Raw genomic sequence first — 72,089 nt, 5'->3', positions numbered from 1 at the left:
AAGATATGTAAAGCACAGACCATGGCAGCATTTTGAGGATGATGATTAACCTTAGGAAGAATGTAATGAGGAGGAGAAGAGATGATGTTAAAAAACCATGCTAGCTAGATGGAGTTAAGTCTTAAAACAGGGGAAAAGTGTTGAGTGATGTTGCAATACTCAAGGAAAAAACTGGCAAAGGACTGAAAAACTGGTCACAGTAGTGGGATGGTGAGATGAGGAGTTTAAGTAAAGAGAGTCTCCAGTTGCAATGCCAAGACATATGTTCTTTGGAAGGCATGCAAAACTTTCCAATAAGCACATAATCTAGAACACAGATTTTGGATACAGAAGTCTCCATTTCTTAACTGCCCTGTGAGCACAGATTACTCACTAATCACTCTTTCTCTTGGTTTCCCCATCTGTCAAATGGGAATAAAAGAATAACTAGCTCACAGGGTTGCTGAATGAACAACGAGCTCACGTACTAGGTGTTTAAAGAGTGTGCAGCAAAGAATAAGCATTGAATTATTGATACTATATAAAGATAATGCCAAGCTCGTCATGTACACTCACTTAGTTAATCTTTCTTTAAATGAAGTTTTTCTTGTGTTTGCAATTGAATGCAAGACTTTCCACAGGCTGAGCTTGCACTCTAACACTGAGCAATACTGGCCCCCGCATTCATGATTTATCTTTCAGGGGCACTGTCATGCTTATTTGACAGACAGGGATGCTGCAGCTTGGAGAGTTGGCAGACTTTTCCACAATCACATAGACAGAAGGGACAAGAGGTGGTATATGAATTCAAAGTCCCTGTTCTTAACATTCAACTACAAGTTTTTTGAAAGTTCAGTCTTTGTTGTCTTTTAATAAAGACTATTGTGAATTTAAGAAAGAAATGTGGGTTCCATGTAGAGTATATGATGCATTTTCCTCTTGTGTGTGTCCTGGAGAGCATTCATATAGCACTACCCTTCTGGGGGATGCTTGATACAGCAGAAAGTAGAGAAGTTAGAATTTACAACACATGTTTTAAATAGCAGCTCCTCAGTTTATGAATATTACCTTGAGAAATATCTTTAACTTGGTGTGGTTGAAGACGGAAGATAATAGACTTGATGAAAGCTCTTTTTAAGTGACACTGTGCTGAACAAACATTAATTAATGACCAACTCCTTGAAATGTATAAAACAATAGTTTTCCATGATTGTGACTCCCTTTTTCTCAACTGCTAACTCTTTTCAATGTCATTAACTTTTCATTTAAAATAATATCTTAGTCACTTTCTATTGTATACAATTTTGAGAAGGTAAATCCATGTTGTCTCTATCTCATTCTAGCCAGTTCTACTTTAGCATGACTCAAGTATTAATTTAAGTCATTTTTGGCATCAACTAAAGCTCCCACTAGGCAAAAGGAGACAGAAATCAGAATTTCCCAAACTAGAGTTTTTGATTCTCTGGGGATCCTTGTGCATATTCCTAAGGGTCCATGAACATTATCTGTTTGGGGATTTCATATAGAGGGCAATCTAAAAATATTTACATAAGCTCATTTTTGACAACCAATGGCAACCTCACCATCATTAATTGCCTGGTATTGGGAGAACCTAACCGCTTTTATTTTGAGTTTGATGTCCCCAAGTAGTTCTACTTTAGCTTGGGTTGAAGTGGAAAAGAAATGGAGGCAGAATTACTATGTAAATGGTGAATTTCTGCTAAGCAAGAACCAAATGACATCATGTTATGGTTTGGCAGGAGTTGGAACAGAGAAGACTGGTGGAAAAATTGACTGATCTCATGGCACACAGATGTATGGGCAGGATGACCACAAAAGAACTTGAACCTTCTCAGTGACTGCCATGTTCATTTGCAAGTGGTTTTTAGTTTTCAGAAAAGAACAACATTCATCACATTAAATAAATGTTACAAAATTGAATTTTACTGGGTTGCATCTTTTGTCTGCCTTTAATTAGTAAATGTGCTTGAATTTCACAGCTGAAATGATTTACATGCACAAGAAGTTATAAGTAGGTTTAGATTTCTACACATTTCAGCAATATTCTAATAAAAAATCATTTAAGGAAACATTGGTATTAAAAATAATTTTTGTTTCTTTTGAAAGAAATGTATCTGTCCATGGTTCAGGTTTGAAAAACACAAAAGTGATAGAAGAAAACATAGGCTTTGAGGGCAGATAGAATTTGATAGAGGACTCAAATTCCTCCATTCCCTGGCTGTGTCAACTTGGGTGAGTTACTTGACTCTTCTAAGCCTAGGTTTTATCTTCTCTTATTTATATGTCAGAAATATTTGAAGTCCTGAATCTATAAAAACTCTTACTGTTAAAACAATGCTATGAGGTAGAAACTAACATTTTGTTTGTATTTATAGGCCAGGGAATTGAGACATTGAGAAATTTAGCAATCTGTGTAGTCACACAGCTAGTAGAACATGGAGCTGGCTAATCTGACTCCAGAGATCACTCTTAAGCCCTTTATCACATGATCATTCAAACATCCACCACAATTTTCTCCATATCTTTACAGCATTTATTTTTACACATAGCCTCCCAAGATTAGTTTCTGATCTCTGTCTGACAACTCATATCTAAAATTGCCCTTTTGCAAACTGAGGAAGCATATTTGGGGAAAGGTTGAGCAATTTGCAAAGATAATCAGACCTGACTGGACAAAATAAAGTATAATTCTAGCTGAATATGTACCTATGTGAGGCACTGTACTTAGCAATTTATGTTGTTACATCATTTAATCATTAAATAACACAGTTTGTCATGGTGAAACAGACTATATTTTTCCCTTCACATTACACATCTATGGTAAAAATAAGTGGAAGAATGGTTTTCAGACCTAAAACAGGCAGCATAGGACATAATCTCTAGAATAAGAGAGAAAAAGAAGATGACCCTTATGGTTGCCCTAATTTAGGGGCGAGTTTCTGGGTGGTATGCAGACAGAAGTGATGCCCCAATGGGCATTGAAAGTCTCCTTGAGCGGAATAGAGTACAGAAAGGCTAAGGGACCTAGAATTCCCAGGCAGAATACCAATGAGAAGAGATTTGCAAAGAGGGAGGAAGAATGCCAGAAATTCTCAAAGAGATTTTGGAGTCTTCTGTTTAGTACTCATCAGTGCTTGAATACAAGGAAGCCACTAGCATCTGAGGCAAGAACCACAGATAGAAAGAAAAAAAAAAATGCCCCTGGAGCTCATATGATGTCAAGGATATTTCAAATTTTTAATAATCAAGGTGGAAAAGACATTTGTAATACAGTCTTCAGAGTACTGAGAAGGGCAATCTTAGTACTTGGGCAAAAATACCCATGTGCTGTGGTTCTTCTTAAAGAAGAATCGAAATGTTCCCAAGTAACTCAACTATGCCCCAGCATGAAGATCAGGAATGTTGAAGCAAATGCCAAACTGTCTAGCACCCAGAAAGTAAAATTTATAAATAAAAATTGTCATACAACCTAAGAAACAGAAAAATAAAACCCATAACAAGAAGAAAAATTCGATTAATATAAGCAACCTCAGAAATTATACACAAAATAAAATTGGTAGATAGGAATATTAAAATATTTATTATAAACATATATCAAATGTTCATGAAAGTAGTGGAAAGTAGGTACTTGTAAAGGAGACATATTGATGATACAAGGGACCTAAGGAAAATTCTAGAGATAAAAATTACAGTGACTAAGTTGAAAAATACATAGGTGAGATTCGGTAGTTTTTTACCTATTAACCTGTTCTCTGTTGCTATAACAAAATACCTGAGTCTGGACAATGTATTAAGATAAGAGCTTAGAGTTCTGGAGTTCCATGAACATGGTGCTAGCATCAACTTCACTCTGGTGAGGACCACCTGACTGCATTATAATATGACTGATGACATCAAGGAGGAAATATAGGAAAGAGGGAGAGAATACATGGCAAGAGACTGAGGAGGGGTCAGCCTTGCTCCTTTGACAACAGTTTTCTCTCAGGAAGACTACCTCATTCTGCAAGACCAACATTATACCTTCCAAAGGTAGTGACCCCAGTGACCTTACACTAGGCCTACTTCTTAAAGGTTTTACTACCTCCCACATTACCACACAGAGAACTAACTTGGGGAATAAACTCAAACACTATCCAAACCATAGCAACACTGTAAAGAAAAAATTAATCTCTATGAAGATGCAATTATAGAAACTGTCCAAACCACAAAGAGAAATCTCCAAACACACAGAAATATAACAGTTGCAGTGAACTGTGGGATGAGTTAATTGTTGTCCCTAAAGTAGAAGAGACAGAGGAGAGGACTAAAGAAATTATTTGAATACATGATGGATAAGTGTTTTCAAAATATTATGAAGAGTTAAAATATAAATTTAAGAAATTCAATAAATCCCCTTTTAAGAAAATGGAGAAAACTACATCAAAGCCCCTCATAATCAAATGACTTAAAATAAATTATAAATATAGACTCTTAAAATCAGTGGTTGTGGGATACATGAAACATACAACAGATGAAGATACAAATGGCAGGAGATTTTTGGTCAGAATTGATTAAGTCTAAAAAGTTTATCATCAGTATAAAAATATTTTTTGGAAATGAAGGTAGGTAAGACTTCCAGCCTGGAAAAAGTAGTATAGATATGTCTCTCCCTGATTTCCCTGTTAATCACAGCCATAAATTTTGGAAATAACACAAGGAATCACCAAGTTTGTTTTTCAAAGGTAGAAAGGATAGCACACTCGGGGTGGGGACCTCACCACTGGAACAGCACAGCAAGAGAGTGAGAGTCTCATAACCCCACACCCAACGGAAGAAGGTGACCCAAGCTGGGGATTTCACAACCCCAAATGCAGCAACAAAAGGTGGTCCAGAAAGGCTTAATTCTCCTCCAAGGAAATTGAAGTTCTTCCAACTATACCAGGTGAACCCAGCAGAACTGCAAAGAGGATCAATTGACAATCCACTGTCAATATAGCCAAGGGAAACACACTCTCTTCCTCCTGGACCTGAGACCTCCTCCCACAACAGGGAAAGCTTGCAACCAGGTGTTTCAGCAATGGAAATTATGCCACAACATAAAGTCTTAAACTTCTTCCCTCACAAGCCTGGAGAATCAACCAGAACAAGTATCCAGTTTGGAAATGGATCTTAGCTTCTTCAGGGCAGACTCTCTTCCCCCACAGAGGGGTACCAGATAGCCCAGCAGCAGTAATTCCTCCTTAAGCAGAACCTGCTAGGAGCCTCAGTGGACTAGATAAATCAAGCAAACCAAAATAGCACCAGAAAGTTCTGAAAATTATGCTGTCCATGGAATCACAACTCATAACAGTTGTCCAGAACATGAGACCTAAACTGAAACAGGGTAACTGGCTGCTGAATAATTATTTTAAATAAGACCTATAGTTTTCTAACATAATAATCTAAATGACCAGTAAATTACCCATTATGCCAAGACTCCTAAAGCACAAGAAGTAAAATCAAGGATCAATAAATGGGATGGAATCAAACTAAAAAGCTTCTTCATAGCAAAGGAAATAATAAAGAACATGAAGAGAGAGTCTATGGAATGGGAGGAAATCTTTACTACCTGCACCTGACATAGAGCATTAATCTCCAGGACATATAAAGATCTCAAAAAACTTAACACCAAAACAAAACAAAACAAATAACCCAATCAATAAATGGGCTGAGGAACTGAACAGACACTTCTCAGAAGAAATACAATCAATCAACAAATATATGAAAAAATGTTCAACATCACTAGCCATTAGATAAATGCAAATAAAAACAACAGTGAGATTTCATCCACACTCTGGGTAGAGACCCCAGTACTAGAACAACACAGCAAGAGAGTAACCCCACCCCAAACAGAAGATGGTGACCCAAGCTTGGCATTTCACATGACGATTATTAAGAATACAAGCAACAATAAATGTTGGTGATGTAGCAGAAAAGGTTCACTCATACATTACTGGTGGGACTGAAAATTGGTTCAACCACTATGGAAAGCAGTATGGAGATTCCTCAGAAAATTTGAAATAGAACCATTTGACCCAGCTATCCCACTCCTCAGTTTATACCCAAAGGACTTAAAATCAGCATACTACAGAGATGCAGCCACATCAATTTTTATAGCAGTTCAATTCACAATAGCTAAACTATGGAACCAACCTAAGTGACCTTCAACAGATAAAGAAAATGTGGTGCATATACACAATGGAATGTTACTCAGCCTTAAAGAAGAATGAAATTATGATATTTATAGGTAAACGAATGCAATTGGAGAATATAATGCTAAGCAAAGTAATCCAGGCCCAAAGAACCAAAGGCTGAATGTTTTCTCTGTTATGTGGATGCTAATTCACAATAAGGATGAGGGGCACTAGGGAAGAATAGAGGTACTTTGGATTAGACAGAGGCGGGTGAAGGAAGGGGAGTGGGTATGGGGTAGGGAGGATAGTAGAATGAATTGGGCATTATTACCCTATGTGCATATATGATTACACAACTGGTATGATTTTACATCATATACTATCAGAAGAATGAGAAGTTATACTCCATTTAGGTATGATGTGTCAAAATGCATTCCATTGTCATGTATAACTAATTAGAACATATTTTAAAAAAGAAAGTAATCAGAGAGAAATAACTTACTATCAGTAGGGGAATATCAGTTTAAATGACACTAAATATCTCATCTGAATTCATAAAGCCTTATTGGAATCAAAGTATTTTTTCCACTTTTGAAAAAAATCCCTAGGAACTATGTATTTTTAAATCCAACGTAATATATCCTCTAGCAATGAAAGGTAAATAAAATCATTCTCAGATGAAAGCACACTAAAAGAATTTGTCATTAGCTGACCTATCCTTGGAAGTGACCAAAGAAAATTCTCCAAACAGAAAGGAAATGATAAAAGAAGTTAACTGTGGATCATCTAGAATAAAGAACAACAGGAAAATCAGAAATATATGTAAATACAATAGTCTTTTCCTCATAAATTTTTCAAATGATATGTGATAATTCAGGCTACAATTACAGCTCCTTCTGACACTTGAAATAGTGATACTTAAAAGTGGGAGTAGGGGAGACATAGCAATCTAATTATGAGAAAAGTTTCTATACTTTAAGTGGCAAAAGTTGATACCAGAACAATATGATAAGTCACAACAGCAAATCATAATATTAAAAGCAACTACTAAGAAAACACTAGAAAACAATAGGTTAAGAGGGATTCATCTAAAGATATTTAGATAACTCACAGGAAGGCAGTAGAGGAATGAGAAACAGAGAAAACAGGTAGTGAAAGAGCAGACATGAGTCCTGCCAGTGTATATAAATGCACGTAGTCTAAATATGTCAGTTATAAGGCAGAGGCAAGTGGACAGGAAGGATGGGAAAAATACCTTGACCCAGCTACCTTCTGTTTAAAAGAATCACATTTCAATTCAATGACACAGGGTGGGTTGACATTAAAACGATGGATGGAAAAAGAAACTCTAAGAAAACAATCCAAAAACCAGCATGGCTCCAGTCAGATCAGGTCAGGTAGACTTCAGAGCAAAGGCAATGCTATCATCCAAAAGTGCCATTGCACAATAAGAGGGAAAATCCACTGTCATAACTATTGTGATGAAAAGATAGAGCCTCAGAGTGCTCGGAACAATCAGGCGCTCCTCCTCTTACAGCGCGGCTATGTTCTGATGAACCCGTTGCAAGCTGAAAGTACTGTGAGTTGGAAATGCATTCATTAAGCTAAAGATATTGAGAATAAGTGAACCGTAACATCAGTAAAGGAAACAACTGATCCAGAAGAGCCAAAGGTACAACTGTACTCTACGTTTGAAGATCTGGGAGCCAGAAAAGTCAATGGTGCACATTTGGTTCCAAGTCCAAGTCTTAGTTCCAAGATAGGGAAAGACCCATGTTCTGTCTTGAAGCTAGTTAGGGCAGAGAAAGCATTTTTTCTTATTAAAGTTTTATTATGTTCAAGTCTTCAACAAATTAGATAAGTCTCCCCCTCATACACACACATCGTGGAGGGCAGTCTGCTTTACTTAGTTTACATATTCAACTATTAATACCATCCAGAAAGCACTCCTGGAAACACCCAGAAATAATTCTTAATCACATATGGTCATCCAGGGGTCCCTACAAGTTGGCATACATTACAATAACCATCACAGCGATCCTTTAGATTGCGCTCATTCATATGTTCATTCAGCCTGTAAATCATGTCTAGGCACTATATCAAGATCAGTGTTCAAAGAAAAAAAAATGTCATATGGTCCTCAAAAATTTAAAGTCTGCCAGAGATGCGGGTAGGTAAATAACTGTTTTCTATAATATAATGCACAGTCTGTCCTCAGAAGGCAAACTTGAATCCTTAAGGATTGAAACCTATAGTATTTTGTATGTTTAAAATACAAAAGTCTTACACTGGTGACAGGGAGCTAAGCTCAAGCTACATTTTTATAGATAACCTTGAAGTCCAAGGATAAAAATATTGCCTAAAATCCATGAACTCCAATTCTCTCTGTTGGAGTCTCTGATAAGGTGTATTCTACCAGGTGCGTCTCTTCAAGTATATTCCTCTAGATATGGCTCTAGACCTTCGAGGAAGAGGGAATTGGCGACATATGGACATGAATTTTGTTTCACAATTTCTCCACAAGTATTGTAATAGGAATGGGAAGCCAAGGTAATAAACTAAAGTTTAGCTCTTCTTTCCAAACAATAAAATGGAACAGCCCACTTCATCTACAGGGCAAAAAGCATAATAGGAATGAAACAAATTGGATGTGAGAGTGTTTGGGATTAAAATCTAATGAAGGTGGGGGGAAACTGAGGCAATAATGTGTCCTTTTGGGGAATTAAACCTTCTAGATCTCAGACAAATGGTTTATTGCTCTCATTGCTCCATTTTAGCCCATATTGTGGTAGTTGTGAAGGAAAAATAGATGACAGAAAATTTTAAAATGAACCAGACTGAGAGGTTACAGAGTTTAGTATTCAAGAACATAGGCTTTAGATTCTGAAAGATATGAGCTCTTACTACTTTAATTAATCTGAATCTAAATAGATGGCTTTCTTTTTGCAGTGCCTGGCAGAGAGTAAACAGTGAATATGGCAAATTAAAAGTGGTAATCATTAGTCACATAAAAATAAATTTGCCTTCATTTCATTATGCTTTTATGATAACAGAAAATATATGATAACATAGAAAATATATATAAAATGAATCTCTGTGGGGAAAACAAATTTTTAATGTAAAATTAGACTTCAACATTTCAAGAAAATTTATTTTTCAATTATGAAAATGGACAAACTCCACCTTGGGTTTGATATATTTTAAAAAAACTTATCCTGTTACATATATCAAAACACCATGTTGGAAAACAATGTGGAGATTCTTCAAAAAACTAGGAATGGAAAGACCATATGACCCAGCTATTCCACTCCTAGGTACTACAGGATTTAAAATCAGCACACTACAGTGACACAGCCACATCAATTTTTATAGCAGCTCAATTCACAATAGCTAAGCTATGGAATCAACCTAGTTGCCCTTCAAAAGATGAATGGACAAAGAAAATGTGGGGCATATACACAATGGAATATTACTCAGCCATAAAGAACAATGAAATTATGCTATTTGCCAGTAAATGGATGGAACTGGAGACTCTCGTGCTAAGTGAAATAAGCCAGTCCCAAAATGTCAAAGGTCAAATGTTTTCTCTGACATGCAGAAACTAATTCAAAATAAGGGTTGGGGTAAAAATAGAATAGAAAAAGCATCAGTGGAGTGAACAAAGGGGATTGAAGGGAAGGGAGGAGAGATGAGATAGGGAAAGACTCTGACCTGACTTTTCTGGGTACATTTATGAATACAGCACAGTGAAGTTCACCATCATGTACACCCACCAGACACCAATTTACAAATAATCTTTAAGTAAATAGCAGAAAGATCAGTGGAATAGAGGGAAAGGAACAGCAGGAGAGAGGAGAGAAGGGAAGGGGAAGTACTGTGGACTGAGTCAGAAAAAATTATATTCCATGCTTATATAATTATGTCAAAATGAATCCTCTTGTCATGTACAAGTGAAAATAACCAAATAAAAAAATCATGTTATATGTGTACTACCTTTATGTACATTCACACAGATACATGTACTATATACACACACAAATAATTTAAAAAATAATAATAATTTTAAAAAATGTTTACAGACTGCATTTTGATTCATTGTACACAAATGGGTACATCTTTTGTTTCCTTGGTTGTGCATGATGTAGATTCACACCATTCGTGTAATCATACATGTAGTATAAGTATGTGTATTTCAGGATATATATGTAATGATGTCTGTCTCATTCCACCATTTTTCATACCCCTCTCTCATTTCCCTCTACATAATCTAAAGTTCCTCCATTCTTCTCTCACCTTCCATCCCCCAACCCCCATTATATATCATCATCCACTTATCAGGGTAAACATTTGGCCTTTGGTTTTTTGGGATTGACTTATTTCACTTAGCATGATATTCTTCAATTCCATCCATTTATCTGCAAATGCCATAATATTATTCTTATTTATGGCTGAATAATATTCCATTGTGTATATATACCACAGTTTCTTTATTCATTAATCTGTTGAAGGGCATCTGGGTTTGTTTCATAATCTAACTATTGTGAATTGAGCTGCTATAAAGATTGATGTGAATAGAAGTCACAGAGACAAACCCACATAAATACAGTTACCTCATATTAGACAAAGGAGTCAAAAACATACAGTGGAGAAAAGATACCCTGTTCAACAAATGGTGCTGGGAAAACTGGAAATCCATATGTAGTAAAATGAAATTAAAACTCTATCTCTCACTCTGCACAAAACTCAACTCAAAATGGATCAAGGACTTAAGAATTAAACCAGAGACCCTGCACCAAACAGAAGACAAGTAGGCCCGAATCTTCATCATGTTGGCTTAGGATCAGACTTCCTTAACAAGACTCCCAAAGCACAAGAAATCAAACCAAGAATCAATAAATGGGATGGACTCAAGCTAAAAAGTTTGTTTCTCGGCAAAGGATACAATCAATAATGTGAAAAGAGAGCCTACAGAATGGGAGAAAATCTTTTCCACATGCACTTCAGATAGAGCACTTATCTCCAAAATTTATAAAGAACTTACAAAACCTTATACCAAGAATACAAAGAACCCGATCAATAAATGGGCCAAGGAACTGGACACTTTATAGAAGAAGATAAACAGGTGATTAATCAATATATGAAAAAGTTTTCAACATCTCTAGTAATTAGAGAAATGCAAATTAAAACAACTCTAAGATTTCATCTTACTCCAATTAGAATGGCTATTATCAAGAACACAAACTAAAATAGATGTTGGTGTAGATATGGGGAAAAAGGCACACTTTTACATTGCTGGTGGAGTTGCAAATTGGTGCAGCCACTCTAGAAAGCAGTGTGGAGAATCCTCAGAAAACTTGGAATGGAGCCACCTTTTGACCCAGTTATCCCACTCCTTGGTTTATACACAAAGGACTTAAAATTAGCATACTAAAATAATTTTTGAAAAGAAAAAAAATCTTATCTTGTCTCCATTTTGTGTGACTCCCTCCTATAACACAGAAAACCAGAGTTTCTACTGTGTCTCTTGCTCCTTTGACCAAGAGCAGACATTCTCTTCCAGGAGCTTGTGGGAAAGTTTGAGGTTTGCCTGGCTCCAGATAGCTAATCCAAGGAAACATCTTCCGCTCCTCACTGGGACGTTTATCCAAAAGCAAGCTGGAGGCTGCTGTGGCTGAGTAATTGGGAACATTTTCCAGAAACCAGTCAGTGTGTCACGGCTTTGCATTAGTTCTTTCTAGAACTGTAAGGGAACATTGGATACATCCATAGACATCATTTACTGAGTGCTTTGTATGTGCTAAGCACCGTGCTCAGTGTTTTCTAAATATGACTTTATTTAATCTTTGTAATAGACCTGTAAAGTGGACACTAATATCCTAAATTTACATAAGGGAATCTCGCAGCTCAGAGAGGTAATGGAGTGAGAATTTAAACTCAGGTCTGCTCAGCTTTGTTTAGGGATTTGGCACTTGAGAGAGTTTGAAATGATTCAATTAGCTGAGGAAAGCCAGGCTCCGAGGCTCTCTGTCCACAGCCTTCTGCTGCAGTGGTGTTAATCCCAGTCCTTTTCAGCCCTGGGAGGCCTGACCTACGCAACCGCAGCAGCGCTGCTCTCTGAGCAGGCCAGGCTCTCTCCACAGGACCGACAGGATAGACAGTACGTTGACTGTGCCCTGGCCACAGAAAACCTGCAAGCCACGTGCTCCCAGGACAAGAAGTTATCTTTTCCAGATTGGACAAACTTTGGCGAGCTGGGCTTATTCAGGTTAATGCAGTTTTGTGCGAAGGCAAAGTAGGAGGGAAAAAGAAAGCAAAACTAATGAAGCTGAGCCTTTGATCTCTACTAATCAAGGTATTTCACGAGGTCCTTTATGATGGGGTAGTACTCAGTTCCTAATGAAAATGGCTTAAGCACGATTTTACTGGAGAGATCTAAGAGGCAGCCATCTAGGGAAGCAAGCCAGATATTAGGTAACTCAAGACCACTCAGGAAATCAAAACAAAGTTACAGCTCCATTAGCCAAGTGCAATGTTTTTGGAGGGAAGGCAAAGGGGCCCAGGTAGCCAGAAATTTTCCCTGCCTTCATTCTCCCTGGGGAAAATAACAAGTACGTTGCACATTTGGGTCCATCCTAATCCCTGTTCTTAACCGTTGGGCAGGCATGGCTACAAGTCTTTTACCACCTTTGTGCACTAGCAATCAGCTATTTACCTTGTAATAATTTGCCTTTCCACTCTTGGCAGAGTCGTGCTTGCCAGATGGACACTTCATTGAGTGTACATGTTCTGGAAGGAAGGAAATGTCTCGTGGGATGTGTCTGATGGAAAACAAAGATGTCCAGTGTCTTACTCTGCATTTCAATAGCACTTCATATTTGCAGAGAGCTTTATCATAATGTTTTATTAGTGATTGCGTACCACAGCCCGATGAGGGAGATGGTGATGTTTTCACCGTGCAAACACAATTGAAGCATTTTTTGGCGAAGCGGTTTGCTCCAGCCCACACTGAAGGATTAGCAATTCCAGACTAAAAGTTGGATGTTTTCAGAGCCTCACTTGCCTTGGGTTCTCTGAGGTGGCAGCTCTGAGGAAGCAAGCCCAAACCGAATTGAATTGCAACTTAAGGTGGTACTCTAAGATGCGCGCCAAGCACACATTTTTATAATGTATATGTAGAGACCACGGGAAGGAGTTGCTGCTTTCTTCCTCACTTGCAGGATCCCATGTACAGTTCTGGTTCTCCCAGTTTGCCCACAGTGACTTTTCTATTGTGTTTCTCCTCTGCCTTCTGTGAACATTCTCCAGGGTCAAATTTCTGTGTTTTTATCCCATTACTCTCTCCAGCTTCAAATAACATCATAATTTTAATAAATACCAAATTACAAAATTGTGCTCTCTTCCAAATACCTCTTGTCTGTGTACTCCTTTTGATTCATCACATATTCCTTATGTCTACTATGAGCGAGGAGCACAGGATAAAGAGTTGATTAAAACTCAGTGCTGCATGGGCTGGGGAGATAGCTCAGCTGGTAGAGTGCTTGCCTTGCAAGCACAAGGCCCTGAGTTCGATCCCCAGTACCGCCAAAAAAAAAAAAAAAACTCAGTGCTGCAGTTCACAGCTACAAAAAAAGGGCCGCATAAGGGTTAATTCCAATACCCCATGTTAAATTCCACAATGAGCTCAGCTTTATCAGAGAAGAGGAGCACATTGCCTTGAATGGGGCTTGGGAATCAGGGAGAGAATTCTGGAAGAGACACTTGATCCTGATTCTCACATTCACAAGTTATCAATCATTCATATAACTGGTGATTCATCATTTAGCACTGGCTGTGTGCAAGTCTAGCTTGATAGCACAAAGCATTAAATACGAAACTTCTCACCTCTAGGATTTTACTATATAAGCAAGAAGCATAAGCTTTTCTGCAAAATAAGGAATTATCTCCATTGTGTCGATATTTCTTTTCTTATCTTTCTAGTTAAGCCTTTTTAATCTCTTGCTTAAGGTATTTATTTTTATTGATTTTGTATGGTTCTAATAAAAAAATTAGTGTTTAGAAAGATGAGTTCCTTAATGGAAATCTTGTGTCCACTAGTTATTTTCTATCTAGCTGAAAACAAATTGTAAGACCTCTTTGAGTTTACTTCTTTGTTCCCCAAAAGGAATCTGTGAATAATATTAATACTATGGGGTATATGAGAACCACATTATGGTGATGCTATTATAAAAACACTAACAAACTGTAGCCTGCCCACCACATAGATAATGGCTATATTGTGTTTATATTTTAACTATGATAAATTTGTTCTAAATCTTTAAAAATAAATTACTTTGTAAATCTGCCAATAAAAGTGTTATCAAGTCCTTTCAAATGAGATAGGCTATAAGACTTTGAATCTGTTTTCTTTCTATGCTTCAAATAATTTATACAGTGCTAGAAAGTGAAAACACCATTGTGCATTTAAATTTTAATTTTACAGGAAAAGAGTGGCAACATCTCTCCATTTTTGCAATAAGATAGCTGGAATTGTGTGGATGAGTACCTTTCCCAGGGTCATAGAGCTAATTAAACATAGATGTGGAATTAAAATTCCCATCTGCTGAGGCCTCTCACATCACAATTCATTTGTGGAATTGGGTTAATTTCTTACTAGAGGCAAATTATTTAGGCCATATCAGGCCAAGGCAAACAAGATCCCATCTGTATGATATGTGATCCAACAGGTTTTATTTCTCTGCTCTTTTGCTTTTCTTAGTTCCAAATGGTACACAAAATGGAGTGGGAGCTATGCTAGACTCATGGCGTGGGCCTGGGAATACATTCCCTTACGAAGTTCCAGGGGCTTGGATCACTTATTCCTAGGATCTCTGCACCCTGCCATCTTGCCACCATCCCACCCAGTGCCTATGTGAAGCACTTCTCAGAACATGTCCTGGGAGATGGAAGAGGAAGGCACTTACTCACAGGCTCCTCTTTCTCATTGATCACAGTTGCCTCCTGGAGAGAGAGTTCACTCTACTCCAGATACCATGCTTGGTAGATGTGCAGAGAGGAACCTCCCATAATGTCTGAGAACATCCAGGGCTGAAGGTGAGAGGCATGTAGCAGTTAAGGTAGGTGCTGTCAAAGGACACCTAAATAGAGCCACCATGGAGGTAATGAGTGGAACAGGGAAGGCCAAGAGATGAGAGGAGCAAAGAGGTCAGCCCTTACGATGCATCATATAATCTTCTACACAACCTTAATATTACACTTAATGTGCATCGTCCATTTTCCATGTGAACACAGAAATATAATACTATGTGTTGTGCAATCTTCAATACAAACTTGATGCAGGTGGTAGTATGCTGTCCATTTTACAGATGAGGAAACTGAGGCAGAGTGGTTAATTTGCCTGAGTTCTCACATTCAATAAGTGATATATCTAGGAGTTAAACTCAGGCAGTGTGCCTCCCAAGAGCACGCTCAGTATGAGGCAATGCTTACAAAGTAAGGAAAGAGGGGATATATTTTGATTTACTAAGCTTGCATGAAAGAGTAACTGGAATACATGCCTGATATTCATTTTAATGCATGTGAGAAAGTTTAGTGTATAGTTCAGAGAATGGAGGTTCAGGGCAGACAGACATCTGTGTACTTTCTCAATCTCTTTCCATCTACCATGCACAAACTACTCAAACTTTGCAAAGCTTCATTTCTTCTTCTGTACATGGATTGTGTCCTTTCATAAGGTCGTTGTGAGGTACGTGCATTTAAGGTGCTTAGAGTACTTCATAAGTCCTCAAGAAATAAATGGTCACATAAAATTGTGCGTTTTTATAGAATTTTTATTACCGCTCATGTCTCTTCTGCTTTCCTCTTTAAAAAATGTGAAAAAGAACAAAACTTAGGCCTGGCAGCCTGTGGCAGGTAGATTATTTATTTACATACTTACTATTTACTTGAAATTTCTTTAAAATGTTTTCCTTGCCTTTTCCTAACTAAAAGCAAACACTCCTCACACTGAGTGGCACAGAGAGTCCTAAATCAAAATCCAGCAGCCGCAGTTATGTATAGAGTCTTGGAAGCAGCAGATCTTTCTAGAATCCCAGATCCATGAACACTAACTTCTAGATTTTTGTTTGTTTGTTCTTTTGTTTGATTTTTAATACCACTGAAACTTACTTTTTGAAATAGATATAATAACATGTAAATACAAGGTTGTCCTGACACTCAAGTGATATGCTATATGTAAAGTAACTAACCAGTTGCTGACAATATCTGCTAATAACAGCACTGTAGATGCTAAACAAATGCTGTGATAGTGAGAAAACTAAGATTATCTTACAGGGAGGAAAATATGAGAACAAAATTCTATACAAAAGTAGGAAAACTCTTGCCATGATTTTTTTCCCTTTATTTTCCTCTTTACCCCCTAAGTTAATATTTCTGGTAATAGCTCCTATATACCTAAGTAGGGGCTTTGCTCTTAGACCACTAAAATGGCAAGTAGCTAAGGACATAGGGCTTATGTTAGAATGGTTATTGTCGGGACAGAGGGATTGATAGATAATGGTAGGGCAATGGATCGTGGTTGGTAGAAAGCAAATTTTGGAGAATAATTTTTAAGACATAAAATAAGTTGCATATTTAGGGACAGGATGGGACAGAACCAAAAGTGGATTGTTCTTTAGTTTGTGTCTTAATTTGTTTATATTAATTGTTTTTGGTCCCGGGATCGAGCTTCACCATTGAGCTACTTCCCCAGCACTTTTTATTTTTTGAGATGGGGTCTTGCTAAATTGCTCAGGCTGGCCTCAAACTTGTAATTCTCCTGCCTCAGCTTCCCCAGTCACTGGGATTACAGGCCTGAACCACCACATCCGGCAGAATCAAGTTTAATGATGAGTAGTAAAAAGAGGGAAAGTCAGGTCTCTGGGTGTGGATTGTACCTATTTTTCCTGGATATTCAGATGAGATGCATGTGACCTCATAATTACTTCTTGGGCATTATGCCTGCAAACTTGTTAAGTAGCACTTCCTATAGTTGTGGGACTTCCAGTGTCTGGATATGGAGACATGGGGACATGTCCATAGGTAAAGTTTAACTGCATAGGTTTTATCTGGGTCTAGTTTGATATTAGACCAAGGCCTAAGGTCAACTTTTGACAGGTGCTTAGTTGCTTTGTAGAGGTTACTGAATCCAGAGCATAGCATCTATTTAATATGATAATGTAAATAAAATATCCTACCCTCACCACTATCTAAAACCATGTGGCCCTTGGTGCAAATTGGCCTGGGATTTGGGGAAAAAAAGTAGGTATTACTCAAATTTCCAATGTAGGTACTTTTAGTGATATTAATAGAATTAGCATATTTCATATTTCAGGACAAAGGCCCTATTCTCAATTATTTCTGGGAAAGTCCTGCAGAAGAGGAGGGTTGTTCTCATCTCTGCTTACAATGTTTTCATGATAGATGCTCCTTCATGCCAACAAGCGTGGCATCATCCTCCACAGAGTTCCCTGCCAGTAAAATTAGCACTTTAGGGTTGTAGGTCACACTGTGGTGCTGATGACTTTGGGGCAATGCTAGTAACTGTATCAAGAATACTGTTGTCCAACCCTCTCAAATATGAGGGTGTCACCATGGAGATTCCAAAATGATGTGTTTGTCCTTTAAGTCTTCCTGGGACTGGGAAAGTCCTCTTTTATGAAGAGAGTGAGAACATGACCCTGTCCCCCACCCAGAAGCTGCTGTGCTCTAGAATACTGTGAGAGCCCTAACATTAAGTTCATGTGGTCCTATATCTTATTGGCAATATGTATTTAAACAGCAACCAGTCAAGTCTACTGGGTCCTTCCTCTATGACTCCTCTTTTGCAGTAGATCCCATTTATATGGTAGTTTTGAAATGACTGAGTGCACTTGGGAGAAGTTGAACTGGTGGGCATTTTTAGACTCAGGACAATAAATGCATGTGGTTTTGTGGTTACTACTGTGTTGTAATTAAGGAATTGCTAGCCACCCAGCATAGGAATGGCTTCTAGAAACACCCTACCTCCCCATGTGCTGACTGACACAGATTTGTGTGACATGAAGTTTAAGGCTAACTGACTTAATTAATGATTCCTGTGCTCCAGATCTGGAATTGCATGGATAGAGCAGAGGAGGCAACAAGTTTTAAAAGTATGAGCCTAGATATGAACTTTGGAAAGTCTACTGTCATTTAAAAATGTAAAATTACTAATGTAAGATTTGGTTTTCATTTTGGTCTTTATCAAGACCTTGAGAAAATAAAAACCTTTTTTTGGCAAAAAATAAAAGTATTTAATAATGTAGCATAAATAATTATAAATATACCATATGTTTTTTGTCTTTTCTATGTAAATTACACCAAGAGAGTTTTACCATAATTTTGTGTAAAGACACAATCCTGAGAAATACTGCAAAGAGCTAGTACATTTTGTAAGTGAAGTTGCAGGTTTTATGCATGCTATGCATAATAAAAGCAAATTTTGATCAGATATGACAGCAAAGGCTGAGTTCTCTTCTTATTGTCTGTATTAGTAAAAATATCACACAAAAAAATTCTAAACTATGAATAGGTGATCAAAAAGTATGCAACCAAGAAATGTAGAGAAGAAAAGGGAATTACAGATGTGTCAGACATTTAATAACAATATCATGTTTTCTAGTTTTTTAGTAATGTTTACAAACTGTGACTTCTCTTTTCATTTTAAATGTTCATCTTTTATTTTGTGTTTTTTGAAGTGGCATACCTCACTTGTATACATTTCCTACCTCACGAAAACTCTGCTTCCATGTCTACCCTAAGCACATGTTGTCACTCAGTCCTTCAGTAGACTTGATTAGCTGTGCTTCCTTGTTGTACAATGTGCCTCTTCTAAAAGTCCATTCAAGTCCCTCATCAAACCCTCATTTCTCAGATCCCAAAATAGCTCATGAGGTTGAACAGGGATCAGGAAGCCTGATGTCTTCCAGACCTGACATGACACCCACAGAATACTCTGAATTGTTGACCCTGGGACATCCTTTCAGGCTTTCTCTCCCCAGGCAGTCAATCCATGGATTCCTGGGGACCCTGACTCCCTCAGACAAACCTGTCTGACTCTCAAGACTGACTCTTTCAAGACCCTGCTACAGAAGATCCTCTAATCAAGGTGACCAGGAAGTTGTGTGGGAACCTAAGTTGGTAGAAAACTCTGAGGAACAAGTTTAAGGAAACTGAGTCATTCACTTATCAATGAACAAGAGAATTGATCCTCTAAAAATAAGTTGTGTTGTACCATTTTCTGGCTAATAGCCTATCCATGACTATCCTTTACACGTGGTATGAAACCCAGAGACCTTGCTGTGGCCTGCACAGTCCTGAACAATATCCTCCTCCCCAAAGTCTCGAACCACATTGCTGCCACTCTTGGCTTCACTCACCAAGTTCTGGGCACATTGGAGCACCTTCAGTCCTGCAAGCATGCCTGGGTGGCCCAATACAGTGCTCTGGAATTTACCTGACTTGCTTTCTGGAAGAAAGCATCATTGCCCATGCTTTTAGGTATTCTTCACCTTTTCCTTTCTCTGCATCTTCAGAGAATGCTTTTATGACCTCTCTACCTAAAGTCCATCCCTATCACTTATTTTTTTAATCTCAGCATTAATCACTTGGCATGCAGCACTGCAATTATTTCATTAGCCTATATATTCATCTGTGTTTTCATCTGAGTCCTTCAGAATGATATAGAGGGTTAATGGCAACTAGAAGACCCTCAACAAATATTCATTCCATATTTTCAAATGCACCAATTAATAGCCATGGAAATCTAAGAGACACCATGATACAACTTTAAACTATGTCCTAATAGTAGATCACATTAGCTATTGATTTCCTGGTTAGAGATGAGAGAAATTGTTGAATGAATTCATTATTCATGGATGAATGCATGAAAATCCATGAACTGAAGACAAAGATCAGTCGGATGGACTGGACTGGAGATGAAGACAAGCAAGTGTTTTGTAGGGTACATAATTTAAGGAAGACCTCATTCTCAGTACCTGCAAGGTCCTTTTAATATTTCATGTGCCAACTCTGCACCTCTGTGAGAGCCCCTCCTTAAATTTTCAGCTGTAGCTGCCTCATTCACTTCATCTACTGTTGAGTCCTCAGGGAGAATTCTGAAGCAGAGGCAGATGAACTTCCCTTGTCCTTACTGACAGACACTTGGAGTGGTATAAATTACAGTGACCTGTAATTCAGGATTGTCATCAACATCTTCATTTCTTAGCTATAGAATTGTTGATTAGGGTCTTTATAACTTCTGGAAGAGTAGTTCTTAATTTTCAGTGCCTGTAGAATCACAAGGATGCTAATTTCAAGGCATACACTACTATCCCTCACCAAAGGGATTGAGTCAGTGGTCCTCAGAACACACTTTGAGCTCACTGCTCTCCTCCTGGATATCAGCTGCTTGTCCTCCACCCAACTCTGTGTGAAAATACAGTAGGAACTGGTGGCAGGTGCCACAGTTCTCCAAATTGTGTTTAATATTTTCTTTCAAGGAACACAAACCATGTTTTCTTCCAGCCTGGAGTTCAGTTGAGCTCTGGGACTGACTTCTGGGCAGGAGTGATAAATATCAAGTCCAGGCCAGGTTCAGGGGGCTCCAGCCACCCGCCATACTTTCTCCCATCTATCATTGTCAGCCAGATACTGAGCATGCAGAGGACTATCTAGAACACAGATGAGGACAAATGCTGAGCAGAAGGGACCCTCATCTCTAAATGACTGCCTGGAGCAGCTGCTCTAGCTCCAGCATGCTTTGCTCTGTAAAGTGAGTAAAAATTAAAAATTTATTTTATAAAAGTATGGAGATTATGCATTCAATAGCTAATGTTACCTCTCATGACTAATATAAAACTCACTGTTTCCTTCTGACAAGGTCAGAACATAATACTTGCCATTAGGGCTACTGTATCAAATTTGACATTGTATTTAGCATATGTCAATGTCCAGAAATTCAGATTTGATGACCAGAGAGACACATTAGATGAATCTTGAAACTAAGAGTTTGGGCTCTAGAGTCAGAATTCTTGCTTGTACTCCAAATTTGCTCCATGATGGCTGCTTTTAGGAAAACTATGTAAACTTTTTGAGACCATAGTTTCCTACTTAGCAAGCTAAAGGAATAATATCACTGTATAAATAGTAGTGGCAGAATGGTAGATTTATTACTGTTGTTATTATTGAATAATAAATAATGAATGATATATAAAATAACTACTGTAATACTCATAGTGATATATGATATACATAGTTATGTTATATGTCAATAATAACCCATAATATCAGTATTAGCAATATATATTAGTTATTATTAGTAACATATTGATATTATGTATTAGTATGAGTAGTAATCTATACATAGTGATATACTATTAGTAGTACTATATCACTAGTAAATATTAGTAAATGTGTATACTATTGGCATCAGTATTGGAGAAATCTTGTGTATAACTTTTTCTTGATCGTATTTTTAAAGTTTTGCAAATTCGGAATTTTTATACCATCTACCAGGTATTGATGTCATGACACCATGTTAAATAAGAATGTGTGATAGTGTTTCTCATAATGATCGAGCCTGTCTCTTACTTTTGTGTCCCTGTAATTCTATGGGGACATTCCAAGGGGCACCCAACCACTGGCCATGGGCACAGGGACTGAGGCTGCCAGTTTCCACCTCTACTGACAAATCATGAAGCCCTGTCATGATATGTCCTCCAGGTTTTTATATCTGATTTAAAAGAATGTCTGAGTCTTGAATTACACCTCACATTTCAACAGGATGTCAAGTCAAATCCAACAAATGTGTATCAAAAAAAAAAAAGCTTTACTAATAGTCTTGCAAGATATAGGAAAGTTCCTCAAATAAAAAATTTGACTCAGAAAAGTTTCTTCTTTAAAGGAATTAAATCCAAAAACAATCACGAAAAGTGATCTTCCTACACATCAGAAAAATGAATCCATATGTTCATGCAAATTACATTTAATGCATATATGTGAATTAAGTGGTCAAAATTTGATAGGTAAAAAGTACAGATTTCATTTTAACTGCTTTACTGAAGCATAAGTGATCTACATTAAAGTGACATTTCTGAAGCGTATAGTTTGATAAATTGTGACATATTCACATACCCGGGAGCCTATCACCACAATCAAGATCATGAACCTATCACTCCAAAAATTTCCTTCTGACCCTTCATAGTCTCTGCATCCTCTCCCTCCCCCAAAGCACTGTTTTCCTTCCTGTCACTATGAATTAGTTTGCTCTTTATAGAATTTTAAACTAATGCAGTCATACAGCATGTACTGTCTTCAGTGTGGGTGCTTTCCTAGCATACTGTTACAGACGTAAAGAGTTATTGTTATTGTTAAGTAGTATGATTCCATTATGCAGAAACGCAATGATTTATCTATTCACTGGCTGATCGACATTTGGATTGTTTCCACGACTTAGCTGTTACCAAATAACGTGCACATTCATGTACAAAGGTGTTGTATGGATATATACGCTCATTTCTTTTTGATAAGTACCTAGAAGTGAAACAGCTTGATTAGATTAGAGGTCTATGTTTGAGTTTCTAAGAAACTGTTGTCCATAGTGATTTTACCATTTTTGTATTTCCATAAATAGTGTATGAGAGTTCTTCACATCTTCATCAAAAGATAATGTGGGCAATCCTTCATGTTAGTCACTCTAGTAGGTGTGTAGCAGTATCAAACTGTTTTAAATGTGTGGTTCTCTGTTAACTAATGATGTTGAGCATCTTTACAGGTGCCGGTTGCCATTGCTGTGTCTTTAGTAAAGTTCACATTGAAATATCTTCCCCATTTTTATTGTTTTGTTTGTTCTTAAAGTTTTGAGAACTTTTTAAACATAGGATGTAAGTCCTTTTGCAAATATGTCATTTGCAAATATGTTCTTTCAGCCAGAGGCTTTTATTTTTTTTTCTCTTTATCCGTGGGAGAGAAGGTTTAGTACTAATCCTTAAGAAAACAGGACCTTGGAGTAAAGTGAAGTCAGTTGTTTACAAATGAAACAAAATGACAGTTGTGCTTCCAAAGCATTTTCATGTCATATTAATCCACATATGATGGTCCCAAGGCTTGGCTGCCCTTTCCTTAATGGCATGGGTACCACATGATGATCTTGGAATGAATTGTAACTATTCCAGTCTGGTTTTCTGCCTTTAACACAATTAATCATTTATTGCAACTAGACTCCCCTTTCAAATATGTAAATCTGATCATGTAAGTCCTTTTGTGTCTTTTAGAGAAAAAAAGATTTGAGATTCGGAATCCCCAGACCCTTCATCACCTGCTAGGTGTGACTACCACATCCCAGGATGGTACAAAAACTTCAAGGTGTGATACAAAGAACCCAAGAATGAACATGTGGTGAAGATATTGTCCAAACCCTAAGCATCTCCCAGATTAGTGAGAGAAACAGATATGCAAATCCATGAACAAATGTTTTTGTAGAAGAGAACCCAAGAAATGTGCAGGCTCATTGACTACCTAGATCTGAGAGTAGATAAATGAATGAACTTTAAAGTACATCCTAAAGTATTTGCTTATGTTCAAACTCTGACTATTCCACTTACTCTGCAAATGTGGGTAAGTCACTATTTTTGCATGTCTGTTTTCTTTTCTAAATAATGGAGATATTAAGACCTAATTCAGAGAACTACTGTGAGATTAAGACCTAATGCATCTTAAATTTAGTAGATAACAAGGTATCAAGGGATAAATTGTTTTCATTGTCGAAGAGACAATGAGTTTATATAAAATATTTTATACTTAACCAATTATAATTGCTAATGTTTATAGAGAGCTTTCCATGTGCTAGGGATGTATGTGTACTGCTATTTCTAGATTAGTGGAGAAATTGAGTAAGAGGTTAAAAATAAACTTGCCCACATTTATATATCAAAACACGAATATTAACATAGTCCTCTGGGACTATCCGTGGAATTATCTATTCAACCTATTCTTGCCTGTCTGCTTAGTTCTATATCAAGTTTCCTCACCACTATTACCATTCACATTTGCAAGTAGATGGTTCTTGGCTGTAGGGGGCTGTCCTACACATTGGAAAATATCTGGCAGCATCTCTGTTCTCTACCCACTAGATGCCAGTAGCACCCTCACTCCAGTGGTGATCATAAAAAATATCTCTGGCCATTGCCAAATGTCACTAAGAAGGTAATATCAGTCCTACTGAGAACCACTACAATGGATAGAAGTGCACTCCAGAGTTTTGGTCTGAGGTGTCTGAGTTCCCAGCACTGTATCACACTGAATGGTTAATGCTGTACCAACCTCCATGTTGGAGCTTGTGAAGATGTAATTTTGCAACTTGACCTGCTAGTATAATACTGCAGAGCCTGAACTTTGGCTCCCACTTAAGAAGTAGAGTTTTGCAGGTGATTGTTTCCATGGGGCCCTCAGGGTCTTTTGTCACTGTCTTATAAAACTGGAGCATGACTTTGCAACACCTTCCTGGCTGGGTGCCTCTCTAATGTTTTCAAGCTGTTGTACACACGAGGCCAGTACATTAAAGTCAGGGAAAAGAAAGCCCTCCAGGGAGTTGGAAGTAGTCTCTAGATCTCAGTGGGAGCTCTCTGCCCAAGGAGTCAAAGCTGCAGCTTCTCTTGGCCCCTGGTGCTGTGAAACTTGCAGATGTTATTTGAACATATTTTCTGGAGTCTGGAGGAAGGTGAAAAATGAGACATTTTGTCCTAAAAATTGCCAATGGGTCAACTAGGCTCTTGTTGAATTGACTCCTTTACAAAGACACATCCTGTTGAACATTTTTTATTAAATTATGGCCTGAAAGTCTAGTATTAGCTCACCCTCCATTATAAACTCAGTCCTCTGTGAAAGAAAAACTTTGGAACTGAAAATAAAGGGGTTGCATCCTGAGGTCTATGGCAGTCAGCTTCTGGAGGAGGTGGAAGGCCAGGGATGTGGTTCTCACTGATCACTTCCGAAAGGAAGTATTTTAGTGTTAACGAGAACATAAATGATGGTAATGGCAGGACTTACTGCGTGAGTTTGGGAATGCTCAGATGATTCTCAATTTCCTCACCTGCATTTGTTGGAGTTAGATTAGATAATATCTGAGGTATCTCTCAACAAAAGTGCTCGACAACACTGCAAGTAGACCAGGTTTTCCTGACATAGCCATCTCATGCCTTCTCTTGGGACATGATGTGGTCTCCATTTAATCAATGTCAGAAAAGAGCTCAAATCCACTAAACTTCCAATGGTCTCTTGGATTTACTCTTGTATACAAATAATGCAAAGTCTAAGTACTAAAGAGAGAACTGTGAGATATATCCAGAACTCACTCCACAGAAAACACCCTGATGTTTTTGGTGTTGATGGGGGCTCTTTTTTTGTTCAAGTTAGTAATAATTCTCTGCCCTTGTGAAATGTATGACCTGGTATGTAAATAGATATTGAATAAAAATTTACAGATTTCACAAAACCTCTGAGCTAGAAAATGCAATTCAATGGAGAGTTGTGGAGGGGAAAAGGTGTGGAGAGAGAAAGAAGAGAGAGAATATCACTTTATTGAATTGGTTTTCCAACTTTCTTTTCCTTAAAATGTAAGCAAAGGTAGTAAGTGGTATTAAGAGATGAAGTTGGCATTAGCCTTGGAATAAAATACATTTAAATGCAATTCTAGTCATGGGTCTTGCTAGCTGTATGATCTTAAACCTCAATTTCTTCATTTGTAAAATAGTTGGGGCTATTGTGAGAATTAGATTTCATGTAAATATTTGGCTGGTAAAAATTGTAGTATGTCTATCGAATCACTGGACAAACAAAAATTCAATAGCTGTAGGATCATTAACCATGTTTAACAAAAGACACTTTCAAGAAAATTAGAGAATATGGAATTCATTTAATTTACACAGACAAAAGTTACCCTTTCCATAATGCCAAACACTTGATAAATACATTACTATACGGACAGTTAACTTTTAGTGATTTTATGCAGATATTTGACATTGTGGACACAACTGAGGAACAGTCGGAGCATTTGTTTCTGTCATAACATATGCTTTGTGTTGGGCCATTCCACATCTTCTCAAATTCTCTTAGACCAGGGGGATAAAGATGACAAAAAGCACTTGAATCTACTTTGTGTTCTGGAGGAGTTTTAGACCAGCACTAGCTGTCCCATGGCACAGTTGGAGAGAGATGAGAAATATAAAACTCTCACATTTCCTGGACATTTTAACATTCACTCACTCAAAACAATTTGCTGGATTCGTGCTATCTCCCCAAGACTGTGCTAGCACTGGGAAAAGCATAGTCTTTGCCCTTGAGAAGAGAATCATCTAGTGAATAAACAGATATTAATCAAATAATCACATAAACAAATACAACAGTGCAGCTGTGGTAAGTTCTTTTCTGGAGAGATCTGCAGTGTTCCATGTGCACACTGAAAGAGTTTGACTTAGCAATGGCTTCTCTGAGGAAATGGGATGGACAGCAGAGGAAGGCAGAAGGTAGGTGAATCAGATGGGAGGGAAGACTATTCCAGGCAGGTGGAAGAGGATACATTCTCTCCTGCTGATGGGTAAAGATTAATTTTTGGAGAGAGGCACCTAGAGGATGCTGTTAGGCTTCTGTTACTGAAGATTTTGTGAAAGATAATCATGGTTTAAAATAGTGTTCTGTTGTTTGAGATAGAAAGGGGAAATGCAGATACAGAAAAGACATATTCAATATAAAATCCAATGGACTTGGTGTGGACTGACCTTGGGTATTGGCGAAATGATAGGGAGGTGTCAATGGTGATTCACAGGCTTTTGGTTTTTGCAACTAGATCTAAGTGGACCCATTCTAGATATGGGGATACAGGATAAGGAATAAGTGCAGGAATATTTAAAACCCATTAATGAAGTTTTGGACATATTAGGTGGCGTGAGTGCCCCGGGACTTTGAAGGGGGAATATTCATAAGGATACAGAGAAGACCCCGAGCCAAAGTGAAGGTATCTCCAGGGAGCAGTGTGGTACCTATAGGAGGTATGTAGATGAGAGAGGGAACTGGATTTCAGGAGCCCTACCTCCAGGCTCAGTAAGGAGCCTGATGCTGAGTCTCAGAAGAGAGTGCATTGCTTTTGGCATTTTTTAGAGCAACCTCGTCCATATCTGTGCATCATATCTCTTGCTATTTTATTGCTTCACAACCTCAGCTGTCTGTTCTTGTGACTGCAGGTCTCTGGAGCATCTAGGGGAGAAGGTTTGCAAAGAGAAACAGGAAGAATGTCTCAGTTTGCTCTGGAAGGGCGGTCTCTGATTAAAACTGAGTTTTCTGTCATTCAGAACCCAGAAATAAACACAGATTCCCTGATGGTGAGTATGTGGCCAAATATAAATGGCACCTTGAAAAGATCATGAACAAAAAAAAATGTCTAGAAAAGGTAGCTTGTCCCTCCCTGGTTAGGAAATGACCTTCTGTTATGCAGAAGAAAACAAATTGAAAGATACCGTTGAGAATCCCACTTTTTACCAGTTTATAATCTATCTGTATTTGCCATATTTATTCTCACACCCCTGTAGAGGAAAATAAAGTAAAACTAGGTGTATTTATGTGATAGTCCTTCACTACAGGCACAAGTTATTTCCTTCTTTGAAAATAAGGTGATTACTTCTAGTGGAGAATTATCTGAATTGTTGTTATGATATAGATTAGGTGACCTCCCCCAAAAGCTCATGTGTGAGGCAATGCCAGAGGTTCAAAGTGAAATGATTGGGTTATGAGAACCTTGATTAGCTTTATTAATCCCCTAGTAAGGATTAACTTGGTGGTAACTGTAGGTAGGTAGGGTGTGGCTGGAGGAGGTGGGTCCCTGGGGGCGTGCCTTTGGGGTTTATATTTTGTCCTTATTGAGCAGAGCTCTCTTACTGCTTCCTGTTGCCCTGTTCCCAGATACTTTCCTCCACCACACTTTTCTGCCATGATGTTCTGCCTCATCTTGAGCCCAGAGGAATGGAGTCATCCATCTATGGACTGAGACCTCTGAAACCGTAAGGGCCAAAATAAATGTTTCCTCCTCTAATTGATCTTGTCAGATCCTTTGGTCACAGAAATGCAAAGGCTGATTAAAACAATTGTTATCCAGACAAAGTTTTGTATTAATGATATGAAGTCCTTTAGAAACACAGATTCTTGGCCCTTCCAGTTCATTAAATCTATAGTGGGTCCCAAGGATCTCCATTTTTTAAAATAAGTTTCTTTGATTAGGATAATGCACACTATGTTCTGAGCACTATAGATTTAGAGCAGGAACTGATTGATTTGCATATGACAGGTATGCTATTGAAGAGTTTTGATAATGTTTGCTGTTTAAACCACTCAGCTTTCTCTCACCTTCCTCTGCGTTATCTTCTTTACGGAATCTTCTGCACCTATAAGTTATCAACCTGTCAAGACATCTCTGAAAAGGCGGAGCAATCTCAGTTGTTACTCTGGAATCATCACAGCTTCTTGGTCCTTCTTCTGCAAGACTGAGGAGTTTTCATTTGTTACCTGCTGCTGAAACTTAAAAGGAAAGAAAATAAAACATCTTATTTAATTCACCTGTGATTCTCCCCTCCCTCTGGTTATTGCACAAGCATCCACACTATTTTACTTGAAATACTATTTGTGAGGAATAGTGAGAAAATCCTGAAGCAGAGGAGAAAAGCTTCCATTCAAGTGCTTGTATGATACTTTATATTGGCTTGCTTGACATAGTTTTCATCCTCTCTTGGCTGTGTCTTCTGGGCTTAGAGGCTGCAAAGCTGGGTTCCAGATGTGATTTAACTTCTTTCTGCTAATTGGGTGCAGTGAGTGGCAAGGGAAATGAATTCCAAATAAAATTCAGTGTGGAGAGGATGCAAGACACCCATTTCACTTTTGCAAATCTAGAAGTGATTCCTTGTCTTTTGACAAAGAACATTATTTTCTCAATAGGCTGTTATTATCCAGCTCTCTATCCCCCATGCATGGAAAATCAGTTCTACAGTTTTATTGTAGAAGTCAATAATGGAGGCATAGCTTTTCTGGTCTTTTCAGGAATTTGGTAAACACCTTATTCTGTGGATTACAGGCAGTAGAGAGCAGCAGTTAGGCATGCATTCTCTAAGGTCAAAATATGCAGGTTGAAATTGTGGCTCAGCTAACTCGTCAGTAGCTATGCTACTGTGGGCAAGTCTTTGAACTCAGATTTTTCATGTATAAAATGTGGAAAACTACTTATCCCAAGGACTGCTGTGAGGACAAATTCTGTACATATATATAACCCACTTGGAGCAGAGCCTCATCCATAGGCACTACTCGGGATATCTTAAGTTGCTAACATCATTGAATCCTTTTCTGTTTAAACTAGTGAAACTTCTTCCTTTTTTCGAAACTGAGTCCTGCCCATTAAAAAGTGAACTCTTTTGTCATCAATTGCTGGCAACTTATTATTATTATTTTTAGTTCAAAACTTATGGTCTTAAAGATAAACATGATTTTGATAACCAATTATCTAGACTTGAACGCTTTTTTAGTATATTTTTCTGACCTCTATGATAGCCAGAAAAAAATTAAGACGACAGAAAGAGAAAATGAAAAAGTGAATGTAGACTATGTAGACTCAGGAAATGTAATGGCTTTTTTTTTCTAAACTCATATATTTATTCTTTTAAAAATATATTCCCAATGTTCATGAATTCCATACAAAAGTTAGGATTCACACTTCTGCACTTTCAATTAGAAACACTGTTCTGAAGCATGAACATTCCTATCCTTTGTAAAATATTTATTCTTTTCTTCTTGGCACAAACTGAGAATTAGTATAATCTATCAGTTGGGGAAATTTATTAGAGGAAAAGGCAGGGAATGCATCTAATTTAAACCTACAGATGGTTCTGAGAGATCAAGAACTAGTATAAGAATGATTGACAGGCAGTTGTAGTGACTCTCCTATTCCTTTTGAGAGATGCCATGTATACAGTAATTCAAGATCAGATTGAAAAAAAAAAAAAAGAACAAATAACCTTAATGACCAAAGTCACTATTTCCTGTAGATTTACTATTTACCAAGCCCTGGGCACTTAACACCAACAACCTCCCGAGGAGCTCAGTCTTATGATCCCCGTTTTCTTGCTGAGGAAAGTCAAGCATAGAGAAGCATTGTTCCACAATCCTAAGTGGAAAGGTCAGGACTGACCACAAAGCCTAGTGGATTACAAACCCCATGCACTTAACTGCTCCTGCACACTGTCTCCTAGGCCAAAGGGTACAAAGTGTCTGTTTTTGGGTTCCATTGCTCAACATTATAGGTAGTAATAATAAGCATTTCAAAACTTCTAAGAGTAAATTTCAAATGTCTCGCCATAAAAAATGAAGGTGAGAAATAGTGTTAATTACCATAATTTAATCATTGTACATTCTCTATATAAATATATCTCAAAACCCCACATTGTGCCCCATAAATACATACAATTACTATGCCAGTTAAATTTTTTTTTTAAGTTAACATAAAAAAGAATTTTTTTAAGTTTTTCAACTTTAAGATAATTTGTAGTATATAGAGTTCCAGCTCATCCCAAAACAGAATAAACAGAGGTGAAGACAGTCTGGAGATGCTTCCCATGAATCATGGTTAAGCAACCACAAATCTTTTTTTAAATACAGCAGAAGCCAATTTCCTTGTTTAACTGTGTGTGAGATGCAGCAGTTTATAAACGATGACATATTCAGCCATCCATTCACAGGTAATAGCCAAAGTAAGGAGTGAAACGACACCTGTCTCCCTACTAAGACAGCAACCTCTTACATGCTCTTCCTGCTGCTTGCTGTCCTTGAGACAGTGCCCGAGTTTCTGAGTGTCTCCAGCCTTCCACACACCTTTTTCCAATGCATTGAATACGGAAGCTTTTGCCAGTGCAGAGCTCCGTGATTTCACCTGAAATTTTTCATAACAAGGCAAGTGCTTAGGTGTTGCCAATTGTCAAGTTTTAGAAACCAAACACAAACTTGACTCATTAAAATATATGCTGACAACTATTGTGGCATTACAAATCTCTTTGGACATCTGGCTGCACATGCCTCAGTCATTTGTCTTTCCCTAAGCAGTGGAGAAGTTAGTAGGCACTATGGGAAATATTTATTTAGCTTTTCAATAGTAAGCAGAAGCTATTTTAGAAAAACAAAATAAATTGAAAACTACATAGGCCAAAAAATTTTTAAAAATCCAGATTATGAGTTATTATGAATGGGACATATTCCTGAAAACATCATGATATCCAAGCTGAAAATAATGCAAAACAAATCCTGACAAAGGATGGCCATTCTTTCTGCATATCGCTTGGTCTACAGCTTTTAAAGAACATAAAATAAATTACAAATTCTGGGGAGAATAAGGAGAAAAAGAAATTCTTATTCACTGTTGGTGGGAATGTAAACTAGTGCATTCATTATAGAGAGGAGTATAGGGCTTCAAAAAACTGAAAACAGATTACTGTTTGATTCAGCTATCCTATTTCTGGGTGTAATTTCAAAGGAAATGAAATCAGCATACCAAAGAGATACCTGCAGGTCCTTGTTTACATACAGCACTATTCACAATCACTAAGATATGGAATCAACGAGATTCTCATCAATGGATGAATGGACAGAAAAAATGTGGTCTACATACACAATGGAATATGGAATATTATACAATCATGAAAAGAATGATATCCTGTAATTTGCAGCAAAATGAATGGAAATGGAGGATATTATATTAAGTGAAATAAGTCAGACCCAGAAATATGAGTATTACATGTTTTCTCTTATGTGAAGTTAAAATAACAGTTGACCTGAATGTAGAATAGTGATTCCTAGCAGTTGGGAAGGGGAGGCAAGGTAGATAAAGGGCAGTTGGATATAAGCATCTCATGCAGAATATATTAAAATATTAATCAATATATGTTAATCAAAAATAAAACAAAAATTTAGAAAAGAAAAAAATTCATGCTTGGTTGAATTAGGGGTTAAGGTTCTTTTTTAATTGTGCAAATAAAATGAAGTTCTAATATCTACATTGTCTCACTTAAAATCTTTAAATAAAATTTGTGTATAAAAAAGCAAAAATACATGAAGACTTGCTTCTTTTAATTGTTAATATTTCATGTATATGATATTAAAGCTCATTTGTAGAAGCCAGCCTATTTACCAACAAACTGATCTGTTTACAGGTGGACCAAATGACGCTAGTCTAATGTGAAAGTACACAAGGCACGCTTTGAAAGTAAAGAGGACTTTGAAAGTTCATAAAGTAGCTCAGTCATCCATTTCCCTGCCCCCACCCCACAACTTAAATATGTATACACTTTGACAGAAGTTGTTAGTGATTCAGTCAGGAATATGTGAGCAGCTCAGTCTTTAATCTTGAGTCTGGGAGTGAGTTGGACCTGGTTTGAGCAGGATTTGTTTATCCTATGTATCTGAAGTCAGAGCCAATAAGTCTCTTGGTTTTGAATAGCTTTAAATGTCTGTTCCCATTTGGACAGGGTTGATAAGCCTATTTTCAGATAGCTAGAGCTCACATGTGAGCTGTTGCATGTGTATCGCCTGAACCAAGACATGTTTTGAAAAATCGCCTCCTCTGCAATTGTATCTGTATTTGTATTTCAGGCACAGGGGTTTCCTTCTTCCTTGAGCGCTCAAGGTAAATGTATACATTGGCAAATGTAACTCTGTAATGGTTGGCCCATCAACCAGGAGATTAATGAGGGGTAACTTAACAATAGATCAAAGGCAAGTTATAGTGATGTGTGTTCCTGGGGAAGAATGGGTCAGGGCCCAGCGAGAGAAACCAGGTTTCAGATTGTTTAGTTCAAGAGGGAAGAGCAAGGAAAGAGAATGGGAGCTGGCTAGGAAAAAACTAGAGAAACAGGAAAACACACTGAGGTTTGTTGACTGAGAAATGTTGAAGAAAGAAGTGAAAGAGAAGAAATTTGTAGGAAGAATCAAGAAGTACAGAATTCAGAATGTGGGTGTTCAGGTCATAATAACCTTAATACATTAAGTGATTTCCCCAACAGTAGTTATTCTGGATCTCAAAAGTTGTTTGTGGGGTACCCTTATCTGTCTCACTTTCCTTCTCTTTCCTATTTTTTGGTTGAATTTATTTTGCCCTCTTTGGAACTGATAAGGCTCAACTAATCCTCAAAAACTCTGCTTACACTGGTGTCTATCATCAAGCAGTTGGTGAAAACGGAGCCCAACTAGGAGAAGATCGGCATAATCACATTCAGCTATTGGGTTAAATCCAGAGTCAATTTCATGGCATTCAACCAACATAGTGGCACAGTGTCCCTCCCTCAGAGCAGGTCTCATTCTTGTGGATTAAGATCTGCGGTTACTGTCTTAAAAGCCCTAAAATCTTATTTTTGAGTAAGTGTTTGGTAGTGAAGTTTCACAGGACGATGGAGCAGGAGAGGGAATATGTACAACCTCAGCTCCCGGTGGAACTGCCTGCTGCCTCCCGTGGAGGTGAGCTCAGCCACCTGCTCTTGGGCCTTCACCCAGCAGGCCCTGCGGTCCGTCACCCTGTCAGAGAGGGGCCTGGGTGTGGTGCAGGGTGGTGGAATCAGCTGGGCGTGCCTTACATGCTGAGCTGTGGGGCGGAGACCTCAGGGTCTCCCTGAGGGTACACAGCACTCACCAGAACATGAAACCCACTGAGACAGAGGAAGGAGCAGATGAGGAGACCGTGAAAGCAATGGGAAAGCCTTTGGATACTTTTTGAACGAGGGATTTCACATTTCCTTCAGTACTGGGCCCCACAAATCATGTTTGAAAAATCTTTATTTTTAAAATTTTGATTCTTTGTACACAAATGGGGTACAACTTTCGTTTCTCTGGTTGTACATGAGGTAGAGTCACACCATTTGCGTAATCATACATGTACGTAGGGTAATGATGTCTGTCTCATTCTATTTTTTCCTTCTCCCCACCCCCTCCCCACCCCTTATTTTCCTCTATACAATCCATCCTTCCTCCATTCTTGCCTCCCTCCCACCTCCTGTTATGTGTCATCATCCACTTATCAGAGAACTCATTTGGCCTTTGGTTTTGGGGAGTTGAATTATTTCACTTAGCATGATATTCTCTAATTCCATCCATTTACCTGCAAATGCCATAATTGTATTCTTCTTTATGACTGAAGGGTATTCCATTGTGTATATACTTTTACTTTATACTTTATACTTTTTTTTTCATAGAAAGACTCTTACAGCAATTATTGGTCCAGCACTAGTCAAACATTGTTTAAGAAACACCATGGCTGGGTGCAGTGGCACACACTTGTAATCCCAGTGGCTCTGGAGGCTGAGACAAGAGGATCTCAAGTTCAAAGCCAATCTCAGCAAAAGTGAAGTGCTAAGCAACTCAGTGAGATCCTGTCTCTAAATAAAATAAATACAAAATAGGACTGGGGATGTGGCTCAGTAGTCAAGTGTCCTTGAGTCCAATCCTCAGTAGCCCCCCAAAATAAAAAGAAATACCATGATTCAATCCCCAGTACCACAAAAAAGGAAAAAAGAGAGAAAGAGAAGAAATGCTAGGGGAGTCACAAATACTTCAGAGAGGTCAACGTGAAACCCCTTTTTGTCCCCGTGAAACCCCTTTTTGTCCCCGTAAGAAGAGGAAGACATCTCCACCAGCTCCCTTTTCTTGTTCTCTTTTCCAGAGTTGATCCCATAAGTCCTATAATCCTAGGTCCCCGAGAAATACAATCTGAAGACCAGTCAGCTGCTCCAAACTCTTCATTTGGCAAAAAAGGAAACGTAGGCCCAGAAATAAAGATTCTTCTCCAGGTTCCCAAATTTTGCACCAGCAATTGGAGTGGAATCCCAATTTCTGGATTTCCCCTCCCAGATTTTCTCCACTCAGACTATCCTTTCGCTACCTCCCCTGTGGTGTTCTCCTTAATTTGAGGGAAACAAACCCACTTAACCAAGTTAAAGGATTCTCAACGCGATCATTTAACAAGCTGGTTTGGATTACTGAGCACCCCAGAGGGATGTCCCCAGCACAAGACACAGGGCCTGGCTGCTGTTCTCAGTTCTTCCATTTTGCCCCTGCATACCTTCCGCAGGCTGGAGGCTGTGCTCCAAGCTTTGCATAGAAGCCCCCACTTCATTCTCACCATATCCCATGTTCCTTATTCTGTGCACGAGGATACCATCTCTTGACAATGGTTAAGCAAAACTGGCTCAGTCAGGAGAGCAGAGCTGAGATTTGAACATAAATGAAGCTTACACCACAGTCCGGTGTGCTTAAAATCTAGGCAAGCCATCTTCCTTTCTGGAAGGAATCAAAATCAGAACTGGTTATTCTGGCCCTTCCTGACCCTTTCCATCCAGCAACCAGAAGACTGGAGGCACCTGAGAGATCTCTCATTCTCTCCCCGGAGAGGTGAAGTAGCTCACTCATTACAGCAGGCTGTCTCTGCCCTCCTGTCTCATGGATTCCCAAGGGGGATGGAGATGACCCTCAGTGGAACCTCAGATAAAGCTCAAGCCAGATGGATCTTGGGAGTGTGTTCCAGAGCTGGGCGGTCATGTTTGTTAATCACTGTGCGAGCTTTTGAGGCTGTATCCCACTGTAGGTTAAGAGTGGCCAGGGCTCTTGCCCTGGGCTGTTTTCCAACAGCCACTCAGAAAGTTGACAAATTTTACCCTTGAGTGACAGATAATTCCTTTGCTCTCTCTTATTTAGATCAATTGTAGCACCTAAGGAATTTGCTACAATTGATATCCTGAACCACTGGATTCTCGGTACTCAATTTCTTGATTGTGCTTAAGAAAAGGGGCCGTTCACACTTACCTATTTTATCAAGATTGTTGTTTTTCTGCTTCAAATAATGGAGACTTTTGCTTCTACAGCCTCTAATCTCAATCTTTAAGTATCATTTTTTTTTAAAAAAAGTCGGCTAAGATTTAGAAATATCATAAGCCAAAATTTAAACTATTTTACAGAGTGATTATGCTTGACTTCTGTGCTTGATTAATAAGTACTCTTTTTGAGTAGCTTTATTATTTTTGGATAAGTCTCTCAGCTTCATCAGCACTGAAAAAATTCCTTCACGGACACCTAAATAATGAAGTTTGCTTGCTGAAATTTGAAATAATTACATTGCAACTTAAATACTACATAAAATATAATTTCTGTGTGTTTGAGGAATGTCCAATTTATGTAGTGAAGTTTTTTTTTTTTTTTTTTTAATTTATTTCAGATTTCCAGGGACTCATAACTGCCCTGTTCTTGGAAGCTTCAACAGCGCAGTACAAAACAACCATGGTGTACTCTCCACTGTGTGCATCATAAATTTATTCCACAGTATTTTTTAACTATCTGATAGCTCCCAAGCTTTGCATTACATGCTGGAGATACAGGGATGAACTGGGTGTATCCCTTTTCCCGCATACAACTGAAATCTAAATTTTTTGTGTGTGTGTATGACTAAAACAGGTACAGAGTAGAGCAAAGTCACAAAAGAAAAAGTGAATAGCTCTACCTGGGGTTGGTTAGTGAGGGGTTCAAAGACACACAAAGCTCAGGAGAGCCTCAAAGAATCCAAAGGATATGGTAGGCAAAGGGAAACAGTAGGCAGGAAGCTAATCATTTTATATGTAGTGTTTTCTTACCAAAATGTGATTTCATGTACGAAATTTTATTTGTGCCCTTGTATGACATTGAAAGGTATAATGAAACCCATTATTCTGGATAATGATTATGCACCAACAAAAGAGCTTAAAATAGTACACGTGACATGTAATTTCTTAAAAAAAAATTAAACAGAGAGGAACTGCAGATTGGAATTGACCAAATTATGCTATGTCATATATGAATATACCAGTGAATTCCACCTGTACATATATCTATAAAGCACCAATTTCAAAAACAATAACAAATAGAAGGAAGGCCAGTAGAGGAAGGGACACAACGGGAGGTGGGGGAGAGGAAGTACTGATGATGAAATGCAGCAGATTATATTCCATATGTGTGTTACTATATCAAAATGAACCCCACTTATGCAGACCTATAATGTACTAATAAAAACATTAAAAATAGAGCATATGACAAAGCAGTCATCCTTATTTTATGAATATGATTTTTTTTTTTTTTTTTTTTGGAGGTCAATTGAACAGGGACATTCCGGATTCAAATTCCAGTGTTTTTCTTTGCTCTTGTTTTTCTATCTTGAATCCTCGTCCTAGCCTCTTTCCACTGTAGAAGAACAGCCTCAGCAAAGTGAAGGTGGAGAGGGGCCTTGCTTGGGATTGTGGGTGGTTACTGTCCATGCACTGAGAGAGCCACCGTGTGCTCTATCTTAAGGACTCAGTGATATTCCAACAAGAGCTGAGCCACTCATCAAAGCTACAACACTACTCTGGTGTTATGAAAATAAAGAGGGTCTAGGAATTAAGATGCCAAATGTAAATCACTGTTCTGTCACTAATGACCAGGATGACATGGAGTCAATCAGCCTGCAAGTTTTATATTCTGTACATCACTGTTTTTCTATCTCCAAAAGGATTTTCCTTGTATCTATAATTAGGTTCAGAAAAACTTTATTTTGAAAAGTCATGTCACACAATTACTGCACAGAAAAATTTTTGCTCTTTAAGAAGAAAACACATATTCAGTTTTAGTTTAATCTAAATTTCAGGTCCCTTCTGATTTTCTACTCCATATGCTTCTGTTATCACTCCACGTATTGCCAAACCCATCAATGATGGAGAACTGTAGAAAAATTGTAAGCAGGAGTGAAAAGTAAGAACTGCTTTTTAAATTAATCTTTTCTCTTTGTATCATATTTTCTTTTTATCTTCAATTATCTCATTCCATTTAGATTCTTTTTAAGAAGTTTCCTTCCCACTTTTGACATGCATATCCTTTGCTTCTGTCCATTTTTTCATCCCAATCCTGTTTCTTGATCTAATCCTGTTTCTATCTCCTAAAACATCACTGTTTTTCTATCTCCAGAAAGGATTTTCCTTGCATCTATGATTAGGTTCAGAAAACCTTTATTTTGAAAATATTTTTTTTCATTTTTCTCATACTTCTTATAGTTCTCCAAACTACTGTTCATTTATTATTTTGTTCTCCTTTTCACTGACAAATATGTTGAAATATTCTACTCTTGTTGACTTTTTTTGACACTTACCTATTTTCTGTTAAAAGCAGAGGTCATTAGCTGTGGAATCAACCTAAGTGCCCTTTGACAGATGAATGGATAAAGAAAATGTGGTATACATACACAATGGAGTATTACTTAGCCACAAAGAAGAATAACTTTATGGCATTTGCCAGTAAATGGATGAAACTGGAGACTATCATGTCACGTGAAATAAACCAGTCCCCAAAAGTCAAAAGTTGATGTTTTCTCTGATATGCAGAAGCTAATCCAAAATAAGGGGGAGACATAAAAAAATAAAAGAGAAAGAGACTAAAGAGGAAAAGTAAAGGAAAGGGAATCTCATCAAAATAGAGAAAAGATCAGTAGAGTAGATGAAGGGGCTTGAGGAAGAGAAAAAAGGGGTAGGAAAAGGGGAGAACAGTGGAAAGAAGCTGAGTGAATCTTTGTATATATGTGCACACATGGTTGTGGTACTGTGGGTCGTGGGTCCTGGCGTAGGGGATGTCCACAGGACTCTAATTTTTAAAAAGTCAGAGGGAATGTACATGGATTGAAGAGTGGAAGGACGGGAGTGGGAGGCTGGTGGGGGCAGGAAGGCAGGGGATTGAATTGGAGCTCACTGAGTTGCATCCCTTTGTAATAATGTCAGAGTACACTCTAGTGTTCTACATAGTTAAAATGAATAAATAATTTAAGAAAAGAATCAGAAGTCATTGTCAACCTCTGATGCGAAGAGGAAATGTGAAAGATGACCTCCAACCTCTGACCAATCCTATTTCATTATATTTTCTTATCGCTGTATTAGCCATGTAACCAAGGTAAGTCATTAGTATATTTTAATGAAAATCCTGTGGGGAAGATGCTGTGTAAGACTCTAGCTTGATCCCAACATGACTCCTTAGCTGTGTTTCTTTCTCTGTTTTCTTGACTTTTGCCCACACTATAGAGATATGAACACAAAGCACCAGGCTTTTTTTTCTTTTTTTATCTCAATCTCTTTTCTCTGCATTTCTAGTTTACTGATACATAGTGACTACTATGGCTTCAGTTCTCCAGCAGAAGGCAGCTGGATTGACAGTTCTGAGTTCACTCCTTGTTCTAATATCACATTCTTAATGTTTGTGGGCAATGTCTATTTAAATACCGAAATATTATCTAAAAATTGGCCAATGTAAGAGCAATTTGTTTCTTCACATTTCTTTACTAAGAAAGAAGCGTCTCATCCTCTATATTAATTTACCATGGGTTTTCATCACACCTATTTTCATATTCTGAATTATATTTCATTGGCTTTGAATTCAATCTCTTATGCTTTACTAATTCTATTGATGAAACAGTTCACAGCTCTGGTGTATTTATTACATGCTTGATTCTATGTGTAAATATTTACATATGATACTTAATGTATTCCCAATGAAAGGAAATTCTGAGATAGAGACAATTGTCATTTTTATTTCTCACACAGAGTGGGAGAGCTCTATAACCTGTCTTGTTTCTCTAACTGTATTACAAGCTCAAGCTTGTTTTTGCAATTCCTTGCAACTTCTTAGAAGGGGGACATGTTTAGACAAAGTCAACACATGAAATTATTAGAACACTGAGGAAAAAGCACATTTTCTAGAATCTTCCATGTTAGAATTGAAATAGTTAAAAACATTACGTCTCTAAAGTTGTAAATATTTTAATATTACCAAGGTCCAGCTATTATTATTAGCACATAGAATGAATTCAAAACCTGCTTTGTAATTTTTAGTTGATAACAAAGAAAGAATGATCTCCTAATAGAGTTCAGATTTTTTTAAAAAAAAACTTCATTGATGGGTGATTGAGTTGCAAAAATCTGTACATAGTTAATGTATACAACTTGAAGGTTGAGGGTTTCATAGTGTTTTGTCATTAAGATGCTCATAAAAACAGCTTTGCGCAAACCCTTCATTTCACAGATGAGACTCATCTGGGAGGCTAATCTCTTCATGAAGAAAACAAAGTTGTGGGTTTTTTGTTTGTTTTTCTTTTTCTTTTTTTTTTTTTTTTGTAGGAATTCAGGGCTTCCTTCATGTCTCTGCTCTGATTAATACTCAAAGTCTTCAAAAGTCCATGGAACCTTCACTGGTAATTGTTTTGGGCCAGTCACAGACTGATGGTACTTTTCCTTTCTGAAGGAGAACCAGTCCCACAGATGGCCGGTTCTTTCCTTACCTGGGCTTTATGTAAGTAGGTCTCCCCCACAGAACTGCTACATAATGATATCTTGTGTGGGCGAGTCGTTTTTATGATCAGAAATAAGACTGTGTTGCACAGAGTAGTGGCTTACATGGGCTGCAAGCCCCTCCACATGGTTTTGTTATATTCTACTTCGTGAAGGTTGAACAAGGTAAAAGGGTGAGGTTAAGGTAAGATGCTGGCACTTTATTTAGAATTTTTTAGGAAACCACTGAAGGATTTGAAATGGGGATTGGCATGATTAGGTGATGTTTTGCTGAAGCATGAAGGAATGTAAGCCACAACTCCTGCTAATGGGATGTGTCCACTATTCTGGGATTGGAAGACCCTTCCCTCCCATCCAGCTAGATGTCAAACTGGGTCAGTGAGTTCTTCCTGCTTGTATTTGTTCTCCTGTCCTATCATTACCAGATTTTCTAGCAGAAATCTGCTCATATTATACTCCAAAGTTTAGTTCAAAGGTTTTCCATTTTATTACATGCAGTGATCAACTTAGATGAAAGTAATGAAAACTCATCATCCAGAGTATTAGTAGCAAAATATAAAAGGATGTTACCAAGAACCTCATAAATTCTGCTTTTCCCTCTTCCCGATAGTTCCTAGATGTTTACTTTTGCCTACCACCCTCTCCCTTCACTTGACTCTGCTTCTCCCTTCTTTCTCATTCTTCTGTCTCAATGGTTATTAATCTTTGCAGAGATTTGATTTGGTAATAGGTATACATATTCTTTTCTAAAATTTGTCTTTGCCTTCTATTGGTTCCTCTCTCTGTCATTCAGAGGCACTTTCCATGAGCCTCACATTACTGTAGCTAAGATATTATGATTGGGCAGTACGTATGTCATATTTAAGCCAACACATTTTTTTTTTTTTTACAAAGTAATCCAACTATTAAAAGTCAGGACATTATACTGACTTTTTCTTTCTGTTAAAGAAGTGAACATTCTGACATCATCAAGTCCGCAGTCCTAACTAGCACCAAAAAACAGCAGCTGTGTAGCTACCACCTCAACCTTAGATGGAGTGAGGATTATTCTGTACACCCAAGTTCACACCATTTGCTATTCCCTCCATAACAGTCAAAGTGTCAGTTGGATTTTATCATAACATTTCTTGTTGATTTTCTTAGAACAAAGAAATAAAGACATGTGACTCAAAAAGGAAGATTTAAAATTAGCCCTTTTCACAGATGACATGGTCCCATGTGTCTAAAACTCCATAGAACACACACACACACACACACATACTTGTTAGAGCTAGTAAGTACATGCAGCAAACTATCAAGACGCAGAATTAACCTATGAAAATCAGTTGCATTTCTTTGTACCAGTAATTATCTACCAAAAAGAATTCAATGAAATAATCTCATTTAGGATAGCATCAAGAGGGATAAAACACTTAGATATAGATATAAACAATGTATTGCAATGTCTATACACAGAAAATGTAAATGTTGTTAAAAAATTGAAGAAGACACAAAAAATAGGAATATATCCTATCTTATTTCATTTTTTTGTTGTTCAAATAACTAAAATGGAGCATTTATAAAGAAAAGAAGTTTATTTCACTCACAATTTTGGAGGCTGGAAGTCCAAGATCAGCCTCCTCATCTGTCTGACCTCTGATTAGCTACTCAGGGAAGATGTCATAGCAATAGTGGGAGCAAATGCAGGAGAACAAGATCACACAGTGAGACAAGAAAACAGAATGATTAGTGAGTCAAACTTTCTATCTTTACGATAGAAAATCATAAAGATATGCTCTTACGAGGACTCCCTCACTCATAGAGACCAGTATTAATTTCTTCAAACTCAAAATGGCCCAAAGACCTAAGTGTAGGACCAGAAGCTATAAAATTCCTAAGAGAAAACATAGGAGAAATATCCTTGACATTAGACTTATCAATGATTGACTTTATTTTTTTGTTTTTTGATATAACACTGAAATCTCAGGTTAAAAAAAAAAAAGAAGTAAACCAGGGGTACTAGGTCAAACTAAAAACCTTGTAGAGGAATGAAAATAACCAAGAAAATAAAAAGTTACCCTACAGATTGGGAGAAAATATGTGCAAATCATATTGTTAAGAAATTAGTATCCAAAATGTGTAAGGAATTCACACAACTCAACAGGAAAAAACTGATTAAAAAATGATCAGAGATCTGATTAAATATTTTTCCCAAAACAGACATAAAAATGGTTAACAGGTGTAGATGAAAAGGCACTTGGGTCACTCATCATCAGGAAAAGGCAAATGATACCACAATGAGATGTCACCTAGTACATTTTAGGATGGCTATCATCAAAGACTAAAATCGTAAAAGATAAGCATTGGCTGGTGTGTAGAAAAAGAAAAATCTTGCGTATCATCCACAGGAATGCAATCAGTACATCCATTATGGAAAAGAGTATGGGGTCTCCTCAATAAATTAAAAATAGAGCTACTCTATCATCCAGCAGCTCTCTGCTGCATATATACCCAAAGGAAATGAAACTGACAACTTATAGACTCATCTGCAGTTCTGTTTACTGCATTATTTATCATGCTAGTCAAGCTATGAAAACAACCTATCCATAATAAAAAAACACATTCAGAAATTGTGATATACATATATAATTTATTTATTATATAAATATAATGCAATACAACCACAGAAGAAGAGATACTATCATTAACAACAGTGTAGATGGACCTGGAGATCATTATGCCAAGTGGAATAAGACAGATGAAGAAAGACAAATATTGCATGGTGTCACCTAAGAAGTAATGGATACATGGAAACACACAGTTACCATGGCAAGGAAAGGGGTAGAAATGAGGAGATGTCATTTGAATAGTACAAACTTTCACTTACTTCGATGAACACATCTGGAGATCTTCCGCACAGCACAAGGATTTTAAAGTTTTGTTAAAAATATTGTATAATATCCTGAAAACTTATTAAGAGAAGGTTTTTAGATGATCTTCCCACACACACACACACAAATAACTATGTTGTGATGGATATGTCAATTCACATGACTGTATATGCAAATTGACTCTAAATGTATATTTTTACCACCTATATGCATATAAAATCATGTTGTACCTTAAGTATATGCAAACTAAATAGATATATACATACATGCCAATAAAAATTTTAGAAAAAATATGGAAGTAGTTTTCATCTGCCTTGATCAGAATTGGCAAAATAAAAATTAAGAAGACTGGTGAATTTTCTTATACTTGGCTATTTACTCAATTTCATCACTTCCCTGGCTCCTAGAGACATATGCGTTGCAACTTCTGCTGATGACCCTTTGACTTCCATTCCTTATTAATGGAAAATTAAAAGTAGCTTTAAGCATGGGCAAATGTACCAGTTAGTTTTTGCTGTGGTATGGCTTAAAACAGTGTCCAAGATTTTGAAGTTTGGCTCAGGGAGAGGGCTGCTGATCTCACTCAGCATCATTCAGACACCTGCTTTTGGTGTCAAATCAGCAGGTAGAAGGCAAGTCTAGGATATCTGCATCTGAGAAAATTCATTTTTATTCTGTCTGTATCCTATGTTGCAGCAGGCTGACTTGAACCACATTGATATGACAGGATTCCAAAAGAGCAAGCAAAGCTGTCAAAGCTGCTTGAGATCCAGGCTTATAACTGGCACACCTTTTCTTGTTTACAGTTTGTGGGTCAGAGAAAGTCACTACCTGGGCCAAGTCCAAGACCTGGGAAAACTAATTCAATAACTTAAAGGGAGGCTTCCATAGTTTGTGGATGAAGGTGATACGACCAACTCAGGCTGTTTCTGTAATCAACTTGCCAGAGAGAAGGGGTAGAAATGAAATATTTCACTTCATAGTCACAATGAAATAGTGCCCAGAGACAAAGTCAGGAGAGCATTCAGGTGATTTGGTTTTTCAGTGCATCTATGTCTCATCATTCTGTCTATACCCAAGCAACAGCTCTGAACACAGGAATTCCTCTAACATTATGTTTGGCAAAGTCATCACAGATCAAATGAACAAGGAGCCATTAGGCAGGGGTTGAAATAGGCATAGCCAGAGGCGTCACAATATGTATTCAGGGAACAGGGTAATCCCTTAGAGGAGGGAGGTGGTGGCTTTGTGCAAGTCAGGAGGAGCAGGGAGGGGAAACTGGATGACCTAAGTGGCTGAAAGGTCCAAGCTCTCTCCACAGCTATGACTAATAACATGATAAATGAAAAAATGTGCTTTCCCTGACAGGTCACTGCGTCACCATTGTATGCTTGCCTTGAAACCATGAGCACCAGAGAGGAGGTTTCTTATGCTGTTTGCAAATGGAAACTAATGATTTATGTTCTCACATGTGGCCTCCCAAGCAGGGACTGGGTCGCTGCTTTCCAAATCGCAGGCTGCAGGCTCAGGGAGCTCAGCACACGTGTGCTTGTCTCTGGGCTCTTCCGGGATACTTCTGCTACGGTGATTTGGGTTGTTTACATTATCAAAAACTTTCGCAAGAATAAGAAAATGTAAGCATGGTAGTTTATTCTCACAGGTTTCTATCCTATGCTGAAGCAAATTTCAAGGCAAAACCACACTATTTCCATGAAGTGATTCAGTAATTGGTTGAAATGTGTAAAAGGCTAATGATGTTAAAATATTAGGGCATAGAATGTGCAGTTGCTGGCATTGGACATGTTCACTTTCATATTGCTCATTTTCCTAAATTAATGCACTTCTCTACACTGAAGCGCCTGCAGGTGTCTGTATACTTTTGTTTTTCCCTATTCATTCCCAAGAAAAAATGTTTCAGATATTTTATCCTTTAACTATGAATCAGGTACATATATTGCAAGATAATTATCAAAACTTTATTGCCAGTATCTTGGCATAGGATTAATAAGGATTGTTTCTTAATAGCACTGAAAGTCTATTGAAATGGCTTGAATATCAAAAACAATTTTATTATGTTACAGAATCTGAGTTTCCACAATACCCACATAATGAATTCAAGGCTAAGTTAATTCCAATCACAAATTTTATGAGTGGTGTTCAAATATAGATATAAGCCTATTAGTGGAAAACACAATGTGGGATGGGTAATCCTCAGATTGATTAGATTTGCTTTGCTTTCCTTTATTACGCAGAACTAACATTTTTGTCAGTGACCAAAATTCAGATTACCCCTGGGACCTAAACCAGAATTTCCTGTTGAGGAGTTTTCTCAGGATAATATGTTTTAGGAAATATAACTAATTCAAAGATTTGGAAATAATTTGCATATTATTTTCTTTTTTAATAGTTTCAAACTATTTTTATGGACCGTTTTGCTAGTTCCCTGTGATAAAAGAGTTTGTATTGTAGTGGATTTTGTTTAAAGTATATTGAAATAAGGGATGTATCAAATTGTAAAGCATTGAAATTAAGGAGAAATCCAGTTTGGGCAAAGATGTGGGACAATAGGCATCCCTCAAATACTGCTGCTAGAAGTATTAATTAGCAGTCTCTCTGGAGGGCAATTTGGCAACAGGTATGAAGCTATTAGAATGTGCATTTCCTTCCACCCATTAATTTTCCTCCTAAGAATTTAACTCAAATAATAAATTGAGCAAGTATTCATGTAAAGATGTGTATAAAACACACAACAGTGTACATTCAGTATTCTTCTAGTTGAAATTATATGCTCATTAGAAATCAGAAAATAAATCATGCTACATACAGAAAAGGAAATAATGGAGCCATTAAAATAGCTATACAATTTGAATGAAATGTTATGAAAGTACTAAGTGAAAAAGCAGGTTACAGGACAGTGTATTTTTTACTCCACTCTAGTAACTATGAAAGCAATTTTATGTGTGTGTATTTATTTATTTATGTGGATGTGCATGTGCATATGCACATGTGAGAGAAAAGTCAGTAGCAAAATGAACCAAGTTTAAACTTCACAACCATGAGGCTAGTTGGATAATGATGAAGATTTTTCTGGTTTGGATCTAGAATGTCCCCCAAAGGCTCATGTGTTGAAGGCTTGGTCCCCCGTGGAGCAATGTTCAGATATGGGGCTTTGAGAAGTGATTGGATCGTGAGAGTTTTGACCTCATTAAGGAGCTCATTAAGGAGCTGATCCATTGATGGAGGAATGTACTACTGGGAGGAGGTGGAACTCTGAGTAAATGGGCATGCTTGGAAGAAGTAGTCATTGAGGGTGTGACCCGGTCCCTTCCCCTCCCTCTTTCTCTCTCTGCTTCTCAGCTGTCATGACCTGAGCAGATTTCCTCAGCCACACCCTTCTGCCATGATGCTTCAGACCCAAAACAATGGAGCTAGCCAATCATGGACTGAAACTTCTGAAACCATGAGCCAAAATAGACCTTTCCTCCTGTAAGTTGTTTATGGAAGATATTTTGGGTGACAACAATGAAAAACTGATATACCACCATAATAATGATGAAGATGATGATTGCTTTCATTTTCTATTTTCTAATTTCCTGTTTAAATTTCTTGTATAAAAATAAATGTATAAAACTAGTATAAGCTAACCCAGTTGAATATGTGTCCTTACAGCACAACTCATATGTTGCTGAGATGTCATTTAAAACCCAGCTTAGCATGGCTGCTAAGGAACTCTTGAGGCCATTGGAGCAATTTGTCTTAAGGAAGTTAGGTAGCTAACAAAGTATTTCACAGCTTATCTAAAGTTATTCTTACAGAGAAGCTCTTGACAGCACATTTTCCTTGTAACTTCCAAGTTTCTTTTTATCTTTGTCACTTTTTCCCCTTGTCTTTGCGATTGCCTTGTGCTTGTCTGTTAGGAAAGACATGAAACCCTCAGCATAAATCAGAGTACGGCATTTCTCAGTATATATATATCGTGGACATTAATGATATGAAAGAATGAAACAAAACAAAATAAAATAAGACAAATATATATATATATATATATATATATATATATATATATTACAATTTAGTCCACAGTAATCCAAATTCTCTAGCCATATTTTTCTTATAAAGCCTCTTCCTTCACTGCCTCCACCTCAGACTGAAAAGAAGGAAGGATATTCAGGTTTCCAAAACCCAGCAACAATTTGGATAGAGTCCTCAGACAACTTACTCATTTTTTTTTCTTTCCTGGTTTCTGGCTGAGACATGTAATGTTGGAACATTATAAATCCACATCCAAGTCTTTTAAAAATGAGGAAATACCTAAGTAAAGAAACAAAGCCCCCGAATTGGATGTCTTTTGAAATCCATGAAGTTTATAAATAGCGTTTTAGAAGCAGCAAACAGAGTGTACTTATATATAGATATTGCTCATTACTAAAACTGGTATTTTGGGAAACAATAGTTCAAAAAATAATTCAATAGCATTTTACAAGAAATGCAACAGTTCTCTGATACCTTAGCATAGCAAAAAATTGAAAGGGGAGGAGCAACAAGTGAGACCCATTCTCACGCAGAGTCCTAATGAATCAGTTCCATAATCTGGTAATCTTGTGAAGGAATTCTTCACATTCCCTCTTTACAGATGATGAAACTAAAACCCAGAGACTAAATGAGTAGTCGGGGATTACTGTTTCCACAGTCAGAATTTGACCTGAAGTCTTCATCCTCCTCATCAGACTTCAGAGAGGAAGCCCAGAACTTGGGAGGACATTAATGATATGAAAGGATGAAACAAAACAAAATAAAATAAAACAAATATATATATATATGTGTGTGTGTGTGTGTGTGTGTGTGTGTGTGTGTGTTAAAATTAGAACCAATGATAACTCTCTTCTCTGTCCAAGGCCTGTACGAGGTAACAGATAAGAATAGTGCAGATGGAAGGGCAAATGTTGATACAGAAAGAAGTGGCTAATATCATTGGTGGAAAAAAAAAACAATTACCAATACTAAGCCCATAATTTGGGAAGGCATCCTTAACCAAAAATTCTGGAAAACCACAGCCTCCCTTCTGGGAGCAGGAAGAAAACAAATACAAGCCCATGTTCTTTGCAGGAAGGCTGCTGCTCAGGAGGAAGAAGGAGAGAAGAATCAGACGAGGAGAGGTAAGTACAGTACACCTATGTTAGTTCTAAATTGAAAAGAGAAAGCCTCTCTCCTTACCCTATGGAGCAGCAAATAGGAAAGGAAAAACCAGGTATGTTACATAAGGAGAGCTTCCATCACAGGGAGGGAAATGCCAGGAGTATGGAAGAGTCCTTCTCACATGGCGGGTTTGGTTAGTGCAGTCTGACAATTTCAGAGGAAAGAAGGTGAACTGGTATGTGTAGGGATGTCTCCAGTTCTTACAGCCCATAAGTGGCCAGGAAAGGAGTCAGAAGGTCAGTTTGCAGAAGAGACACACGTGTATGATAGTTGACAAACAGGCTGGGGTCATATAGGCCCTGGAGGCCACATGATCAGAAGGGGTGAGGTCTACAAAAGCAGGTATGAGAGCAGTCTTGACTGGTTCTCCAGCTGAACAAGTCTGAGGAGGATCAACAAGGCTGAGAGTGCTGGTTAGAAACCAAAATACCCTCTCGATACAGGCAGGAGGAGCAGCCACCCTGCATCAGTGCTCATCACACAAAGCAAAAGAGAGGGGACTTAAACCATCACCATGGAACAATTGCTTGCTGACTGCATGAAACTTTCCTTCCCTTCTCTCCTGTTCCATCCTGGAAAACTGAGGATTGGGGTCAAGTGGAAAGAAAGGAAAGTCTGGTATGAATCCTTGAACTGAATTGAACCGGAGATAGCACTTCTAATTTTATAAGAAAAGTCACTGGATGAAATTAAGGAATTCCAAAAAAGGACTACTGATCATTTTGTTAAGAAGAAGAAATTGGGGCATTTATAAAAGAAAAGGAGAGGGGTAAAAATATGTCCTTTGTGCACATTTGGATTTTGTGAATTATTTAAATCCTGGATCAGTGCTGCTGTAACATAACTTCATTTGCTATTGTGCTTTTCTTCTAGTCACTTGTTATGATTTGGATGCGAGGTGTCCCCCAAAAGTCACGTGTGAGACAATGTAAGAAGGTTCGGAGGAGAAATGATTGGGTTGCAAGAGCCTTAACCCAAACTTTGAATTAACCCCCTGACAGGGATTAACTAAGTGGTAACGAAAGCTGGTAAAGTGTGACTGAAGGAGGTAGGGCATTGGGGCTGTGCCTGTGAGGTATATATTTTGTATCTGGAGAGTGGAGTTTCTTTTCAGCTTCCTGATCACCATGTGAGCTGCTTCCCTCTGCCACACTCTTCCGCCATGATGTTCTGCCTCACCTTGAACCCCGAGGAATGGAGGCGGCCTTCTAAGGACTGAGATCTCTGAAACCATAAGCCCTCAAATAAACTTTTCCTACTCTATAATTGCTCTGGTTGGGTCTCTTAGTTACAACAACAAAAAAGCTGACTAAAACACCACTTTATCTGATTGGCAGGGTGTGTGGGGGGGTGAATAGAAAAAATAAGATCCATCAACTGTACTATAATTAACAAAGGAGTAGATTTTACAGACCTGAATCTAAAATGTTCCAAAGGAAGGCAATTCTAAGTACTTTGAAAAGAGAATCATCTGTCTCAGTGGTTCTTTGGATTCCAACCAAGACCCTCAAATGAGATAAATTTAAACACACAGTTCTTGACAGCAGTAGCTGGGAAGTGGTTGTTTGGAGGATGTAATCTCTATGACAACCCTGTGCTTGGACAAAGTTCCTTTAACATTACATCAGTGGTACAAATTTCCTTAACTGATGATGTAATGACTTTCCATGCTAATTTTCTATTTCTTTATTTTGTGTAGATGATGATACAAGAGCCTGAACCAGGAATTGCTATGTTCCAGCTGTGGTCTCCACAAGGTAATTAAAAGGTGTTTATAAAAATCATCAGCAGTTAGAGTAATCTAGATGTTTCACAGCACCTGACTCAAGAATCCTAGAATTGGGGAACTGGAAAGAGACTTAGAGAGATTTTTCTAGTCCCACCTCATCCCCCAGTTTTACAGAGTGAACCCAAGATTCAGAGAAATATTATCTTGCTAAGATGACTAAACTCACTGGTGGTGGGACTGAAAAGAGAAAGTGGGTGTTGCCAACACTGTTGTACTTGCAAGTCATATATTTCTTTTTAGATTCAATCATACTGAACACATGGTCTTCTGTGAAGCTACAGTACAAATCCAGAATCAGGCAGTACACCACAGAGCTTCAGATCTTGGCCTCTTAAGCTAGAGGGCTAGGTTACAAAACTTAATGCTTCCACTCATTAGCCACGTGAATGGATAAGTAGCTTAACTTCTCTGTGGTCTAATTGCTCCCTTTGCATAATGAAAAAATAATAATAGTGTCTGCCTCAAGGAGCTCTTATGAAGATTAAATGACTTATCCATGTAAAGCCCTTAACACAATGGATTACATAGGATGACTCAATACCATTATCTCTTCTTAAATATTGGAGACATGCACTTGTGGGGGAATTAGTCGGTGAAATGAGTGCAGTAATGCATGGAGGGACCACCACTTTTTTATTTATGTTTTTAATCTACTTGCATAAAGATGTAATGTTTATTGGAAATGGGTGGAGATGAAATATTATTGAGAAAGACTAAGGAATCCTGAGTAATTCAGCTCCTTAACTTTGGATCTCACCCTTCTTTCTCTCAGTCATTTTCTCCCTTTCCTATTTTTTTCTAAAATATTTAGAAAAGTTTTAAAGAAAAAGAGATAATTAATAGCAGCTGATGGAACTTTCCTGGCTCCCTTACTGGACCTTATGAAAATGTAGAAAGGGTGACCTAAATTCAAACACAGAACATCCCAGCAATGTCTTGGAATCCAGATGCAAATCCTTTTCCTTGATTATCCCATTCTTACCCTTAGTTGCTCAGCTGGGAAATTCCTATTTGCAAATCCCAGTGAATCTTCATTTGGATGAATCCTGGGAACCTAGAGATCACACACAGCATCTGGGAAACATGGAAAGCCCTCCTGTTAGCTTCCCCAGAGTTATCTGGATATGAGAAACATCTGTTAGCATCTTTTCAGTGACAGGGTATTTGATAGGTTTATTTATTTATCTTTTTACCTTGCTTTAGATATTCTCAACTCAGCAAAATCTTTTCCATAAAGAAATTATCACAAATAAGGTGTGATAAACTCATGAACTTGAGGCATTATCAGTCATCAAAATTGGGTACAACACCCCAGCAATAATCATGGCTCAACGTTGAAAAAAATATAATAAAGATATTGAAAGGACTGTAATTTTGACTTTCTGCAGAACAGCACCCAAAAAATAAGCAATCTATGTTAGCAGTTTGAACACAACTGGAAGAAATAAAATATGTAGTGAAACAGGTGCAAGGGTGTTAGAGTCATTGAAGCATTGATGTAACTGTCTTAAGTCCCATAAAATAGTAGCATTTGGCAGGTCTCTATATAAATGAGGCTAGGTTTGCCAGAAAAGTAAAATAACACTACTGGCAAGTGAAAAAATCATATCCTATCAGAATTTCCCTGCATTCCATCCAAAACTTCTATGAAACCTTGCTAATGGACTGATTCATCACATAACTCCAAAAAATGAAAAAGAAAATATAACTTTCCCACTATTGCCACTATTGCTCTGTAGAAAAGCAAAGAGCAACAGTGAAAATACGTTCGCCAATTTCTCACTCATAAATAGACATGCCATTTTTGCTTGGGGATATTTTTTCTCAACGTACCCCACCTCACTAGCAAAAGGAGCATCTCAAACAAGAACAATTAGAACATTAAATATTCTTTCTTGTGAATGAATGGCTTTGGTTAAATTATATCAATATATGTAGATGAGCTTACCTGACTACAAACTGACATTCATTGGAGTTATCGAAACAGGCCACCTCACCCATTTAAGCAGTGAACTGACTTACAATAAGATTATGACTGCAACCCAGATGGATGGCTTTAATCAGGGCTTGAATTACATGGGACTCATAGATCATAAAATTCAGACTTTTTTTTCTTTATGGGTGTGGGGAGAGAACAGGCTGGGAAACAAGCCCTTGGATGAAATACTGGGAAGATTTTTCTTTTAACTCTTAGAGATCTGTTTATACTCTGCAGTGACCCACTCAGTCTGCACTTTCAATAAATAAAATAACAACTGTTCTCTGTTTATAGCTTAGAGATTCCTATGGCTGTGGAATCTAGGGACTAACCTTCAGCTCACAGGGGTCTTTCCAACTCCCACTTAACTTTTCCCTTCCCATTCAACTTTGTAATGACTCCTCTTCCATTTCACCAATGAATGCTCTGGCAGTATTTCTTAGGAGTGTTATGTGAGAAAAATTGTAATGCAGAAAGTAACATAAATTAGACCATACTAGTACCCAGAGAAAAATAATGTCATCTCACATTTAGTAAGAGTCCAGAACATGGAGAAGATGGACAGGTCCTAAACTGGGAGTAACAATGTAAGCTTCTGACTACTGGTTCATTTGAAGAGACTCGCCTTACTGGGTAGACAAAATTTTCAGTAAGCTGCCCTCAGGGATATCTACTGTTTGGATATGGTTTGGATATGGTTTGAGTGTATCCCCATGGGATCTTGGTCCTTGGTGTAGTGGTAATGAGAGGAGGTGTGGAATTTTTTAAGAAGGGGGGCCTCACAGGAAGGAATCAGAACACCGAGGACACTGACCTTGGAAGGAATTGATATAGATCTCATGAGACCCTGGTTCAAGCAAGATGGTTGTTAAAAAGCAAGCCTGACACCTGAGTTGCTCTCTGGCTTTCTATCTCACCATGTATTCTCTCCTCTCAAGTGCTCCCACCACAGTGGGATAATGGTGATGCAATCATCTGCCATAATGTGTTGCAGACTGGGGAGGCCCTCACCAGAGCTGGTGCCATGTTGTTTGGACTATGAGCCTCCAGAACTGTGAGCTAAATAATTTGCTCCTTTTCTTTACAAATTTCTGTATCTCTTAGGACTTCATTCTCCCTCAGCCACAGGTAATTTTTCATAGTAACATAAAATGGATTAATAGATCCCTGACAGGCTCATCTGCTCATGATTCACAAAGCTGCTTGTATACCACCAGTCCTAACAGTGTGGAAAAGGGTTGGGAGGAGCTGGGCTGAAAGGAGAGCAGTGGTGCCATCTTTCCACAGCAAGGAGACCAGGGTCCTGTGAAAGGTTGCTTGTCCTTTCTTAGATGTCTTTATTTTCTCCATTTTTATTCTCCAGATAGAATTGGGAAAAAAATGAACTAAACACCTTGTACACCAAGCGTAGTGTTGGATGGGGTCAAAATTGTTATGAACAAATAGTCTGTGTGTTATTCCATGAGCAAACAATTCAAGTTTTGATTTCTAAATCAAAGACAATATCATTATTGTTAAGCATGGTATTTTGGCCAACCTGAAAACATGTTTTTAGGAGAAATTGGTATCTTTTGAAATATTAGTATGTTTGCATTGAAAAAAAAGTGCTATGGGTAGTTTAGAAATCATGAGTTAAGCAAAATTAAATAGACTTTTTTCTGCAGGAATTCTCACAGCCTTTGAGGTATTGTTAATGAACTCTCCCCGCTCTAAACAGTATTGTCTAAGAAAGGACAGAGTAGGAGAAGAAAAAAACAGAATGGTTTTAGGAAGGCAGTCAGTCACATCTGCCTCACTATAACCATGGCATTAGGATTCTCCTGTGACAGAAGATAAGAAATAATGTTGCCTTTAAGTATTGGTTACCTTTTAATTAATGGCCATTAACATCTTACAAAGTGTAGGAAATTAATGACTCTTAATGTGACATGATGTAAATTATTTAACTTCTCCTACCCTCAGTCTTGCAGTCATAAAACTGAGCTGAGTCCTAGCTCATAAGTTGTTGTTATAAGGGTTACACACAATGATGCATGTAGATCCAGGCGCAAAAATGATCAATTGTTCCTTTCTCTCCTGGGCTTTCAGCTTCTCCTCAGCTCCAATCTGTCACTTAAAGTGACTCAGAGAGGAATGAGGGCCACTGTCCTGCCACAGCCTAGCCAGTTCCCTCCAGGGAACAGAACTAGTATCTGAGAGTGATCATCTTTAAATATCTTCTGTTGCATGTTCCCTTTCGGAACCAGGTTCCAAAATATTCTTGAGGCATTTACTATATGTCAGGCACTAAGGATAAAGAGAGACACGATGCTGTTCCCTGACTGGGCTCACTGTCTGGCAGAGAGGAAGTCATTGAAACAAGCAGTCAGGGTCAAAGTTGAAGACAGACCTAAGGGGGAACATTCAGGATGCTAAATGCAAGACCAGGAATCCAGGGGAGGAAGTAGAGGTTTGGTATGGCTGCATCTCTGATGCAGCTGAAGGAAGCAGCACAGGAATCACTTTCACAGTGAAATAAAAAGTGAGACAGAGTAAAGACAGAAATGGGAAGGGTCCTTGGTTTCTCACTTGACTTCATAGAAGACCACAAATTTGGGGGCGGGGGGAAGTAATGTTTCTCAAAGACCAAGAGCCAGTTTCCAGTAGAACAATTACAGTCCCAAGTATCTGATTTCTAGCTCAGACTCTTCACCATTGAACAGATGTTAGTGGTTTCAACTGGGGTAAACCTAGACACGTTTTCTTCCACTCTCGAGCTCAGGATGGTATTTAACAATTGATGCCTGCTCACAGTTCTTTCCCTTACTGTCCCTCTTCTTAGACAATGCTGACGATTTCACTTTCTTCTTAGCTCTGCCCTGGCATATCTGAGTATGATTCCACAGAGTCAAGGACTCTATTTTTTTTCCTCCCTTTATTTTTAGCACCTGGTTTGTGTTAATCGACATTATTAATTGACATATTGTTTGAGATTACTTTGGGTTAATTCATATGAATAATTAATAAAAGAGAATGTAACACTTTAATAAAATTATTTTGACTTTTAATTTTGCTAATATAAATATTTAGAGTAGAAAGATTATAGGCATAGAGGAAACATTTCTCCTTTACTGATGTACTGGAGTCCAGGGAATTTATAGCCTTCTTCTCATTACATATTCTGGGAAAAATGTGTTAAAGGCTGGCAGCAGTTGGTTTTCACTCCTGAATTCTACACAATGGGTGGATTCTTAATTATAATAAAAGTGATCAAGCCAGAAATGTTTTGGAAGAAGAACCAAAACAAGTTGAATAGAATTTAGTTGTAGCTACTGAAAATCTAACTGATTTCAGTATAATTTCAGAAATCATGTATACTTTAAACAAGGAAAGGCACATATTCGTCTCCCACTTAGCCTTGGGTTTGGTCAGTAGGCAGAGCACTCTCTTGGCTAGGGATGACAGGGGAGGGGATGTGTTTACAGGCTTTACAATCCCATAGTTAGGTCTCCACTTTGAAGACATGAAGCTCAGCTCTGTTAGGATCTGGTGACCCATCCAAGGAAGCTGTCTGTCAACTTAAAAGGATGAACAAACAAATTTTATCACTAGAAATGTTTAACATCACATTAAATGGGGTGAACATCAATCCTCTTAAATTGGAATGAGAAAATGGATTGCTTATCTCTTATTAGGAAATACATATTATAAATTTCTTAACATCTTTCTTCATCTGTCTTGTTCAATTTGGCTAAAAATTGGTCAAATGCCCTCATTAAAAGACTAGAGTACTGAGCAATAGAAAAATATATTCAAAATAGATTTTGGCATATTTGTTCATAGCTTTTTTAGAATATTTTGAAACAAATTTGGTTTAAGTTGGACATTGTCACCACTGATAGAAATGGAGTCTCTTTTACTCATTCCTAGGATGTTTGTATAATTCCATGTGTTTTGCCTAGAATTCCCAGGGATAGAATCATACTATCGGGTTTCCTGATGAGTGTTTCATATATTTATATGGTTTGTTAAATTTCACACTGACCTTTGTGGATAGGACAGTGTGTCTTGCCAAACTGAGAGCCCACTCAAAAGTCAGATGCACAAGTTTAAGATTATTTGCTTAAATAAAAGTTATTACCTCCTATTATACAAATAACACAGAAGTCCAAAATCTTCTTGGTTGTAACTGACTATTAAGAAGTTCTTCTTTGATTATCTCAATACAGATTAAAGACAGATTTAGGAGTCAAATATTCTTCAATTATATGGTTTTATTTATGTATTTATTTACTTTAAAAAACAAGAATGATATTAAGCCAAATGGACTATCTCCCCTACACTATCACTATAGATATGAAAGGGATTTTTTTTTAAAATTCTGGTCTGGCTCTTTCTTATCTCATGTGGTTTTTCTATAGGTCTGAGACTGAGATACACAAAGAAGTCAGATAAAAGTCAGAACCCCCTGAACAAAAGACAGAAATCTCAGAAGACTATTACACACACAAAAACCATCCCACTGCTGGGAATCTGTTCCCATTATCCAGGCGAGACCAAATGATACTGTCCAGACAAAACCAAAACACACATGTACAAACTCTCTCTTCTCTCCTTTCTCACCTATATCTAAAAATAAGGAGACAAAAAGTCTTGCATTCTCAAATGTTCCAAAACATTTTATCAACTCCCTGAAGGCTGGGACCACAATGACTCAAGAAGAATATCCTTGGCCTCTTTCTAATTTGTTTTTATTTGCAATAAACCTCAACTCAAAACATCACATCACAAGCATTTTTTTAATAAGTATTAAAATTCCTTATACAACAAAAGATGTCACTTTTTTCCTTCTTACATCAATTCCCCGTCTTCATGAACCTGCTTTGACTTATGCACCTAGTGGTCTGTCCTCACAGTTCTAGGTGAGATGATTGTGATCAACTTCACCCTTCTTCTGGTATACCTGAAATCGAGATGGACCAGCCAGCTTCCCTAGGAATCTGGAAACAGAGTGCAGAATTCTCATTAGGTTATTTTTTTTCTTTTTTTTCGCCACTGTGCAGGAAGAAAATACAGCAATGGAGAGGATGCATCCTGAGGTAGATGCTCAAAGCAAAACTTTCCAGAGACTAATTATGATTCCCAATTTTCTAGTCCCTACACTTTGTGTCTCATGAGGTCTTGCTATATTCCTTGCCTCTGTGTTCTGTGTTCTGTGAAATATCCCTAAAGTTTTTCAATAAATCCCCATTGTTTACCAGTTAGATTGAGTGAGTTGAGTTGTTACCAAACTATTCCTAAGAGAACGACTGGGCTATATCATAGAAAACTGGATCTTTTCAGTTGTAGTTCCTAAAACTGCATTTTAAAAGGTGATGGTACCCTAGGTTAGCACATATAGAAAAAATACTAAGTCACACACTAACCTTGACTTTCAAGTCATGTGCTATTTCTGTACTCCATAAACCCTTCCTGTGTCTACTAGCAAAATTGTGGTTTTAAAACAAAAATGTATTTTTGCACATAAATTTTATATATTTTAATAAAAGATCCGATTAGTAATTTCCCTAGCTATTCCTATTTAAAACACAAAAAAACTAAAAATAAGGAAATAAACAAGAAATATCAGTAATAATAAACCCTTTTTACTCAGAAATTTCAGACAGCCTGTGATTCTTAAGATAGAATTGAGCATGAGAGCTTCCAATGTTAAGGGGAGGGCATTTTTGAGCAGAGTTTACTTGCAGCCCATAATTTTGGTGAGGCACCTACAGAAGCTACCTTGGTCGCTTCAGGCTGGGTCTAAACAAGAAATATTTGGGGATAGGAATGTTTCCTTGTGGTAATGTTGGACCAATAATGATGCATCTGATATTTTAAGAGAAACTAAATATCAAGTTTTATATGAAATTATTTTAAAAAATGCTAGCAAACTATAATCAGAAAGACAAAAGGTGAACAAGTGTTGATAAGGATGTGGAGAAAAGAGAACCATTGCACACTCATGGTGGAAATGTAAATTAGTACTGTCGTTATGGAAAACACTATGGAAGCAGATATTCAAAGCAAAGGTTTCCAGAGACTAATCATGGTTCCTAATTTTCTAGTTCCTGCACCATGTGTCAGGTTCCTCAAGAAATTAACAATAGACCCCATGATCCAGCAAGCCCACTTGGTGCACATATCCAAATGACAGGAAGTGAGGACATTGAAGAGACATCTGCACTCCCATGTTCATGCAGATTTATTCAGTGGCCTGGATATGGAATCCACTCGATTGTCCATCAGTAGATGAGTAGATAAGGCAAACTTGGGGCATGTACATAATGGGATACCATTCACCCTTAAAATAGAAGAAAACCTTGTCATTTGTGATAGTGTGAATGAACCCAGAGGACATTACGCTAAGTGAAATCAGCCAGGCTTAGAAAATAAACACCAAGTGATCTTAGTTATAAGTAGAATATGAAAAAGTCACACTCATAGAAATGGAGTAAAATGGCTACCAGTGAACAGAGAAGGAAAGAATTGCGGAGATATTGGTCAATGAGAACAAAATTTCAGTTAGAAGGATGAAACCCAAGAGATTTATTTACATCATGATGGTTACAGTTAATAATCATTCATCATATACTTGAAAATGGCTGAGATTAGATTTTAAGTGCTTTCACCCCCAAAATAGGAAAGTATATGCAACAATGCATATGCTAAACAGCTTGATTTAGGTGTTGCACAATGTACACATATATAACGATATAAAAGTGTCAAGTTGCATGTATGTCTGTATCTATCTATATATATGTGTGTAAATATATATATATATATATATATATATATATAATTTTTACTTGCCTGTTAAAAATATTTAGAAAGAATTTTAAAATAAACTTAGTTCTGCATTCATTGGTACAGGTGGCATTTTGCATTAAAAATTATACTGACAAACATGATTGTATTTAATTATAAATCACATGAAAAATTTTAAAATCAGATGCTAGCAGATAACTGAATTAGACACCAACACACATACACATACACACAATCTTCATATAAATAAAATTTTCTGAAGCCCAATTTAGCCTCTCAGTTATTGCCTTGTTACTTCTGCCTTAAATACTTGTAATCTGGCTTTTAATGATACTACTTTATTATGGAGGCTTATGAGGTTAAAAAAAAAAATTATGTGAGTTGCCTAAGATCAAACACTTTGCTGAAAGTGGGAATTAACATATTTTGTGGGTACATCTAAAAATTTTTAGGGCAGTAAATACATCTGGTTCTGACATTAGCAATCGAAGTAAGCATTCCACTAAAACATAAATATCACATTTTAAGTGTCTAATACTTTTATGTGATATAAAATAATATTTAATACTTTTATATGATACATATATATATATGAATGAAACTTAAAACCATTCTCAATCCCAACACCCTTGTAATACACTGGTAACTTCTAACTAGTGTCCAGGTTTCTGATATATATTTTTTCCAAACATTATGCATCACAAAGTTTATTTTTTTTTATAAGAAAACAAATTTCAGTCAGCATGCTCCTGCAATCCCAGTTATTCTGGAGGCTGAAACAGGATGATTTCAAGTTTGAGGCAGTCCCAGCTATTCTGGAGGCTGAGACAGGAGGATTTCAAGTTTGAGGCCAACCTAGGTAACTTAGTGATCCTATCTCAAGATCAATTTAAAAAAATAAGTTTGAGGATGTAGCTCAGTTGTAGAGTACACCTATGTTCAATCTCTAGTGCTAGAAAAGAAAGAGAAGGAAAGAAAAAAAAAAAGGAAGGAGGGAAGGAAGTGAGGGAGGGAGGAAGAAACAAGGAGGGAGAAAGGAAAAGAGAGAGAGAAAGAAACAAAAAAGGAAAGGAGAGGAAGAAAGAAAACAAATTTTAGCATGTGATTTGGCTGGTTTTAATAACTCTCATCTACATATCAAATAAAGCTAAAAACCCTTGCCTTTCCTGCCTAAGACAGCTCAGCTCTCCCTCTGGACCCACCTATTATTCTCCCTGGAGTCTGCTTCCACAGTATTCTTCAAAGTTTCTTCAACCAAATGTGTCTTAAGGAATGAAGACATGCTGAGGGACACTGTGGGTGGGAAAGCGTGAATTCTGTAACCTGTCTTGGGAAAATCAGTTACCATAGTTAAACAATTTGCTTTGTTGAGCAATTATTGAGTGACTTATGTGTGCGGAGCCCTGGGTATGGGCAGGTGCACAGGAGCACAGGTTTAACCACAGGATTCTCAGAGCCAAGCTTGTCCACTCCATCGCGAGGCTCCTTGAGCATGTGCAGTAGGGTGTGCTTCTATGAAGTGCCCTCTCCCCTTGGACTTGACCCCTCCCTGCTTCATTTCATAGCATTTCCTGCCTGCAGTGCTCTTCATCCTTTCTGATCCATCGAACTCCTCTTGTCTCTCATTATCTACCAGCTCCTAAGTCTCCTCATTGAGAAGCTGCTCTGACAAGCTCAGAAAAGTTTAGTTGCTCTGACCTGTCAGCGTTTTCGTGCTTTCATCCATATTTTCACATACTTTCCATAAAGGATTGGGGTAATTTTACTTTTTTGCTCTTCTCTCCCCACGAATACCAAGCAGGGACTATATGTCAAATTTATTTGTACCATGAATGTCCTGCTGAATGCTTAGATGGATACTTGTTAAAACTCTCCCATGACTTCCCAGTTAACTAAGAAGAATAAAACCTTGGTCTATAGGCTCCTATGTACCTGGACCCTGCTCTCTGATCTTACCTCTTGACTCTCATTCACTGCAGATGCAGGAGCCTCCTGTGTCTATCTCACTACCCACAAGCATGCCCCTGCCTCAGGGCCTTGGCCTTTGTGGTCATCTCTGCTGGAAAAGTTCTTCTCATGGAACTTTTCAAACCATCTCTGTAAGACACCAAATCTCCATCACCCCCAGGGACCTCCTATGCTCTTTTTTTTCTATCGTTATTTTTCAGGACATCATATCAATTACTAAACAGTCAACTACTGCCATATAACACCCCCCCCCAAAAAAAAAAGCCTACGAACGTAAAATGGTGATTTACTTCTTATAATCTTCTTGGTCAGCAAACCCTGATGGACTCCTATTTTCATTTGCCAAGAAGCCACAGAAGGTGGCCTCGCTCACAGGCCTGGCGTTTGCAGTTGAACCAGCCAGGTAAGGTGGATCCCTTAGTGGACCTCCTCCGGGAGGTTCCAGGCTGCCTTCTCTGACCGACTCAGGGAATTCTTCTCAGACAGCAGGAAGGAAGCAACAGGGCTCCTTGAAGCTCAGGGACCCAAACTGCAATAACCCTTCTGTTGCACATTATTAATCCAGTGCAAGAGGTGGGGATAGGAGTGTACCTCTTAAAAGGAGTAGTCGTAATGAAAAGACGCCATATTTAATACGCTATATTTTTTTAGTTTGTCTTTTTACCTACTACTTGCCTACCTACCTGTTGATCTTTTGCCTCCCCGCCTGCTTTTCCTCTTAAAATGCAACCCCCATGCATGTGGAGACCTGATTGTGCTCCTTATAATAAATTCAATGCATAGAATAGTGTTTAGAATATTGTAAATTCTCAATAAGTATTTATTGAGTAAATGAATGAATTGTTCTCATCTGATTTTTACAACCATGATGTGAAATGATCAGGAAGGCAAAATTAAATTCCCTGGGGTAGGAGCAGATTCTGTGTGTGAAGCACTATCTCTCCTCTTAGCACAGCATCTGGCTCTTAGGAGATGGGGCTGGAAAATATCTGTTGACAGGCTATTGCTCTCATGGTTTCACAGATGAGAAAATTAGACAGTGGAAAGGAATTGGCTTACCTGAGAACTTACAACTATTATTAAAGATGAATTTAAAATAGAGACCTTCTGCCTTGAAATGTGATATTCTTTTTTTTTTAACCTCCCTGTTCCAGTCATCTCACCCAGTTACATTGTATGCATAAAATGTAGCTAACGAACTGCTCTAAATTAGAGATACAACGAAAAACAACATGAAATTCGATCCATGGACACAAGAGCTTTAATGTGTGCTGAAGGAGTTGACCACTGGTTGAACAGGCCCACAGAGCAGGCAATAGAAGCACTAGTCTACAAAGGAAGCCACAAGGATGACCTCCCTCATTGAATTTGTAGGTAATAAGACAGAGATGAGGTGGCACATGCATGTAATCCCAGAGGCTCAGGAGGCTGCGGCATGAGTTCAAAGCCAGCATCACCATCTTAGCAAGGCCCCAAGCAACTCAGTGAGACCCTGTCTCTAAATAAAATAATATGAAAGGTCAGGGGATGTCGCTCAGTGGTTAAGTGCCCTGGATTCAATCCCTAGTACAAAAAAAAAAAAAAAAAAAAAAAGACAGTGATGGTCCATTAGCAAGATAATATTTTATTAACTGAAGTATCAGTGCTTCAATTCATAAGATCTGATCCTATCAACTATTGGCACAATCTGGGAAAATATTGCTTTTTTTGCTACATACAGATACAAATCTGTATTTTAACTTGACAAGAATGCACTGTAACTGTTATTATTGAGAATGCCCACTCTTTTGCCATGCTTTTATGGTTTCCTTTTCTGGTAAATGCTCAATATTTTATCTCTCTGCACTGAGTTTGAAGTAGACCTGACTTCTTGGGGATAGTCATAGCACAATTCCTAGAAGGGAGCAGTCAATTCAGCAAACAAAAGACCTCAGTTCTGGTTGTGAGTGCTCTTTGCTAATGGTTGCCTTTGCTCAAGTCAGTGCCCCCTTAGGACCTTGGATTCCTCTTCTTTCAGTGAAAGATCCAATTGGATTCTTTCTAAGAGCTAATTCTCAATAGAGGGTCTGTTCCTTCCACCACCGCTCTTCTCCAGCACACACGTGACTCCCAGACACTTTCGCTTTGAGAAATCACCTCTCCTATTGTTTTATTACCATCTGGTGTGGAGGTATACAAAGCAAGCACAACCCATGTCTATCACGGGATGAGGAGCTCAGAAGGGAAAAATGGGAAGAAGTAGCCCCAGGCAGAGGGAGTGATGTCATTCATACCTCATGCTGAGATATTGCCTGTTTTCCAGTTTCATAGACCCCCTGTAGTTTCTGAGAAGTACTCTTTTGGGGTGGGGGTGGGGGTCTCTGAACTCATTTAGCATTGTGCTAATAGCCTTTTCAGCATTAGTTCCTGGGATCAGATTTGTCTCTGAGCTGCAATCTTAAGTAAAGCTCATGGTAACCCTCTAGGATCTCAGTTGTAGGGGAAATTTGCTGCAGGAAAGAGAGAGCTATTAACTACAAAATGCAAGAGTAAGCAGAGCGCTTTGCACATAACTCCTAATAAACAGACAGAGCCAGGTGTGAAGCATGATTTATATCCTCCCATGGTCCAAAGCCACATGGATTCCAATGCTTTGACTGCTGATGATCATCTTGGAAATGGGCCACTCTCCCCCAGGACACAGTTATGGTCTAGACCTTTGGGTGGAAAGCAGCCATTCCTTGCCTTTCATCCACCTTGAAAAGGGAAATGCAGGGCCAAAATTAATAATGGCACAAGGGCTCATGGAGGGGGAGAGAGGAAATCTGTGACCTTGGTGAAGGAAAACTCGTCCTGATTGAAAGTCTTCTGGCCTGCAGCCCTGTAGGCCTGAGAGAATGCCGTCCTTTCATTGAGGTGGAAAGTAGAGGTCACCCCTATTCCCAGCTGTCTTTCTTTCCAGTGTCTCTTGTAGCCTCTTTTGTTCAAATCTAGACAAGACCAACTTTCTAGGGTCACACAGGTGATAAACCAGAGAAGGTGTTTCCTCTGCTGCTCCTTTCCCTATACGGTAAGGAAGAAGAATAGAGGGGCAGAGAGTGAGCAGAAGGCATCAGGAAAGAAATGATGGGAGAGAGGGGTAGGAAAGATCAGAAATGAGGAGGAGGAAGACCCGAGAGTGGTATGGAGGAATGAACCCTGGTGGAGCAGTCAGACGGGGGCTCCGGCTTTACTACTAGTGAAATGTGACCCTACATACTCACTTCTTATTCCTGAACCTCAGTTTTGTCATCTACAAAATGGTTTTTGTGATTTGAAAGTGTTCACATGACTTGGATTGTGAGATTTAAAGGGTGCTTCTGAAAGATGAACTAATCCATTGTAGCTTAACGTAGAATAAATGTAGTGTTTCAGATTGATCTGGAATAGAAGAAAAGGACATAACTTGGAAAAGTTGTGAAATCTGAAACAAGTCTGTAGTTTCATTAGTGGTATTGTATTATTACAGGTTGAGTATCCCTTATCCAAATGTGTAGTGTTTATTTATTTTGGATTATTTTGGATTTGGGAATATTTGCATACATTTGATAAGGAATCTTGGGGATAAGAACTAAGTCTAAATGTGAAATTCATTTGTTTCATATGCACCTCACATACATAGGCTGAAGGTAATATTATACAATGTTCTTAGTGTTCCTGAGTTTTGATGGCAACTTATCACATGATGTCAGGCATAGAATTTTCCACTTGTGGCTATGCGAGTGCTCAAAGAGTTTCAGACTTAGGTGTATTCAGGGTCTCAGATTTTCAGATTAGGAGTACTTGACCTGTATTATTATTCTAGTTTTCATATATGCACCATGGAAATATAACACGTTAGCATTATGGAAAACTGGATGGAAAGTTTACTGGACTTTTTATATTATCTTTGAAACTGTTATGGTTTAGATATGTGTCCCATGAAAGCTCAGTGTGAGACAATGCAAGAAGGTTTAGAGGTGAAATAATTGGGTTACTCAATGAATGAATCAATTTCCCATAGGAATTAATAGAATGGTAACTGTAGGCAGATAGGGAGAGGCTGGAGGAGGAGGGTCCCTAGGGATAGGTCTTTGGGGTATATATTTTGTCTTTATTGAGCAGAGCTGTCTTTATCTTTCTCTCTCTACTTTCTGGTAATGTCCTGAGTTGCTTTCCTCAACCATACTTTTCAGATAATGTTCTGCCTCACCTTGAGCCTGGAGGAATGGAGCTGGTATTCCATCGACTGAGACTTCTGAAACTGTGGGCCCACTATAAACTTTTCCTCCTCTAATTTTTCTCGTCATGTCTTTTGGTCACAGCACCAAAAAGGCTGACTAAGAAACAGGAATTAAATGCAAAATTATTTCTAAGTAAATTTGTTTAAAAAAATAGACTGCATCTACCTGTAATACCCTACCCTCTCTTTGCACACTGATTTAGTCCAATATTTTGCAAAGACCAGCTCCTGTGTTATTTCCTTAGGAATATCTCACCCAACTTCTTCAAGAAGTTTTGTCTCCTTCTTCAGTTACTCTGTTACCCACTGAAATCTTTGGTTCTGTTGAATCTTAAATCCCTGATCCAGCTTTCCTTAGAGATTCTTTTGGGTTAAAGACAGGTTATTTTGAAACACAAATTTATTTGACAAAATGAAAAGCTTTCAGTCACTCATGTCTCAGGTCGATTTCCTTTAATTGCATTAGAGTCCTCTCAGTACCTCAGTAAAGAAAGTTAGAATTTTGTTAGTTCCAGAGAGAAAAGAGAAAGGGGGAACATCTAGAAGCAGAAGGTATGGTCACTTTGGGGTAGATACAGAGGCTCCAGGAGGAAGAAGAAAGATGAAGAAAAGACGAAGTTTCCCCGGTGTAAGCATGTCCAACAGGATATTTTCCATCATGCTTTTGAGACATTTGGCTTTATCCTGTTTCCTAGTTTGGGTTTCTCTGCAAAGGTACAATTAATGAAGCAATTTATATGAGAGTTGATGTCAAGAATACTCACTGTGGAGTGGGAAAAAAATACAAGGAAGATTATCAATAAAGTATGCATTACCAACTCAGCTATCACTGTGTGAGCCTCAGACCTTCCCAACACAGAGGGTAGAGAAATTAGAATTTATACTCTCCCTCCTTCCATCTGTCATGGGCTGTCTTACCCTTACCTAAGTGCTGCCCTTGAAAATTCTCAAGCAGGATACCGGATACCAGATCACAGAGGTTGGGAATGGGGCATCAACAGCTTCTGCATAGGTGAGACAATCTGCTTGCTTCAAATCTCAGTTCTTTCACTTACTAGTTGGGGGAATTTGGACAAGTTAATGCTACCATTCCTGTGACTATGTAGGTTAAAAATCATCACTGATCATTCTCAACCTGCCAAAAGCATACCTGCTTTGTGGCACAGATCCAGAGCACCACCTAAAAGACTGTACCTGCATATAGAACCTAAAAGCACACAAGACTGCATAATTCCAAGCTGAGATAGGAGATATTTCCCATCGCTTGACACGGAGGAGGAATGCAGGTAGAGCAGAAAATAGGAAATCAAAATCAGGATCCTGGTGTTTTGAGTTACTCTGGCTGGATTTTAAAAGCAGGAAAGTCTGTTTCTGTCTTTCTTTTTAAGTACTTAAACTGGTCCTTTTTTTTTCTTGATGCATTACAAAATTGTAGAATTCATTATACCATATTCATACATGCACATAATTTGATCAATCTCCTTCACTAGGTCCTTTTCTTTCCCTCCCCTCCTCCCTCCTCCTGATATGTTTACTGATCTCCCCTCTATTATTATTAATTAGTGCATTTTAATTTTATCTATGTATATACATATGATTCATGGTGGTATATTTGTAGGTGGACTTAGCATAACTTGGTAGATTTTGTTCCCCAGTACTTTCCTGTTCCCTCTGTTCCCCATCACTGTCCTCTGCTTTACTGGTCTCCCTTCTAGAGAAAATCTGTTTCTATAAGTCTCTTTCTCATGAGGTCTTCCAGGGATCACTCCCACATACAGCCCCATTAGACACTCAACATATGTATTACATATTCTAGCCTGTGGGTTTGAGGCACCAAGATGTTTTTAATGAAGTGCATTTATGGTTTGTTGCCAAAAGCTACTCATAGAAAAACTAATATATTTTCCATTTCTTGGGTCCTTGGGGAAAGATAACATTATAAGTCATTATGCAGAGATTCTTCTTAAGACTCTCCCAGTTTGACAGCTCTTTCAGTCTCGAATTTTTTTCCTTGAAGGCTGAGTTTCAGTTGTTTACACACCAGTGTTTTCTGAAGTCCTCTTTTCATCTAAAACCTGACAAGGTTAAACATGAACCAAGCATTTTAAACATGAATCTTTTGTTTCTAAGCCTGGAATGACTGGTACCACACAATAGCAGAGCCCTAATTAACTAAAAGATAGTGGGCAATTCTTTTGGGAGTAAAGAAGAAAATGTCAATGCATCTACATGAGAATATTTTTAGCATCATCTTGCAGGCAATGGTTTGATGTTACTTACATTCACTTCAATCTTTTGACAAGCTTATATTTTTATCTGTATTTTGACTACCTAAATAAAACCACTACAAGACTGTAAATCTCCATAAGACCTGTCTATGCTGAAAATACTGTGCTGCTAATGTAAACAACTCTTTCCCTGTAGTTGAGAAAATTATATAGATCTGTTAGTCTGCTTAAACCTAGGAATTTCAGGGCTCATTCCCCCTAAAAGAGGGGAAAATTTTGAAGGGAAAGTTCAAGAATTAGTTGTTCCTCATTAGTCACAATATGTCGGTTGTTTCTCCTCTAAGTATCTTTCACACCAGCACCTTCCTTCCCATTCTTTTTGACATCATTATTTCCTCATTTACAGATTCTCACTTCTACCCAATCAGGATAGTTTAGGACACTTCAGTGGACATTGCTCTGCCTTTGTCAATTCAGACCCTAGTTTGAGTCCTTCAGTTCATCCCATCCTACATAGAAATCTAGCAGTTCTCCCCTTTGCAGAGGGAAAGTAGTGACTTCTGCAGCCAGGATGCAGATTCCAGCCTCAGTCTCCACTACTTCCCCATATAAATCTTCACTTCTAGCAGGCTAGTGTCTTTGTAGTCTCCCAAACACATCTCATAATTTCCAATTTCCATATCTGTGTTAATCAACTTTCTGTTACTGTGACAAAATGCTTGGGATAAACAACTTTAAAGGAGTCCCCGTTTCTAAACATTTAGTCCCAATCAGGAAGAAAAATTTCCCAAGAAGAATGAAAAACAATGAGTAAAATTGACAGAGTTCATTTTGGCTAAATCTAGAAGGGAACTTCAACTGTCAAAGTCATCATTAAGTGTTATGGACTACCTCAGTAGGCATGAATTTCCAGTCATTGGAGCCACTTGAGATAAGCTACATTCAGCAAGATAACATGGCAGAGGAACAATGACAGGAGGATGGTTCTGAAGGGAGCTCAGAGCAGAAGACATTCCTGTTCTGTGGAGATCACCATCTAAATCATGGCTGAGTTCAATAATGTTGCAATGTTGCAGGGGTGGAATTGCAGGAACCTATTTCTGGTTGATTGCAGAGATCTTGCGATTTGCCCATAATAAGAAAAGTGATCCCAGGAGATAGGTCATTCTCTCATGGATTGCCACTAATATCTAGGATATTTTCTCTTCACTATTTATAGCACAGAGTAGATCATTTTAACATAGGGGAAACATTGTGTGCCAATTGTTCCTTCTTGGCATGCAGAGCATACATTTGGCATCTTCCTCTAGTTGCAAAGAGAAAATCCAGAGATAGATGTTTGAACCAACAAGGGACATTCCTTTTCCAGTGTATGTTCACATACCTTTGGCTTATCTTATGCCAGAGTGAAAGGGAAATATACTGTGAGCACCCAGATAATGCTAACTACTAGTACTTTGTAAGAGCAAACTTCTTCCTAGGTAAAGGAAACTGGACACCTCTTCCCTGCCCTTCAATTCTAAGGTCATTTTCTGTCTCAGAAGAGAATTCTCCTTCTTTAATACTAACTTATGGGTGGGACTATATTCAAATTTATTTCCTCTTCTGAATTCCCCACCATACTTCCACACCTTGGATTGAACTTGCTTTAGGTTCCATAAAAAATGCACAACCCTAGGGAGATTGGTAATGCAGTTTTAAATGGAGGAAAAACGTATGGAAGAATGGTGCAATGAAGGAGAATTGGATATCAAGAAAAAATACCTTTATTCTTATTTTGCAAATAGTGATTCGTAGAGCCTTAAATTCATACTCACACCCAAGAAGGAATGAAGCTACAGAAAGAGAAATACTTTGGATTATCTCACTAGTGCATGGGATCTAAAAAGTTAAACTCATGAAGGAGAGAAGGATGGTGATTACCAGAGGTTGAGGCAGGAAGGTGGGCAGGGACAGGGGACATGGATGAAGGAGGACAAAGATTTCATTCAATAGAAAGAATAAGCTTCAGTAATGTAGCATACAGTATGGAGACTACAATAAAAAGCTAATGTGGAGGATATTTTTAAATTACTAAATGAGAATTGTTTTTAACGCTCAATAGGATCTCAAAAATAGGGAGCCCCTTCATGTTATCCCTGCACAGGGGCCTTACTAATGTCTTCTGTATTGCTCCAATTTCAGGATATGTGCTGCCCAGTGTTTTCAAAGTTTTTCACCACACACAGAAAAGTCTATGAGGTCATGTATTTGTTAGTCTGACCTAATCATTGCACAATATACACATATATCAAATCATCACCTGGTATCCCATAATACACACAGTTACTAAGTGTCAATTAATATAATTTTATAATTAATATAAAATTTAAGAAAAAAATGGAGAAATGCCTTGGGATAAGGTTACCTGGTTCTATCCTGTCTGCCATCAACTGATTCTGATCTTGAGTAATTCCTTTCATCTGTCTGTCTAGATTCATTTCTTTATCCATAAAAGGTTGCCTGGTACTAGATAATTTCCTGAATGTTGCAAATTTAAGGTAAATGTTTGTGGGGGAAAAAGGGAAACAGGAGTTGACAGTAAGGTGGGGGTGTTGAGCCACTGAACAGCTGTGACATGTTCTGCTTGCTTAACAGAGTGATAGAGGGGTCACAGTGTCTTTGGCACAAAACTACAAAAAGGTGCAAATCCACCCAGGGTCTTTTTCCTCACCTAAGAGCATGGCAAACTTTGGTGACTGATAAATATCTGCAGGGAGAACATTATTAGGAAGCAGAAGCTGCTACTGGGGAAACACCAGGGTTTCTCTGTAAGACTCACAATTCCAGCTTCACAAGCCTTGTTTTAAATTATTCTGAACTCTCTGTGTCAAAAATACAATAAATGCTTTATTGGGTAAAACTTATCCTGTTCGGCCTTCTTTTGTATTGTGATTAAAACTTTAAATGTGAAAAATGTGCCCTGTATTTCCTTGACTATAGTGTCACCATCTGCATCACCCTGGACATGTCAGATTCATAGAGAGGCTAGTGTTTCTTGTACAGGTGCATGCACATGTGCACACAGACACACATACACACACACTCACACACACACACACATGCATTCTAGCTCAACTTTCTAGTCAAACTAAACCCTTAACTATCTGACTTCAACTGTCTCTACATATGCTGGTTGTCTTATTCCAGTTTAGAAGAACACTGAAGCCAAGACTTTATGGTCAACAATTGTCTGACTGCTTACTCAAACAAAAAGGTCTTTATCTAGGAAATCCCACCTAAATCCCATAAAAATCAGTTACTCATCTTTGGTCATTTGTTCGTGGAATGCCAAGTCTATGAGTATCCTCAGATCTGAGAAATATTATTTCTTTAAATTATTTTTCAAATCAGTCTCTGAATTCAAACTGAGCAAGTAGTTGATGTAAGACTAGAGGGAAAGGGGAATGGGGACTAAAACAGAAAGCAAAGATCATTGCCCACAGGGTCCCTGAAGATCAGCAAGGATGCAAGAAAATGAGAAAAGAAAAAACAAAAAAAAAAAAACAAAAAAAACACAGAGTCATAAAAACTTAGACACGAAGCCTATTCAGTGGCAGAAATTTGTCCATCCATCTCTAGAAAGGTTCTTGTGGATTCTCAGAATCCACAAGAATTTTCCCAAGGCACCTGCTCACACGCTACCCATGTTCATCATGTCAAACCATCTGTGTGTCCCTCCCTGCCAGATCCTCCCCTCTTCCTCATGGGGGGCGTGATCCTGAGTTTCCCTTGACTTCTTCTGTCCCCAGAAGACTTTGACTCATCTGTGCATTCATTTCCTCTCTGGTGAAGCCTTGGCTGACTAACGAGGACTCATCAGTAATCTTTGCTCAAAGTCTCCCTAGCAATATCAGCATGGCTATCAACGCTGGCATTTCCACAGTATATTATGATCATTTGTTTACATGTTGCTGTTCCCCAAAACTATGCTCTCATTCTGTCTTCTTCCTGGGAATTCTCCCCTCTGGTGGCAAAAGGTCCCTGACAAAGTGAGGCTGACTCATAGGCATGTGATCTGGCCAAGACGTCACGTTTGCCTGTCTGCCTCACGCAGACTCCTCCATCTACATGGATGGATCACTTGCAGTTTTCTGAACAGGATCCTGTGTAAGTATTTCTTGGTCATTTATTTTCTGTCTCCCTGACACCTGCTGTTATGGAGCAGAAGGCTACTGCTGAGTAGAGTGTCTAGTCCATCAGTAGCACTAAACTCTTATGCTTATTTTAAAAGTACTCACTTAGCACAAATGATCATCTTTCTTGTGAAATTTGTATGAGCCCCTAAGCTCCCTACTTTGGTTAATGACATAATAATGTTTGGAATAGTGTTTGTTTTAGTCACTTGCCAATGACCTCCTTTGCTTAGAGATGCAACCCAGGAATTCTGCAGGA

At 38.1% G+C, this 72,089-nt stretch overlaps 1 long non-coding RNA gene across 1 annotated transcript; it reads right to left on the bottom strand.

Moving 5' to 3' along the window:
• Positions 1-26,154: 26,154 nt before the first annotated feature.
• On the bottom strand, positions 26,155-52,495 carry LOC124967028 (uncharacterized). Its single transcript, XR_007105451.1, has 4 exons — positions 52,404-52,495; positions 51,438-51,529; positions 28,599-28,769; positions 26,155-27,455 (listed from the first exon to the last, which is right to left on the bottom strand). It is a non-coding gene; the product is annotated as an uncharacterized LOC124967028 (long non-coding RNA).
• Positions 52,496-72,089: the final 19,594 nt, after the last annotated feature.

The sequence above is a fragment of the Sciurus carolinensis genome, chromosome 1, assembly GCF_902686445.1.
Source record: "Sciurus carolinensis chromosome 1, mSciCar1.2, whole genome shotgun sequence".
NCBI classification, from domain to species: domain Eukaryota; kingdom Metazoa; phylum Chordata; class Mammalia; order Rodentia; family Sciuridae; genus Sciurus; species Sciurus carolinensis.
The sequence above is the reverse complement of the archived record's forward strand: the minus strand, read 5'-3'. Positions and strand labels throughout refer to the sequence as shown.